This window comes from Lycorma delicatula, chromosome 13, assembly GCF_047948215.1.
Source record: "Lycorma delicatula isolate Av1 chromosome 13, ASM4794821v1, whole genome shotgun sequence".
Classification (NCBI taxonomy): Eukaryota; Metazoa; Arthropoda; class Insecta; order Hemiptera; family Fulgoridae; genus Lycorma; species Lycorma delicatula.
This window is the reverse complement of record NC_134467.1, coordinates 4535950-4596897: the sequence shown is the minus strand read 5'-3', so window position 1 is coordinate 4596897 and position 60948 is coordinate 4535950. Positions and strand designations below refer to the sequence as shown.

The 60948-nt window shown below is 29.9% G+C and overlaps 1 protein-coding gene across 4 annotated transcripts; it reads right to left on the bottom strand.

The window, feature by feature from the left end:
- Positions 1-3587: 3587 nt before the first annotated feature.
- Positions 3588-48617, bottom strand: LOC142333735 (uncharacterized). Of its 4 annotated transcripts, XM_075381186.1 has the most exons (7): positions 48410-48617; positions 44359-44458; positions 39596-39709; positions 18487-18616; positions 13541-13670; positions 9201-9329; positions 3588-4075 (listed from the first exon to the last, which is right to left on the bottom strand). In XM_075381186.1, the coding sequence occupies exons 1-5, from the start codon at positions 48454-48456 to the stop codon at positions 13633-13635; spliced, it is 429 nt and encodes a 142-aa protein (XP_075237301.1). In that variant the 5' UTR covers positions 48457-48617; the 3' UTR covers positions 3588-4075; positions 9201-9329; positions 13541-13632. The 4 variants fall into 4 exon arrangements, with proteins under 4 accessions (XP_075237301.1, XP_075237302.1, XP_075237300.1 ...); XM_075381187.1 differs by lacking the exon at positions 13541-13670; XM_075381185.1 differs by lacking the exons at positions 3588-4075; positions 9201-9329; positions 13541-13670 and having other exon boundaries at positions 18273-18616.
- Positions 48618-60948: the final 12331 nt, after the last annotated feature.

Sequence of the window (60948 nt, the reverse complement as noted above, 5' to 3'; positions counted from 1 at the left end):
GAGCAAGCAGTGGCACACTTCAAACTCCAAAAAAGCAAAAATTAGCAAATCAAAACCATGCTAATTTGCTTTTTTTATAGTAATAGCATTGCCCAAAAGGGGTTTTTGTCTAAAAGATAGACGGTACATCAATATGTTCACCGAGAAATTCTTGAGACTCCAGAAAAGAGTTGCTCGTGTGAGTCAGTTAAAAGCTATCATTAAGACAACTGGATGCTGCATCATGACAGTGCACTCTCAATTAATGAGTTTTTGGCAAAGAAAAGCATTCCTGTAGTTCCTCAACCACCTTATTCACCTAGCTTGAGTCCCAAGTTTCTCCTGTTCCTGACTAAAAAAACACCTCAAAGGATACCATTTTGGAACAGTGGAAAACATAAAAACAAGTGTAACCGACCATCTGAAGGATAATTCCGGTTTCTGAGTTCTAACACTGCTATGAAGAGTGGGAAAACCATTTGAAGCGTTGCATTGCATGGCTTCCCAAGAGAACTATTTCGAAGGTGATAAGAGTCCATGTATAACGATTGTAAATACAAAGTTTTTCTGAAACGGTCTCATTACCTCATATATATCACAACCACTGTTCTCATTAACTGTTGATCAGTTTTAGTCTGCTGAGTTAAAGTACTTCTGACAGATAAAAAATTTTCAGTGAAGGCTATCTTAATTATTTCATTAAGCAGCAAACTTCACACAATAAGCTGTGTGAAGTTACTGGCTTTTGGCCCATATTGCCCGGTCCAAAATGTTTTTTACACACATCACAAGATGCATGCATAATAAACATCTCTATCTCTAATTAACCAACTGAATTCTAGGTGTAAGTTTATAACTAACCACTTATTAAACAGTCTTTTTAGGTGCCATTTAAATCTAAAATACAAAAAAAATTATGGTGTTTTGAGATTAATTCCAAGAACGTTAACTGTTCTTTAAATTTTTCAATGGAAACTTTCAGTTAAAATTTCACCAGTGAAAAAATTAACTGCAATTTGTAATATTCCTCCTTTAATATAAAAGAATAATTGAAAGCACGTAGTTGTAATGTGCTGGGCGAAGGGTCGCCACTTCCTAACGCCAGGAAAGTTTATCTAATATAATTTGGCATTACTTAAAAAATACTTTATTAATAGTATTAACATAATCTTTATTTGCTAACAAAAATGCAATTATTGGAAATTTTTTACAATTTTTCCTTACTAAATTTATATATTTCGTGGCTTTTCCTGCCTGTGGGAACCGTGAAAAATCAGGATGTCTTTAGAAAACTAATTTTTAATTATTAATTAAGAAATAGAAAAAGAAGATGATGTTGGAAATAAATTAAACAAATTATGTTTAACATTGTCCACAAACAAGAAAATAAAGCAAAATTACAATAATGACATAAAAGAATGAGTACAGGCACTGTATAAACACACATAGTAATAACTATTTAACCATTAAACATAGATAAATGACATTTTTAAAAATGCTAAAATCTCAAAACAATCTATTTTTTGATACGAGGCCACAACACTCAACCCACATGATGGTTGAAACAGTAAATATTCTAAATGGATAGAGTAAGATTACACATCATTTTTAAAAGACATTGATCAAAAAACATTTTAAAATACTAAAGATGATACACCAATTTTATTTATGTAACGAGTTAAAGATTCAAAACCATAATTCAAACCTAAAACCTGAATGTAGACACACATATTTACCACTCCCAACATGTAGACTGAACAAAATGGGAAGCTTTAATTTAGCTTTAATCATAACTAAAACAAGATAAACAAACTTGCTTTTTATCACACTAAAATAGAATCAATTTGTTTTTATAAAAAGAATTGTGCAAGTTTTAAATAAAAATCAACCTTTTCTGTGGAATATTGATTGTTAGATTAAAAAATAAATAACTTAGAAAGTACACCTGAAAATTAATTGATAATAATAATATTTAGTGGATGTTAGTTTTAACTTCACAGACGCATTCTAAAATCAAACTACATAATTCTGAAATCTTTTACATTACAAACAAAATGTTATTAACAACACTAACAATCACAACTGGGAAATAGGGATAAATGATAAACTTTTTACATGAACAACTTCCAATGCCTTTTCTGAAATTTATTTGGAACTGTCAGAACGATTAAAATAAAATATGAGATAATTGTTACCTTATCTCATTTTTTATTTTAACTGGCTGTTGACTGATTATTTTTAATTGTGTTCTAGGTCGTCGTAAATGAATGGAGGAAAACATGGAAACTGAATGTGGTTGAAACAATAAGTTTAAAATAAAAAAGGACAATCTAGGAATAGATTATTTTGTCTTAGACTGGGCAACAATTTAAATAAAAACAATTTAATAGTAGTGAAAATTAAAACAAAAATGTTATACGAATCGTAGAAAAAACATGATTGTGTCTATACCACTTTTTCTGAACTGGTAGAATTCCTTAGCGCCTACCAAATTATCGGATTGGAATGGTTCTGGGTTTAAAATGTAAAGTGTTCATAACATCATCCACATATTATAAACTAGAGTAACATATAAATCTAATTTTTTTCCCTTTAAGAAGTTGATAGCCTAGACCGGGCCCCTCAATGGTGGGAGTTCTAGTGTCTCGGTCTTTAATCCGGGTGTCCTGGGTTCAAATCCTTGTCAGGTATGGTGGTATTTTTCACATTCTACGAAATTGTCATTTCATCTAATCCTCTGATGGAATATCTAATGGTGGTATTACATAAATGAGAATGGTGGTTAACGTTAAATTATAAACATTACATAAATTTTGTTATACTTGTTTTAAATTACGTATCCTTGTAAGAATGCTATTAATTTTTTCTCATTAATCAAATTTTTTAATAAAATTTTTTTAATGGTCATGAAATTCTCTAATATGGATATTATAAAGATTTCTTCTTAAAGTATAACTCATTAAAGATTTTTACTAACATTACAAAACCTTTTGGCATAAGTTACAAATATCATTTTTCACTTTGATATGAATATTTAAATACAATTTTAAAATAGAACTTTTGAGTAGAAAGACTTCTGACAAAAGTTGCAACTAATCTTTTTTCCTTTGTATGATTATTTAAATGTAATTTTAAAGTAGAAAGTCGACTAAAAGACTTCTGACAAAAGTTACAAACATATTTTTTCTCTTTTGTATGAATATTAAGATGTGTTTTTAAACTAGAAGGGTGAGTAAAAACCTTTTGGCAAAAGTTACAAACATAATTTTTCTCTTTTGTATGAATATTAAGATGCTTCTTTAAACTAGAACGGTGACTAAAAACCTTTTGGCAAAAGTTACACACATATTTTTTCTCTTTTGTATGTATATTTAAATGCGATTAAATTTATGTATAAATTAAATTTATGTATTAAATTTTAATGTATATTTTAAATTGGAACTTTGATTAAAAGTCTTCTGACAAAAGGTACAAACATAATTTTTCTCTTTTGTGTGTATATTTAAATGTGATTTTAAATTAAAACCTTGATTAAAAGTCTTTTGACAAAAAGTACAAACATAATTTTTCTCTTGTGTATGAATATCAATATGTTGCTTTAAATTGCTTTTATAATTAAATGACTTTTGACAAAAGTTACAAACATAATTTTTCTCTTTTGTATGTATATTTAAATGTGATTTTAAATTAGAACTTTGATTAAAAGTCTTTTGAAAAAAGTTACAAATATAATTTTTCTCTTCATTATGCATAAAGTGGGTTTTTATACATTATCATGAATAAGAGACTTTTGACAAAAGTTATTATTATTTTTTTTGTTTTTACCGTGAAAGTTAATGTTTCTCTTTAAATAACATTTACATTTGAATCTTTCATTGCAATAGTCACACACCAATTTCTTTCCTTTCTGGATAGGTAAATTGTTTTCACTATTTACATTCTCGACTAAATTTTCTTCTGTCGTTACATCACCAGATGCACACTTACATTCACATTTTTTTTTTGTAATTCCATCATGCACAGAATAATTTATGCATCTCTTGCAGGTAATACAATGCTTGGCACTTCCCTTGATGGTTTCTTTACTGACGGTAACCTGTCAAATTAAAAATAACTAATAATTACAATTGCAAATGAAGGGGACAAACCAAAAAAAGGAATGTCTGATTATGACGGAATAAAAATGACATTAAATTATATTACCCGGTTCTCTTAATATAAGCTGTGCACTTTCACACTGTTCAGTTAAGATACTTTTAGACCAGACACATGTTTTCTTTAAATTTTTTTTTTCTTTACATTTTCACATTAAAATAAATTATAATATATTAAAATCTGTAGAACAAATATTTTTTCAGTAAATAACTTTCTTTTTTTTAAATTTATTTAATATGTTAATATTTAAAATTTTCTTAAAACATGTTATCTCTATAATAATACAGTACTATACTGATTATTTGATTTATTGAAAATTCTTATCAATGTATACCAATTTAAATAATATTTATAAGAATGTCCCCATAAAATTCTGTCTGCAGATACATGAGGCTGAATTTACAAATATAAATTAACAATTTTACTAAAATCTTCTCCAATCTAGTTATATTATGTTTGTTAATAAATGGTCTGCTACATTTGAGAAACCTATTTTATTATTTTTAAATGATTCAAATTTTTATTAAATCTATCTTTCAATGACCGATTTGTTTTTCCAATATATATTTTTTCACAATTATTGCATTTCATTTTATAAATATCAGAATAATCGTATTTATTTTTTACTACTTTATTATTACAATATTTTAGATGTTTTATTTTACAGTTATCAGGTTTATATTTATTATATGCATCAATTAAGTTTTCTATAATTTTATTTGTGTAGGGTAATTTATATAAATACATACGTTTTATTTGGAATTATATTTTTTAAATATATTATCGATCAATGAGGTATCATATTCATTTTTAATAGCTATATTCTTTATTTCGTTATAGAGTTCTTGTTTATAGTTTGTGTATTTTATTGCTCTATTTATCATTTTTTTAAATATTAATTTTTTGAGACCAAGGACAGTTGGAATTTTTGTTTATAATAATTTCATTTGAGGTAGGTTTTTTATATACTCGTTATTATTTTACTGTTTTCATTTATTTTAATATTTATGTCTAAATATTTTATTTTTCTGTTATGTTTCTTATTTCATAAGTAAATGTTAATGTTTCACGATAAGAATCTAAGTTGTTTAAAATTATTTCATGTTTGTTATTTATACTTTGTTCATATATAACTTAACGATCATCTACGTATCTAACCCGTAATAAAATAAATTAATTAAAAAAAAATTATTTAGTGAACAAATATTTGTTCTATAGATTATTTTAATGTGTAAATGTAGAGAAAAAAATTTAAAGAAAACATTACTGAGAAGATGGGCTTATGCCTAAAAGCGCTATAATGAGCAAAAAAAGTAAAGGTAAGAATGTTCTTCAATTCTGTACTTTGTGGAGTGGCTGAAAAAAAAAATATGATTAGCTAAATATATACGATAAATATATTCTATAAATACATAATGCATATACATATATATATATATATATATATATATATATATATATATATATATATATATATATATATATAATAATAAGATAAACAATATATACTAGAGAATAATAATAATACATTTAAAATAAATAAAATAAAAATACCACTTACTACTTGCTTTTTGTAAATTCTTACTATTAGCACTTTTGTGATGGACACCTCTTCATCAATGTATTAAAACTTTAAAAAAAATTTAATTGAAAAAAGAAGGCTGTTTCCTCCTTCTTAATCAAATTGTTAAAAAAGATTGCGAATGTCAGATTTTTAACAATCAAACTAAGGAGTAACATAATTCTTTTTTAAATCTTTTAAAAAGGTTTTAATGCATCTGATGAAATGGTGCGCGTTGCAAAAGCGCTAATATGTTAACATATATATATATATATATATATAATTACAAACATTATTATTGGTTGTCTATGTTACTACTCTCTTTAAGAATCTGTTGAAATATTTAGCTAGGATTTCCGCATTGAAATTCTTCTATTGATTTCAATATGTCTTTATGGAGTTGTCTTTTTATTCTCCTTAGGGTTTGGGTGGTTTCTTTTCTTTGTTTTACTGGATTTTGGAAGGATATTTCTGATTTTTGGGATTAGTGAAATACCACATTTGATGTCTTTTTTCCGCTGTTTCATCACATTTACTGTTTTTTAAAGAATTTTATCGGGGTTAATACTTCGGCGATTTATTTAAGGTTGTTGACTACATCTTGTAGAATCTGATTATATTTTTGGTAACTTTTTTGTAATTTTCATTCTTAATTACTCTGGTAGGGTTCATTTTTCTCTTAGTTTTAAATAAAGTAAAATTTAATAGAGTAAATTTAATTTTAGTTTTGACCAACATAGTGATCTAAGCCTGTGTCAACTCCTCGGAGGTCTTTTACGTTGTAGATCTTCTTGTAGTGGTGTTTGTCCATGAAGACATGGTCTAATTACCATTCTCCTTCAGTATAGTCAAGGTATTTTCAGATTGAGTTTTGAGGTTTCCCCTCTTGAAATATATGGATTTTGAGATTAGGTTGTGGTTCTTGCAGAGTTTGATAAGTCTCTGTCCATTTTGTTTTCTTTTGGGCAGGCCATTTTCCGATGATTTTTGATAACTTCTTTCTCTGCCTAGTTGAGCACCGAAGATTCAGATATCTCCAAGTGCTGCACCCTGTGGAGGCTCAATCTGGATTTTATAAAAGTTATTTTGAACAAAAGATACAGTCTGATCCTAATCGTTACACCGAAATACATATATTAAGAAATGAACCGCATGAAATTCAAAATTTAAAAATAAGGTAATAATAATGAAAAATAGTACAGTAGGATGCCAATTTTCCAGATGTCTGAATAACTGGGCTGCTTATCCAAACTAGGCAATTTAAAAAAATAAATGTTAGCCTCAACAGAAATTAGTTTTATAAATATTTATTTTAGTGGGTTTTTCAACTGAAATCCTTGCAATTCATATAGCAAAAACATATGACACTTATAGTAAAAACATATGGCATATATGACACTTATGCAGGAAGAGTGAAGATAAACTCGCCAAGAAAATTTTCAACATCAACAAGGCAAGTAAATTAAAGTTCATCAGGATGAAACACAAGACGACCTGGAACGACTAAACGTCTTAGAAGAAATCAAGGACAAAAGAAAATTTAGGGATGAAATCAGAAAATTGAACAAGATCAAGAGAAACAACAGGAAGAAGACGGGAGATGAAAAAAACAGTGAACGGATGAAGAGGTTTTGGAAAGAAAAGAAAAGAGAAGAAGGAAGTAAAGCCATGATTGGCTCAAGTTCATGCGCTCTCCTAAAGGAGAATAATCGGAAATAATAACAGTATGTATGAGTTAAGAAATGAACCAGATGTAATCCGGAATTTACATAGTAGATAATAATAATAATAATGAAAAGATAATACAGTGGAACACCAATTTTTCAGATGTCCAACTAACTGGACTGCTTAAATCAAGACAAGGAAACTTAAAAAAAACTACTACATTATTTGAAAAATTTAAACTATTCAAACAGGAATTTGCTTCAATCCTTTGCTTCAACAGGAATTTTTTTTATCAGTCTTTATTATACTGGGTTTTTTAACTGCCTTTTAAAAACATATACCAGGTGATAATTTGAAAAGTTACCAAATTTATTATTCAACAGCTATCGGTACCATCATACTTTTGTTGAAGGCATGGATACCATTTTCGGGGGCAACCTTTTTAAAATTATTTTCAAGGGTGGAACCCATCCTATCTACTACACCTACCCCAACTCAATAATCTTAAACGGCAATGGTAACATTTAATTGTATTAATTGACAACGCGGAAAAAATAATAAATTTTGGTGAAAAGAAAATTAAAATCCTCCCACCACTTTGCCTGGTAGGTGCAAAAAACCATTTGGTGTAGTACTTTTACGTTTCAGTCCTACAAAAAAAAAAACCTCAAATATAACACCATAAAAAATCACTTATAAAGTGATGACTTCTTAAACTGTTTGAAATAATCATAATCTGTGGATTAAAACTGTGAAAATTATTTTTTCTAAATTAACACAAAATTTTGCCCTTAATAGTTTTTTTTTTTTTTTTATGAGACAATGTAGCTTGCGACATCTCATTGGAATGCCCCTTTGAGTGACAAGTAATTTTTGGTTCAAATATAATAAAATTGGTTCACTGGTATTGAAGTTATGATTAAAAATGTGTTTTTTTACATTATGCTGAGATACAGCGTTACTGCCCAAACCATTAGGTCTGAAATCATCTGTTCTTGTTAAAAATATGTGTTTTAGGTTTCTTCAGCATTGTAGAAGTGTACCAGTAAATACAGCATTAAAACATCAGTTAAATAAAAAAAAATAAGTTTTAAATCCCTGAAAATTTCAGAAAGCATTTAAGGGCAAAATTTTGTGTTTGTAATTTAAAAATTAATTTTCACAGTTTTAATCCCCAGATTATGATTATTTCAAGCAGTTTAAGAAGTAATATCATGTAATTTTTGTTTTGGACTGAAATTTAAAATAGTTCTTTTTTAAATTTCAGTCCAAATAATTTTTTTGCACCTACCAAACGAGGTGGGTGGATTTTAATTTTCTTTTCACCAAAATTCATTATTTTTTTCAGGTTGTCAATTATGGTAATTAAATGTTACCATTGCCATTTATGATTATTGAGTTGGGATAGGCATAGCAGAGGGTGGGTTCCACTACTTTTAAAAAGGTTACCCCAAGAATGGTATACATGGCTGCAAACAGAAATATAATGGAACTGATTGCTGTTGAATAATAAATGTAGTAGTAGCTTTTCAAATGATAAGCCGGTTAAAACTAATTATATATGCAAATTTCTACATACCGTACTTTTTGTACCATATTTCTTCGTTATGTCTTTTTTCTTACATTGTGCATATGTTCCAAATATCTTCTTCATTTTACTGAAATACATTTACTTTTTATTTTTTTTTCTAGTGTCTTACCCGTTAAACATTAGAATGATATGTACAGTATATATGATAAACCTTTTTTAAATTGACCTTTCCAATTATCCACATTTGACTTTGCAGAGGTCCATCTGGATAATTGGTGTTCCACTGTATGAAAAATCTAATACCCTTACCGCTTCATTTTCAACTTTAAAATTTTCCGATTTTACTAAGTCTGTCTCTTCAATTGCTAAAGGATCTTTTTCGATACCACCATTACTAACATCAAGCAGTTCTTCATCCAGTTGTAGTAAATCAAGTTGCTGTAATAAAAAGCAATACATGAATGCTACAAAAAAATCATAAATACGTTTACCATTTATACAAATAGTGCAGCCACAGTTAAATAAATTATTACTATTATAATTAAGCGACTTTAATATGACAGGTTTTGCTAATGTTATAAAAAATGCTGCTACTCACCTTTCAGATTTTTCTACAAATTGCTATCTTTTACATAATATAATTGTAACTGTTGCGGTACATAAATAACTTGCAGTAATTCTCATGATTTTGCTTTTTCTAATCTTACTGACATTAGTGTTAATGTTGGTCATTGTGAAACTTTTTATCACGATAAATATCATTTATCACAAATGTCATCAGAGATAACATTATGTAATATTCTGAATTGTATTCTTATTTTTCAAAAATACTTACCAGATTAAAAAAATATTAATTTTTTAATATTCAGAAAAATAAAGAACCGAGATCAATTAAAACTTTAACTTATCTTAGAAAAATGACAAACGAATAAAAATAATTAAACATAATAATACAATAACAAATAACCACCTGTACTGGTGCATTAAAATTCAACTCTCTAGATTTAGTAATATGAAGATGGATGAATATGATGTAAATAATATTTATATTGCTGTACGATTTTATTTTTAGTATATTGCATAAATCGGAGTAAAATGAATATTATATTTGTAACAACTAAATAATATAAAAAAAAGTTAAATTTATCCTTAATAAGTTTGCCTTCCTTAGTTTAAACATTTCTGTCACATGATTTTAAATAAAAATCCACGTTATTAAGATTGGATTAGTAAAATAACTCATTACGTGTAATGAGACAACACGTTTGGAATAGTAATTCATATACATTATTTGTCATTATCCACTCATCTATTTCATTACAGAGTTCTTTGTTCACTCTACCATACATAAATTTAACAGGAATAAGACTTTTTAGTTTAGTAGAAATATACATGAAATGTCTTCTGCATACTTTTTTCATTCTTCAGTCATCATCATCATATCAACTTAGTTCACCATGGTCCAATTAGATGACGGTGATATGTATGACATGTAAGCAAAGGGTAGCATTGTACACTCAGGCCGACCATTCCTGAGGCGTATGGTTGACTGAACCCCAACAACCAAAGTACACAGATATCTACTCGGTTTTTAAATCTGTACAAAAGCAACTAACTTTTGCTAGGATTTGAACCTGAAAACCTTTAATTTCAAAAATAGCTGTAAAGCAACTTATTTACAATGGGTTAATCACTAGACCAGCATGGTAGATATATATATATATATCTAAAATAACAAAAAAATAACCACCAAATAGAGTCAAAGAAACCTAAAAATCTAATATCAAAAGTTGAGATTCGCATGATCCTGCATCATCAGTTGGTACACAACTCCAAAAAAACATTAAAAAAAAACTAACTAAGATTTAAAAAACATAAACCATAATAATGACAAAACTTTGATCATTGCCCAACAAAAATTTTTTTTTTTAACGTTTCCTTCACTTCGTAAGTCAAATCTTACTAATTTTGGGTTTGAAAAAAACAAGTATGACAAAGACAAATTTTTATTAGCTCTAGTTTCTGTGATATACAATAGGTGAAAGTATTTTATTCTAACAGTAATAGAAAACAATACTCTCCAACTACATATACAAACCACACAGAAAGTCCATTTGACATTTTTATAATGACAGTTACATTCAGAGTTCTTAATCGATAGAAGAATACCTGGCAGTTGGTCGGGTCTGAAGAGAATCAAGTGGTGGCTTCATGAGATCGCTGTCTTTTGGCTTTCCTCTTCCAAGTCACGGAGCATCCCTACACACAGATCAGCTGTAATCTGCAAGCATTTTGTCATTCCAACAGCCCTGATATCTTTGTTCCATTGCTGAAATATCCTGATGGAATCTTTCTCAGTGTTCATCATTTTGCATCATTTAATGAAAGAAATTTGTCTCTTAAGTACTTAAAGGCCTGTCCTCGGTTTATACTTTTGACAAAATTTTACATCAAACCCAGCTTTATGTGAAGAGGTGAAAGAACATCTTCTGGGTCCATGAAAGGCTAAGCAAGAATTAATCTTCTTGCTAAAATTAAAATTTCTTGCAGGCCAATCTGCTTGAATTTAACGTGATTTCCTATCCCTGCTGTCCCACATACATAAAAACAGCAGTATTTAGTGTACCCCAAAGCATTCCTAAGAGTACAGTAATGACTTTTAGATTGATACAGATTTTCCACTGGTGTTCAGCACATTTGATTACAGTCTAGGAGGATTGCCATGTAAAATCACCATTTTTATGATGATTTTTGAATTGAGCGTATGGAAATACATAAGAATAAGTTATTTTTGAGCCTGAAACATTTTCATTGTTGGGCATTGTAATCATTTCATTTGTTCTTAACATTACTAGGGCTATGTTTTCTAAATTTTAGTTTTTAGTTATTTATTTTTTGTTTTTGTTTGGTGAAATTTTGGAATTTTGTGACTGATGATGTGGGATCCCATAAAAGTCAACTTTTGGTATTAGTTTTTTAGGTTTCTAATAATATTTGGTGATTATTTTTCTTTTTGTTATTTGAGGTGATTTGCCACAGTGGTCCAGATGTTGATTAATTGAATTTTCACAAAGTTACATACAGGTTGCCCTGTGGGTGTTGCATTGTGGCTTATGCTGATGATGGGCTCATGGTAGTCGAAGGATGCTCGTGGAGGGGGGTTGACTTCTAAACCACTCAGGCTTACAGGATACTTGAATTGTGGGGTCATCAACATAAGATGACTTTCAGCCCGGAGAAGATCACTATGATGCTCCTCAAAGGCTGTTTCGTAGTGATGCTTGCTGGTTCGTGTTTTGTTTGCAGCCCAGCGCATAAAATACATTCAGGTGCAAAAGTACCTCGAGGTGTTTCTTGATGAGAAAATGCAATTCAAGAAGAAGCACCTTCAATACATCGCGGAGAAGACTTATAGTGCCTTCTTTCATATATGGTGTATGGTCAATCCTGATTGGGGTCTTAATTTTAAGACCATTAGTAATCTGTATAATGGCTACTGAGGCAATTGTGCTGTAATGCAGTGCCTGCTTGAGTAGATAAGCTAATGTTTAAAAGCTATTGGAAAATATTGTTAAGGGCTCAACGCCTTATAATTGTAACAGTAGTAGGTGGCTGCGGTACAATTTCATGGGAGGCGATCTAGGTGATTGTGGGCATGAAACTGATAAGACTTGATTGCATCTGAGTGGCAACACCATTATGTTTCCAAGAAGTAAGGAGAGTTAACTACCGACAAAGTTTAGGAAATTGAACGTGGTAATACTTTGTGGCATCCCAGATGGAATGAGACAGAGGGCGGACATTATAGGCAAGGTCTATTTCCTGATGTTGTTAGTTTGCAGGGTGCCTCTTGGGTGTCCCCAAATAAGTACGTGATGCAATATCTTTCTGGGCATGGTGATTTCCGAGAAAGGCTGCAGAGGTTCAGTGTCGTGGACTCAGGAATGTATCCGCAATGGGGGCAATTGGATGATGTGCATCATATTCTGTATTCATCATACTCAATGATAGTTAGGGGAGATATATAAAAATGTTAAGAAACAAACTGTTGTAATCGAAAATATACATATTAGGTAATAATAATGAAAAATGAAAATAATAAACATTTGGGCCTAATGACTATAGCAGTCTATTAAAAGATATTACTGGGATACCAATTTTCCAGATGTCCAACTCCACTACTTACATCCAAACTAGACAACTTAAAAAACTAATACATTATTTGAAAAATTTAAATACTATTCAAGTAAATTTTCAATAGAAATTTTTTTATCAATGTTAATTTAACTGGGTTTTTTAATTTAAGTTTTTGCAATTCATTTAGCAAAAACATATATGTATTTTGGCCATTGTAAAACTGAATGTAAAAGAAAATTTCTACATTCTTTATTTTTTGAACCATATTACTGAATCTCTTCTCTTATTTACATTGTACATATTTTCCAAATTTCTTTTAATTTTACTGAAATACATTTTTATATAATTTTTATTCTTTGTGTCTTACCCATTAAACATCAGAATTTTATGTGCAGTATAAATAACAAATTTTATATGCAGGATAGATCTTTCTTAATATGTCCAGATTTGGCCATGCAAAGTTCCATCTGAATAATTGGTGTTCCACTGTAAGAAAAATCTAATAAACTTACCACTTTATTTTCAACTTTTATATTCTCTGATTTAACTAAGTCAGTCTCTTTTAAGTGCTAAAGGATCTTTTTCGATAACACCATTACTAATATCAAGCGGTTCCTCTTTCAGTTGTAGTAAATCTACTTGCTGTAATAAAAAGCAAAATATGAAAGGTACAAAGTAAATATGTTAATGATTTATTGTACAATTTATAAAATGAAAATAAATTGTATATCTAATTTACTTACCACACACACAAACTGTGCTGCCACAGTTTAATTATTATTATTAGGCGACTTTATTGTGCCAGTTTTGTACAGGAAAACCTATGAAATGTTCCTTTTGCTAAATGTTATCATACAAATTTAAATGTTACAAAAACTGCTACTAACCTCAATAATTGTGAAGGTGGTATTATTGTTTTCTACAAATTGTAATCTTTTACAATCAAATAATTTGTTAAACTGTTGCAGTAATTCTAATGATTTAGATTTTCCTTATTTTAGTGACATTAATATATTAATATTGCTTATGGTGAAATTTTTTATCATGATAAATATCATTTATCACAATCATTATGAGAGATAACATTACCTAAGACATTCAGCATTTACTAAATGAGTCTGATTGTAAATATTTATTTTTTATATTACCACATTAGCATGAAGCTTGTGGGTGGAATGTGAAAATGGAATTTTATAGCGTATGTATTTTATAGTGACTGTCATGTACCAAAAGTACTTATGCAAAAAAGGTAATTTTCAAAGCAGCTCTCAAGTGAACTTTTTATCGCAATTATTAAAAAGTAATAGCTCCATAAGCTTAAAAAAAAATATAAATTTACTTTAAAATTAAATAAAATGAAATTCATTCAGTGTGCGATAAGGAAGTGTTGAAGTGGCAAGATAAACGAGATTTCTTGTGTTTGACAACCAAACACAAATTAGAACACGTAGAAGTGTATGAAAAACAAAAAAGGCAATGGTTCTAAACACTGCCAATGATTATATATTTTATAGTTGAAGTTGATAGGGTGGATCAAATTCTAAACACATACCCACAAGAAACAAAAAGGCAAGAAGGATGTTAAAAGCAGTTCTGCCTACCTTTAAATATCACTATATTCAATGCTCATGTTTTACACAAGAAAAGTGGTAGCAAGTATAATCCTCTTCAATTCAGAGAGCAAATTGTTGAAATTCATCAAAGTCATTCCCAAAAAACATAGGCTCTGTGTAGATGACCCTCACATTATCTGTGCATGACATTCCAGTCATATATTCCAGATACAGAAAAAACTCTACAAATAACAACATGTTGTTTGTACAGGGTGATTAAAATAAACGGCAAATTTTGAAAGTTGTGTCTGTAGCTGTGGGCGATTGGTACCACTTGATAAGTGGCACCAACCTCTCTAACTTAACCTGCCATTTAGTTGGCATGGATCCTTGGAGTAGTGCGCAACGTGTATTTGCTATCAAAGCGTTTTACAAAAACAATGACAGTGTGGAGGGAGCGCCTAGAGAATTTTGCCATCATTTTAATCTGGGACGGCACGACCATGTTCCATCAACACATGCAATTAAAACATGGATATCTAATTTTGAGGAAACTGGTTCAGCAATGAAAAAGAAACCTCCAGGCCGTGAGCGAACCGTCCGTACACCACAGAATGTTCAAGGTTTACAAGATGCTGTCACACGAAGTCCACATCGGTCAATCCGTCTGAACTGAAACCGAACAACGCAGTTGTGCGAGCACAATTCTGTAACGTAATGCTTCAGAAGATAAATTATAACAAAGAGTTTGTTCACGAACTGTGGATGTCAGACGAAGCGCATTTCCACCTCAGTGGATTTGTTAACAAGCAAAATTTCAGACATTACGCACAAGAAAATCTTACGCAGCTACACCAGCGTCTGCTGCACAGCCAGAAAGTGACTGTGTTATGTGCTATGTCATCTTACGGTGTTATATTTTTTTGAGGATGACAACGATCTTGCGATTACAGTGACATTGGCTCGTTACGTAGCCGTGCTTGAAATCTTCGTTGTGGAACAACAAAAGAGATTTCCACCAATTTTTAACACAGCCTGGTTTCAACAAGACTGAGCAACGTCACATACTGCACGAATATCGATTGCAGCTGTACGCCGATTGTTTGAACAATGTGTCATTTCACGAAATGGTGACATTAGATGGCCTCCCAGATCGCTTGATCTCTCAGCTTGCGATTACTTTTTGTGGGGTCACCTTAAAAGCAAAGTGTTCCACAGTAGACCTGCTACAACGGAAGAACTGAAGGCAAAGATCCGAGAAGCAATTGCGGAAATTCCAGTTGAGATGTTACGTCAAAACATGAACAATTTAATGAAGAGACTTCGTGAGTGTTTAGGTAGAAGAGGAGGTCACCTGAAAGATGTTATCTTTAAAAAATAAACTAAAATGTATGTATCCTAAAATGGCAACATTTGTACAATTGCACGAAATGAAATTCATTTTCTAAAAAAAATTTTTCATTATCGTTATTTAATTTTAAAAATTTCCCGTTTGTTTGAATCAGCCTGTATAAGAAACACATAAGAAAGGAATTTAAATATGACTGGAATGAATGTGATGTTGGTCTTTGTGCTGTCCTTTGTTTTAGAAATTTGCATACTAAGAAAGAATACAAAAATATTTCTTAAAAAATTTTTATTTCAAAAACTTTATAATTAATAAAAAAAAAAGAAGATTTATAACTAGTTTTAAATCAAAATATAGTATAAACAGCTCTATGAATTGGAAAATGTGAATGTATGTTATTGTGTCATTTTGATCAGATTGCCTAAATTTATAAATATGTATGAATCATTTTCATAAAAACTAATTTATTAGCAGTTTTTAGAGTAAAGCGTTTATTTGTAATGTATATGATGAATGAATGAATAAATAAACCTTTATTTCTCTTGTACAAGATATGAAACAAAATACCTGTAAAGGATAACCAGTACCCAGGGCATGTACCACTTTATATAAAAGGGAATAAAAAAATTAAAACTGTTTTTAAATTAACAGTAGCAATGAATGCTCTTATAAATAAAGAAATTAATTGTTGAAGTCCAAGATCAATTAAAATTTTAATTTATTATGTTAGAAAAATGACAAAAGAATAAAAATAATTAAACATAATAATACTACAAAAAATGACAACCCACACTTGTGCATTAAAATTCAACATTCTAGATTTAGCAATATGAAGAAGATAGATGAATATAATGATGTAAATAATATTTATATTGTTGAACACATTTTTATCATTGGTGTACTGTATAAATTTGGAGTAAAATGAATATTGTTATATCTGTTTTGTTAACACACTATTTTGTAACAACTTAATAATATAAAAAAAATGTTAAATAATTTTAGTATTAATATTATGACTATAATTATAATTATAAATTTACCCTTAATAAGTTTGCCTTCTTAATTTTGATTAGCTCCATTGCAGGATTTTAAATAAAAAACCGAAATGTTCGTAAGATTGGATTAGAAAATTTATTAATTATGTATCATTTACATGATGAAAAACTTGTTTGGAATAGTAATTCATAAACATTATTTGTCATTATACACTCATCTATTTCATTAAGGAGTTCTTTGTTCACTCTGCTATAGATAAATTTAGCAGAAATATACATGAACTGTCTTCTGAAGACTTTTTTATGTTTCTGACATTTTTATGTGAGAAAAATATACATACAAGATGAATATTTATATTCTTATGTCATCATCATATCAACTCAGTTCACCGTGGCACAATTAGATGACGATGATATGTATGACATGTAAACAAAGGATATTCTTACACATACTCAAGCTGACCTTTCCTGAGATGTGCAGTAGACTGAACTCCAACAACAAAAGTACACCGGTATACACTGTTACTTATTAAACCTGTACAAAAGCAACTAACTTTTATTAGGATTTGAACCTAAGAACATTCTACTTTGAAAGTAGCTGTTAAACAACTGATTTGTAATGAGTTAACCACTGGACCAGCCTGGTTAGCTAAATATATATATATATATATATATATATATATATATATATATTATATATATATATATATATATATATATATATATATATATATATATATATATATATATCAAATAATAAAAAATAGTCACCAAATACAGTAACAGAAACCTAAAGAACTAATACCAAAAGTCAACTTTTTACAGAAATTTTGGAATCTTGTACAGGCTGATGGGATCCCGTAAAAGTCAACTTTTAGTATTATTAGTATTTTAAGTCTCTTTTACTGGGATTGGTGATTATTATTTTTTGTTCTTTGAGGTTATTTGGCACAGTGGTCAGTATGTTTATGACTAATTCAATTTTCACACAGACACACAGACACACACAGACACACACACACACACACACACACACACACACACACACACACACATTAAGAAACGAACTGTATGTAACCTAAAATATACATATTATATAATAAATAAAACAATGAAAATAATAATAATGAAAATTTGGGGCTAATGATTATAGCAGTCTATGACTACAAGATATCAGTGGTACACCAATTTTCCAGATATCCAACTAACTGCACTGCTTAAATCAAGACCAAGCTACTTACAAAAACTAATAAACCATATGAAAAATTGAAACACTATTCAAATAAATCTTTGCTTAAATACAAATTTTTTTTATCAATCTTAATCTTACTGGGGTTTTTAATTTAATTTTTTTTCAATTCATTTAGCAAAACAAATTTCAAGACACTTTATTTTTTGAACTACATCACTGAATCTCTATTTTCTTACAGTAACATATGTTCCAAAATTAGAATAATGTGTGCATATATGATAATACTTTTTTAAATTTTCCTTTTCAAATATCCAGATTTGGCTTTACAAAGGTACAATCGGATAACTGGTGAAACCTAATAATACCTTACCCACTTTATCTTCAACTTCTACATTTTCTGATTTAACAATGTCAGTCTCTTCAATTTCTAAAGGATCTTTTTCGTTATCACCATTACTAATATCAAGCGGTTCCTCTTTCAGTTGTAGTAAATCTACTTGCTGTAATAAAAAGCAAATCATGAACGCTACAAAATATATATGTTTACGATTTATTGAACAATTTATAAAATTAAAATAAATTGTAAGTCTAATTCGCTTACCGCACACAAACAGTACAACCACAGTTTATTATTATTATTATCATTAAGTGACTAATGTGCCAGGTATTGTAAACGAAAACCTAGGAAATGTTTCTTTTGTTAAATGTTTTCATACAAACTTATCAAGGTTACAAATTCTGTTACTCACCTTACAAATTATATGGTGGTATTGTTTTCTACAAATTGTAATCTTTTACATTCAGATAACTTGTTAAACTGTTGTGGTAATACTCATGATTCCGTTTTTTCTAATCTTACAAACATTACTATATTGTTTATGGTGAAATTTCTCAATGATAAATATAATTTACCTGTAGAGATAATGTTACCTAAGATTTTGGATTCTCATCTTATCAATACATACTAGATTTTTAAAATATAAATTTTGTAAGATTCAATATTTAACGAATGAGAGTTTGATTCTAAATAATATTTCTTTTTTATGTTGCCACATAAGCTTGAAGCTTGTGTGGAAGATGGAAATGCAATTTTGTAGCATATAAGAAAAATACCACGTCTAACTGGAATTTTATATTGATCATGATAACAAATTTTTCCTGAGGTATTGCAACTATGTATTACAGTGGTCACTATGAAAGATGGCACTCACGTTTAAACTACTGCATCTCAGTTTAAAAAAAAATCACACTATAAAAATGAAGGTATCAATAGAAGTTGTAGTTATTTAAAAAATTGTGGGCATGAAAAGCTGATTTTTTAGAAAATGTCAATTTTGAATTGCTATAAAATCCAAACCAATAGAGATAAAAGTTTTCTACTTTTGGAAGTAGATTAAACGATTGTTTCTGAATAATTGTAATTAAGATTTAACCCAAAACTACTACTATTTAAGCATATTAAAAACTTACCGAATACCAATGATGTATCCTTTGCTTTAGGGTAAAAATAGAAAATTAGGTCATAACAACAAATAACGAATTGATCATAGACTTAACAACTGTGAGAATATGAAAAAGGATTCAAAAAAGTAAGATCATGTGCAGAACACATCTGGAACCTTAAAACAATAATAAGGGGAAAAAATGACAACATAAAAACTAAGTAATTGTTTTCGTAGATCTCACAAAGGCATACATCTCAATCTATAGAACTTTCTCATTTAACATCCAAGAATGGTGTAGATCCCAACACGATTAACATTACTAAACAGACTCTTCCAAACACAAAATCAGAACTAAAATTCATAGCAGTATCAGATGAATTAGAAATTAAAAAAGAAGTAAGGCAAGTGAGTGGTTTAGCATCAATTCTCTCTACCTGTGTGCTAGAGAAAGTAATAAAAGAACGGGAAAAAAAGGTGAAAAAGGCAACTGAACAAGTAAACTGCCTAAAACACTTTGCAGAGAGAAAATAAGGCTAAAGATTTCCTTGAAAAAGACAGAATTCATGACCATCCAAGATTCCCCCCCAATCACTAAAAACGAAATATGGTAAAATCAATAAGTTAAATTTAAATATACAGGAGAAATAATTCAAATGAATGAATTCAATAAAAAAAGCAAATCAAACAAGAATTAGAAAAATTAAATTAGTCTACCGATGAACATAAGATATTTAAACAAGAACAACTCAGGGGATGCTAAAATCAGGTACTAAAATACAGTAATCAAACCAGAGGACCTGTTTGCTTCAGATGTATCTTCAATTTGAAATCAGGTAAAATAAATCCAATAGAAAAATAGAGTAAAAACTTGAAAAAGATTCTAGAACAATAATAATACAAGAAAATGGATGCAAATTTAGAAGTAATAAAGACATTTACAAATACAATGAAACCGAGAAAATGTCAATTCCATCAGAAAATGAACAGTCAAATCTTTTTCAATCTTACAAAACAGATTTTCAACCACATTTACAGAAAAAAGAATGGATATAAACAGATTTGAATGGTTGTAACTGACATGAAAATATTTGAAGTAGTAGTACAATACAGAACCAGTAAAGATTTTAAAGAAAAGTAGAAAAAGAAACAAAATTTCGTCAGAAGAGGGAAAGCAAAAGAACAAACTGTTGGAAATCCACCAAATAAAATATGCATAAGAAAGAGACATGAATGTAAAATTCTTGCTTCATTTTCCTAAGTTGACCAAATGTACAAAAAAAAAAAAAAAATTAAAAAAGCTAACATGTTCATGTGATGTATGTTCAGTCATATGTGGTAAAAAAAAACAAATCATTTCTGCTACATTATCCTGTTCAGTCTTAATATTTTTATTAAGAGGCAGAGCTTCATTACTAAAATTATTATTCGCAGGCCCATTCATCATCTATAAAAAATAAATAAAAATTAAAATAAATATCCTTAATAAAAAAAATATGTATATATAAAAATACTGTTGCGTTTTACTCTTCTCATAAACAGCTCTCTTATAATCCTTAATGATTTCTTTTTTCATTGTGCTTTATGGTGGCTTGAATGAGGTTATATTTGATACTGATGCAAGTTTTCTCAATGAAAAAGATAAGAACACACGAAGAACATTAATACATGATGCTATATGAGGCTCACATTAAATCTCTCTGTGAGGCCATGTGACATGGCCCTTGGCTCACAGATTCTTTGATTTGTAGAAATGAATGTGATTTTTTTTTTTAAATACATTTTTTATTAATTTTTTCTGTTGTTGATAAGTTTTCTATTTGTTTTTGTTTAGTTCCAGATACAGTTTGTGTGTATTGCTTTTTAATTGACTACATTTCTGTTTAATTTTAATCGATTTTATTTACTCAGAAATAAATTCTCTACAAGTAAGTTTTTATTCCAAACCTAATTCTAGTATTTTTCAGCATGAAGTTTTTGTTTTGATTTATTTTTGAATGATTTTTGGTGATAATATGCTGATTTTGGCACAGATTCTGATGAAAACCCTTAATACAGATCAAAATTTGACAAACCGGTTGTAAATGAAAAAGATAAAAAATTAGAGGTTTATAAAGAGTGATTCAGAGGAAAGTTATGACAGAACTATGAATCTGTCTGATTTTGTGACTAATTCGGTTGACATAAGTAGTGGCATAAATGTTTTCAACAGTGCGCAGTATACAATGATAAGAGTTGGTGAATCTAATTTAACTGCAGTTAATAACTTTAATATAAAATATATTTTATGAGGAAAATCCCATTATTTTTCCCAATGACTTTTCACTGTTAGTTAATGATGAAATAACAGCAAATGTACAGATGTCAACCCCCAAGATGTGTATTATGCACTTTTTATCAATCATGCCATTTTCAACTTATTAGTCAATGAAACGAATCATTATGCAAAACAAAAGTTTGAATTTGAAAAGAGAAAGAGAGAACAACCGAGAATTATAAAAAAAAGCTCTTGATTGAAGAAATTCAATCCACCTTACAAATGAAATGAAAAGATTCTGTGGGATAATTTTGTGGATCGGTCTTGGTAAAATGCAGAGTATATAGTAAGTCTATTATATTATAACCAGGTTGGTAAGCTAATTTATTGTAACATATTTGAGATTCTTCTGAGAATGTTCCATGGCTCAAATAATGAAAATGTACCATATGAAAGACTGGACAAAGTTCACCAACTCATCGACTAGCTTCTTCCAAAGTTTCAAGATGCAATGAATTCTCAGGAAGAGATGTGAATCGATGAATATAATTCTTTTCAGGGGGACCAATTGTCTTTCATCAATACTATCCAAAAAAGGCATCAGCACAGGATGAACACTATTGTGAAAATTGGTATAAAAGTGTATCGTTGGTTTCTCAGTTACTTGATTGTTGTACATTAACACCTAATGAAAAAGAAAGTATACAAAACAATTAACAGAAACCAAACTGAAAAATGTTGAAATAGTTAATGATTTCAACAAAACAGAAGAAAGGGAAGGACACCACGAAACCCACAGTGGTAACAGACTACAACAGTGCAATAGCATTATTTATAGATTCAAGTGGAATAAAAAATAATTCTTGAAATACTATTTGAATTTCAATTGTCAGTACTTTGTTTTTGTACAACCTTGTTATCAAAGAACAAAAACTTCCAATGAAAACCTAAATAATTAAGGAAGAATTAACTTTACATTTTTACAAACATTTGACAATTATGTGCAAACTGAAGTCAGTCAAAATGGATTTAACAAATGGCTGATCAACACTGAAGGGGCAAACAAAAATTAACAAAAGGGTGGCAACAAAATGTTCTGTTTTGATGCCTCCTTTTGTCTTCATTGCTTCAGCTGTTGAATGATTTTGTTATCTCATAAAACCTTTAATAGAAAGTTTGTTTATCATGATTTTGTGTAAAAATGTTTTGTATTGACTTGTTTATAACAAAATTGATAATTAAATGATAGAAATGATGAACAGAATTGATATAATGTTATCGTTTCCTGTAAACTGTTTTTTTTTTTTTTGGTAACGTAGTATGATGTAACTAATAATAACAGTAGTTAAGAAATTTAAATAGGTAGTTTACTTAAAAGTTATATTTATAAAGTTTATTTTTTAATAAAAGAATACTTTTAAATAATATTAAAATTCTAGGGCTCACATGGACCTCACATCAAAAACTGAAGAACATCAGAAGGCTGTGTGAGGCGGATGTGGCTCAAACAAGTTTTTGTATAAATGTGCATAACTATTAAACCTTTAAAAAATGTTACATTTAAATATCACTAAAATGACTTGTTAAAAAGATAAGTCTCATGGCCCTGATATTACTTTTAGGCGTATGTCTGACGCAGAGAGCACAACAATTAAATACTGGCAGTCAATTTAAATTACACAGAATTTTAATAATTAAAAATAAAACAGGAAAATTATGTCAAAGCAACTTGGAAGAGGTATAATGAATGTTACGAGAGTTAATCATGTTAAATCATGTAAATTAAAATAAAAATCTTACAACAGAATTCAATAAAATTTTGCAGACTGATTAATTTCAACTGATGACAATTATGTAAAAAAAATGAGGCTGATTTAAGAATAAATATTTTTTTTTTAACATGCACACAATAAGTTACCAAAAATGAGAAAAATACTAAAACAATCATTTTAAACATAATTTTAAAAAATGAACATTGAAAGCCTGTTTAAATATGTGAATGTCAATAAGCAAAAGTTTATGGAACTTTTATCTGTTACATTATTGTCATGTTTGTGACAGATTCATAATATTGGTTGTGTACATCTTTGTTTATTCATATCTTAGTTTGACATTATGTTATACCTTAATCATCTAACACATTTCAAATTATGCATTTATAAAGATTTTATAGAAAATTTTAAATTTAATAAATAGATTATCAACTTAATTAAGACCTGGTGACCCTTAAGTCTCCTAGCACCCCTAGGAAATCGTAGCACTCATGTTAGCGATAACTGTTTTATTCAATTCATCACTTCAAACAACAAATTTTATGTTACAAATTAAAAGTTAATATTTAATATGTATTAATATATAAAGTACAATGTTTATATGTTTTATATATCTGTTTCAAATATTTAAAATTCTAATTTTTGAGCGATGCTGTTTAATTTCAGAGGCTTTGTAATAGAATTGATAGTTTGCGATATTATTAAGTAGTAACATGTATTTAGTTATAAAGATGTTTTTAATCCATCTTTGTGTTTTTTGTTCCTTTGTTTAGTGTCAAAACAAACAGTTTTTTGTTACTGATCTCAGTTTATTTTAGTGAGTTTTACTGGACATAGTAGGTGAGCAGGCAATTTTCGGTTATTAATACATTAGATGGAAAGTAGAAGTGTTGGTTTTTCCTTTATATTGTTGTAAATACGAGTATATGGTTATCAAACGATGTTGGCAATCTATGAAACATTTACTGATGTCAGAAGAAAACAAAATTGAAAAACTTATGGGCATAGTATTGTACAGACATGTTTAGAGTGAGATAATTTTTTCAAGTTGTTAATGAAACCTTTGTAAAGCCTCAGACTGGAAGTGTTATCAGAAGAAACTGGTGAATAGAACATAGCAAATGGGAGAGGCCAAGAAAGAACTATTCTTTCCCTAGACAGAAATTTTTTTGAGTAGATTACATCACTGTCCACAAAGTATGCTTGAAATTAAAAGAAATTTGATATTTCGCTTGTCAAGTACAATGAACTTCAAATGAAATGACACTCTTAGGCAAAACAATATATGTGGACAACGTTTGCAGGGCTTTTACAAATATTTCCTCAAGAATTTTACCCCATTTACATCACATGGCACGACTTGCATGTAGAAGACATGGTCTAAATAGCAGGAACAACTTTTAAATTATGAACTGAGGTAAAAAGGACATGAAACATCTTTAACTCAAGGCCGATTCTCAAGAAGTGTGCTTGTAGGGGTAATTCTACACAGGGGAGTTATGGTAAGGCAAATCACAATGCGCAAGAAATGTAGAAGATTAGGTCATCTCTCTAAAAATTGTAAAGTGGTACTTATTTGTTGTAAATGCAAGTTAAAGGGTCATAAGTCAAATGAATGTCCATCTAATAACAAACACTGTGCTATAGTTGAATCAGGCTTGGAAAAATTAATGCAAGTGTTAACATTCTATGACAGTATCTTATACTCCACAACAATCTGGAGTAGCTGATTCTGATAGAGAAATCAGAATCATTTGTGAGTTGGCAAGATCCTGGTTGCATTCTGAACTTCATTTATCCAAATTGCTTAGCAGTGAAGTATGAAGCAGTCCTTTCTGCTTCATATACATTAAACAGAACAGTACCAACAAAAGTGAAATGAAATGAACACAAATTATTAAAAAGTTTGTATGGCCTTAAACAAGTTTCAAAGTGTTTATAAACACCTAACACACTTCTTTTAGCAATGTGGTTTAGGAGAAGGCAAGGTTCTTCTTCAATGTTCATGAACCTAATCACAAAGTTAAATTCTTGATTTAAAATCAAATGAAGTGGAAAATTATCTTGGGATAAAGATTACTGTAATAGACAAATTTATAAAGATGGACCAGTCAGTATATACTAAGATAATTCTAAAAAATTATAGGTTTAGCAACTGTAAACTTTCCAACTGAATTTGGTTGGGAACCTAGAAGCTCTCCTCTAATCTCCAATGGTGAACATTATAGGGAAATTGCTGGAAGCTTGAATTATTCAGCTTCAGGCAAAACACCAGTTTTGCCTTGAATATTGCATCTGGAGCAAGAGATTTCAGATATTTGTAATCTATTCCTGAAGATTGCATTAAATATAGTAAAACAAATTGAAAAGCATGCAGTGATGGCGATTATGTTGTTGACAAGGTCACTCGAAGAAATACTAGTGCAACTCTCCTTAAATATTGTGGTAGATCAGATCAGTTGTTTAGTTCTGAAAAGTAATTTTCAGAAGTTTGTCTCATTCTCTTCTATGAAAGCTGCATATAATGCTACAATAGACGCAACCAAATGGTTGATTTGGCTTGATACCTAGTTAAAGGAAGTTTGTACACTTGATGTCAATCCAAAACCAATTCTTAATAGATAATCAGAGTGCCATTAGAATTAAAAATAAATGATTTTCCACAATAAATCAAAACTAGATACCATTATATGAGGAAGATGGTGAAAGAAGGAAAATTTAATCTGAAAAACAGGCAACCGATATAATTACAAAAGGACTATAATCGTCTTAAAGGAATGAAAACACTCACTCATGCGTAACTATATAACATAATTGAAAACTTCAACAGTCAACAGTTCTTTTTAATTAGTATCGGAAAATAACGGATAAGAAAATTACACAACTTATGCAGTTTATCCACCCCAATGTTTTTTTATCATATACCTCATTACTGTTAATGTTTTGAGTATTTAAATAATAAATTCAGTCATTTTGCAATTATTTATTATTTAAATAATCAAAACTTTTCAGTTAATTGGTCGAGATTAGCGAGCGAAGGTAATGTTTGGTTTAATTTAGATCTACAATTACCAATATAAGCAGCAAAATTTTGGGCTATTTTTAATATCACCCGATATAAAAATAATATTACCACTTTTATTTTAAATATAATTTAACGAAACAACCGACGCTCGCTAACCTTGACTAATTAAACATTAAAGATATGACTATACATTGCAGAGCACAGAACCAGTAATGACGAATACGATACACATTTGTAACGCAGTATAAGAAAACAATCGTTAGCAAACGGCATAAGTGACAAAATTACTAATTAAAAACGAATTATAATAATATTCCCACGATATATGAATCTTTTAACATGTTGCTTAAATAAACAATTTTACAACAAACTCATGAATTTACATCAGAGATTAAAGCCCACACTATAAATTCATCAATACAAAAAAACTCTAACTTAAATTCTATTAATTTACATTAGAATGGTATAAAATTACTTACTTAGTCAGATAAACAAAAGTAAATACCAAGAAATAAATAATACTGATATTATAGATCTTTCCTTGACAACGCTTTCAACAAACAGACCACAGAATTGCTCATCAATAATGCCAACACATGCAATTGTATACGTCAACACATACAATATATCTCATTAAAATTTTTATTTTATTTTATTTTGTTCAGCAAAATAATTTAACAATAAGTTAATAAGATCTATTTGAACTAACATTACGTAGCCACAGAACTGGCGGCTTAGGTCTTAGTAATGAAATAAATAGTAGTGCACTCCGTAAAATTTATAATTTTTTATAAAAACATACTTCAAATATTTTATAAGAAATTATGTGACCTTTTTTTTTATATAGTGTCGTCTTACTGTCTAAACTCCCACCCCCCCAAACCATAACAACTCGTGATGACCGGCACTGTATGAAAGTGGTCCGCAAGGAACTTTGCAGAGCTTACAGGTACCGGTAGATCAAGTACATTTGCGTTGGATTAGGCAGTTTATTTTTTAAATCAATTAAAACCTATTTTAGAATGTGGTCAATAAAATAAAAAATAAATCCTCTCAGTTTTCTTTTGATCCTATGGAACCACTGTAAGGTATTACTTCAGAGAAACCCACCTACCAAAGAACACCGGTATCCACGATCTAGTATTCAGATATGTATAAAAGTAACTGGGTACGTAGTCCAGTGGTTCCCACCAGAAATTCGTAGACTATACCTCTCTCTTTTTCTGTTTAGCGTCCAAAATGTAGTCTAACCAAACCTACCTGACGCAGATGGCTGGCCACCATACTATTCCCCAGAGCCCTTACACAGTGATGATCCCCACTAACTCAGAAAGAAATTGCATCAATTATATTGTTCGTATCTAGCGCAACATACCTCACTCTTGGATTCATCCGCTTGATGCACATGAAGATTATGTGCTTGACATCATCAAGGGCCCACAATAGCACAAATCATACTCTGTGCGCTACATGTTTGACTTGAAACAGCCATGACTTGACAGGAACTGAGTAAGGAAATAGTCTACTACTTCATAGATGTTTCACACTGGTGTCAGATGACATTATTAGACAGTTTATTTTTTAAATCAGTTAAAACCTATTTTAGAATGTGGTCAAAATAAATAACAGCTGATATAAACTTTCTTTAATGCAAGTAGATATCTATAATTTGTTTGTTCTGGACAACATAAAAATGAGGTGAGTGAATGTTTAAAAATGACTCAAAGGAGAAAATGTCAATAGCAAAAGTTAAGAAATAATTACTTCATACTTCTCATATAAGCATTTACTTCTAATAAAATACTTACTAATACTTTACTTATTTTTACCTTCTAAAATGTTGAATTTTAAAAAAGGTTAATAGGATGTAAGTGTCAAATGTGTTTTGAAAGGTAAACTGTCAGAACATTTGGACGATTGTTATTTAGATTAATAAATTGAGATTTCTTCTGCAACTGTAGGTATGTGGAGAGTCATGTACACTGTTGTTTGTAATGGACCAAGGTAAATCTGTTAAGCTGTGAAAACATTGTATTGAAAACGTAATATAATAACGTTGAATTTTGTTAATATTCCCAGTAACCGGCTACCATTAGTTCAGATTGTATTATGTATGGCTTTGTAAATAATTAATTTGTTGAGATAATTTTGAGTTTCAGTATACAATCCAGTATAAGTGACAAAATCTAGTATTCAGTTGTTCTTGTTTTTCCAAATGTGGGCCTTTTGTCAAGGTGAATACCAAAGTATTTTGTAAAATTTGATTGCAATATCTGAGTGTCATCGAGTATAACAAATGGATATTTGATCGGAGCGTGAAACAACATGCATACTTTTATTTTCATTAGACTTTATTTGCCACAACTTCTGCCATGTTTCAATGTTGTTTAACTTTTCTTGAAGCTGTGATATGTCTGGTGATGTGTGAATCACTTTTACAAAGTACAAGCAAAGTACATTAGTAAAACCTGCTATTTTAGTGTTAGGAGAAACTGACATATTCGAAGTGTATGTAGAATACAGTCCCTTGAGGAATGCCTGTGTTTATAGAAAATACTGGAGACAATTCGGTCTGAAATTTAAGATTGAAATATCTATTACTTCAAAAAGAATTGAGAATTTAAAAATATTGATAAGGTAGAGACTGATTAATTTTAAAAAGGTCAGTGTGCCACATTTAATCTAACGGCTTGGCAGATAACAAAAAAACCGATAGGGAAGACTTTATTTGTATAAAGCTATCTGAATATTAGCAAAAACTCTGATTCTTTGATGGCACTGTGATCTGTTTGCAAGCCTAACTGGTAGTCTGATATTAGTTTGTTTTGTTGTAAAAAGGTTTTAATTTTCTATGTAGTAATTTCTTGAAAGTACTTGTAGCTTGCTAATCAGCCGCTATGATGTTAAAAAAAAATTAGTATTTAATATTACAAAACCAAAAAATCTATTCATATATTAAAAACAGAATATAATAATTTTATGCTGTCGGGTTGTGTATGTGATTTTTCATTCGTATTTGTTGTTTCTGCATGCTTGAAATTTGAAAATATTTATAAACAACTTTTGAATTAAAAATCTTTTTAGATGAACTTGAAATTAATTTATTAGATATTCTTGGAATTAACCCTCACCATGACAAAGCAATACTTGACATTTCCTATCTCTTTTAAGTAGCCAAGATATTTTCTGTTAGTGTTTGGTCTTATGCCTTATTCCAATCTGCATAATGTGGTGCAGGCAATGTATTTTTTTGTCATTAATTAAACACATTCTTCAGCTAATTAGCGCATCATTTTAATATGATTTAGGAAAATTTATTCAGGGGTAAACCCCCTGAATAAATATTGTAGATGTATATGGGCTGGGCCAAAGAAATGAAGGAGGGGGCCGACTTGTTGAGTTGGTTATAATTTAGTAATTGCCAACACAGTTTTAAAATCATAATAGAAGAATCTACGCATGGAAAAAGCCAGACAATACTGCAAGGTATCAGATAGATTGTACTATGGTTAAGCAAACGTTTAGAAATCAATTTGTCGACTGCAAAGCATATCCAGGAGCAGACACTTACAGCGACCGTAATTTATTGATAATGAAATGTAGATTGGGGTTTAAATCAGCAGAAGCAAACTTAGGAGTAACAAAGAGAACTGATAAAAAACCTAGGATATCAGAGGATATATTGCAGCTGATAGGTGAGCAAAAAGTATAAGAATGCTAGTGATGAAGAACACATGAAGAATCAACATAGTGATGAATCAACAATTAAGAAATACTACTAACAGGAAGTGAAAATTAGCGAAAGAAGAGTGTATTTAAATTAAAGGATATAGATATACAGCATTAAAGGATTTTAATGGAAGACAGGCTCCTGGGTGCTTCTTGTGTAACATTGTTGACCGGTTGGCTAAGTGGATCTCATCACATGCCATTTGCAATTCCAATGGTTTGAAGAGAACGGAAGGATCACACCACAGATTGTTATTTTTATGTAATAAAGATATCTGGGATACAGATACAACCAGAAACATGGAAGTTATATGAAAATGTTGAATCTTGTGCTTACTTATCAGGCGACAAAGAGAGAGATCCAAACCTGAACTGAACCCCATTTAATTAATCGGATAGAATTAAATGATCTGGATCGTGATGTAAATTTATCAAAGAATCAAGCAGAAACACTGGCATCAAGACTGAAATGATGCATCTTTTACAACCAAACACTAAAATACGTATTTTCCGGGACAGTCAGAATTTGAAAATTTCTTCTCTCGGTATGAAAACTTAGTATACGGTAACGATTTGGACTCTTTAATGGAAGCTTTGGGACATATCATCCTGACGAATGGCAAATTTCTACTGACTCATCAAAGCTTAGTTTGAAAGCTGTTCTACTTCACACTGGAAATAAATACCCCCATCAATACCTTTAGCAAACGCAGTTCACATGATTGAACCTTATGAAAATATGAAACTTGTACAGAGTAGAATTTAGTATGAGAAATATTTATGGAATATTTGTGGGGATCTGAGAGTAATAGCGGTTTTACTTGAGACTGCTACTTTTTGTGCGAGTGGAACAGCAGGGATAGGAAAGCCATTACATAAAAGACCGGTGGCCATATTTTTGGGTAAAATTTATGTACTAAATTATGTAAACATCAGTTTACACACCTTTATTTTACAACATTTATGTTTAAACTATAATGAAAAGAATTTTCTTTTGGTTTTGTACCATTCAAACCTCTACATCTTTCTTTTGGTTTTATTTCAGTGTAGGACGCAATGAACTGTCTTTTTAAATAGTAGTAAGCCTTAAAAATTTTGTTCCGTTGTAATTCAGTAATTTTTTTGGTAACACTTCTCATTTTACACATACACGGAGGGTTAATTTCTTTTGCGGCTACTTCTTTGCCCATTTTATTCGTATAGCTTTCGCCAGCTAAGTACTGTTGCTTGTGAATATTACAAGTCCACTGGTCAATGTTTCTTTGTCGTTTTCGATCTTGCCGATCAATAACTGTTTTACTTAATACCTAACTTTAAGGTTTATGAGTTTCATTCTCCGATTCAGAATTTACATCTAAAGATGGTATGATGGTACGTAAACCTCATCTTCTGAACTATTTTTAAAGTCAAATACAAATCTTTTTCTAACAAATCTAATTCTGCATCTTGATCATTTTGAGAGCATTTGGGAGAAACTGAGCTTCTCTGAAAATATGGGCTTGCTTATTTGTAGAAAAGGATGCGGTTCATTTACATAATTTTCTATAGCGATATTTTTTCCCTGTTATTTTTGCACATTTACATTTTCAATAAAACGAAATTTTGATAATTGTGCAGCTAGCCAAAAATTTGAATATTTTACAAGTTTCTAAATTAAAATTAACTATTACAAATATACAAAATACTGTAAGCCTTCTAAAAAACAAGAATAATTAACGTAAAATCCATTAAGATTGATAAACGGTTTTTACAACAAGAATTTTCCCAAATGCCAGGGTAAAATTACCCTCATTAAAGCAGTAAAATATCTAATTGTTATTGTAACCCAGAAAACTATAACATAATTTCTTATAAAAAATGTTCCCTGTTTTCTTTATTTACTTACTACAACTTCTGAAGATGTATTGAATTTTTTGTCTAAAAGCTGATTTTGCAGATACTCAACAATCAATTTCATGATTACTGAACAATCATGAGGCTAGTGTCTTATCGATACGGTATCATAATCTAATAGCCAAAACAATATATTACTCTCCTATATGGAATTGCAACGGTTCAAAACCTAAGTAGGCGACCTAAAGAAAATAGCACATATCTTTCAGTGTAAAATACAGTTGATATTAGCACGTAAAACATCGTGTTGAGAGACCACTGGAAGTTCTGGTATATCATGAAAACTATTTAATAAGGACATTAGACAAAAATTAGCACATTTAAGAGTTTCTTTGACCTTTGCGTTAACTCATGACTAAATCTAAGGGTAGAAAAATGTTACTTTTATGCTGATCTGATGTTACTTCATTTCTTGTTAACATGGATGTAAATTTTTATTTTTTAGCCCGTGATGTTACGACTATTTTTAACATATTTAAAACCATAATTAAAAAAGTATTATTTTAAAAAGATTATTATTGAGTTATGAAAGCTAGACAGTTTAGATAGTCACTAATATGAAATAACTATATCTCGTTCATTATCCACAAATGAAGATAGTGTTGTATACCACTGGAAATGAAAGATTTGTATGCCAAAAAAAAAAGGGATTATAGATTCTGTAATCTCTTTTTTGCGCGAAGTAGAAACAATTCTCTAAAGATTCCCATAGCAGGATTCATGATTCATGATTCCCATATTCGTGATGCAGGATATGTCAAATTTCTACTGACAAAATCCTTCCCCCTTCACTATCCTAACTAAACCCAACAATTTTTTTTTACGTTGAAGGAGGGGAAAGCTTTACCACCTTCGCTTGCTCGTACAAGACGGCAGTGTCGGGCTTTCACCGACTAAAACCCCTCCCTCAATACTAAACTAACTTAACAACTGACATAACTTAACCTAAAAATGTTAAAATAAAGAGTCGTGGTCAGATCGAGTCAGGGTCAGGTAACTTAACCTAAAATCAACCTCTTTCTGTGTAATATTTTTTGTTAGATTAAAAAATAAATAACTTAGAAAGTACACCTGAAAATTAATTGATAATACTAATATTTCAGTGGATGTTAAAGTTTTAACTTCACAGACACATTATTAAATCAAACTACATAATTCTGAAATCTTTTACGTTACAAACAAAATGTTATTAACAACACATAATCACAATTTATAATATCATATGCATATTTCTGAAACTGAAATTCAAATCATTTGCACTTTTTATTACAATAAAATAGTCTATTTCACCAAGAAAATTGTTTTCTAAAAAATTAAGAAAAACTATTTTTAAATATGTCACATAAACTTGCTGTAGTAAAATTTCAGCAAATTATATTTTGAGAACTATTAAAGCTGCAAAAAATCAAAAGAAAAGCTATACTGTTGGAGCCAGTAACTAAACTAGAAAACTCAAGTCCCCCAAATGAATAAGAAGTAAAGAAATCAGATCTCTAAAAAATAATGAAGCATCCTGTGAGGAATCAATAATCGTAGAAAAAACAGGGTTATATATTTCCTACGAAAAAACAAATGTTTGACAAATATTAAAATTAATCAAAATTTCTAAAAACTATCATAATAGAATTAAATTAATTAATACATCAGTAAAAAAAAAAAATTAAATATAAATCTCTTAAAATACATAACAAAAATCTTTTAAAGAAAAATAATAAGTATTTTTTTTAATTCTAATTTTTTGAGAGATATTTTAAAACTATTTTCTGATTGTATATACTTTCAAAAGTATTTCAGTAAATTTTCCAGTATCAATTCATATTTGTGAATTTATAACTTAAGTAGTAGAGATGGAGATTGAATTTCACAGCACAGTGATTGACCTGGCATCAAGTCTCTGTCCTCTATTGTTTAGGTTTGCAGCTTACCCATGCTAAAACCTTTTTCTACTGTGAACAGATTATTATTTGAGAATGTGATAGAACTATTATGATTTGAGATTTATATTTCAAAATGTTATTTTTGTTTATTTTCAAGGTTATCAAACATTTTTAATCATATTTGTTAGTGCAAAAAAAATAAAAATTCATAAATAAAAGAAGACATTTTTAAAGCAACTGATATATGAAAGAAGCAGTCATTTTTTAGTTATTAATATTAAAAATTAATAACTAATAAAGATATTTAGTTCAATATTAATAACAGGCATAGGTATCTGATATAGACGTCTTGTTTGGTTATAATATTTGAAAACAATACTAAACTGCAAGATATATGATGTGAAAGTAAGCTTTAATACAAAATCAGAACGAAGATTTAGTGCATTTATGATCAGTGTTATTTGCGAAAACGCATTTGAGAAAAACACTGTCAAAAACAACTCTCACTTGTCAACTTTACACACAAACATTGTGTCTACACCACTTTTTCTGAACTGGTAGAATTCCTCAGCGCCTACCAAATTATCTGATTGGAATATAGTTCTGGGTTTAAAATATAAAATGTTCATAAACATCATCCACATATTATAAACTAGAGTAACATATAAATCTAATTTTTTTTCCTTTAAGTAGTTGATAGCCTAGACCAGGCCCCTCAATGGTGGGAGTTCTAGTGTCTCGGCCTTTAATCAGGGTGTCCTGAGTTCAAATCCTTGTCAGGTATGGTGGTATTTTCACCTTCTACGAAATTCTACGAAATTGCCATTTCATCTAATCCTCTGATGCAATATCTAATGGTGGTATTACATAAATGAGAATGGTGGTTAACGTTAAATTATAAACATTAAATAAATTTTGTTATACTTGTTTTAAATTACGTATCCTTGTAAGAATGCTATTAATTTTTTCTCATTAATATAATTTTTTAATGGTCATAACATTCTCTAATATGGATATTATAAAGATTTCTTTTTAAAGTATAATTCATTAAAGATTTTTACAAACATTACAAAACCTTTTGGCATAAGTTACAGATATAATTTTTCACTTCGATATGAATATTTAAATGCAATTTTAAAATAGAACTTTTGAGATCAGTTGTTTAGTAAAGTAATTTTCAGAAGTTTGTCTCATTCTCTTCTATGAAAGCTGCATATAATGCTACAATAGACGCAACCAAATGGTTGATTTGGCTTGATACCTAGTTAAAGGAAGTTTGTACACTTGATGTCAATCCAAAACCAATTCTTAATAGATAATTAGAGTGCCATTAGAATTAAAAATAAATGATTTTCCACAATAAATCAAAACTAGATACCATTATATGAGGAAGATGGTGAAAGAAGGAAAATTTAATCTGAAAAACAGGCAACCGATATAATTACAAAAGGACTATAATCGTCTTAAAGGAATGAAAACACTCACTCATGCGTAACTATATAACATAATTGAAAACTTCAACAGTCAACAGTTCTTTTTAATTAGTATCGGAAAATAACGGATAAGAAAATTACACAACTTATGCAGTTTATCCATCCCAATGTTTTTTTATCGTATACCTCATTACTGTTAATGTTTTGAGTATTTAAATAATAAATTCAGTCATTTTGCAATTATTTATTATTTAAATAATCAAAACTTTTCAGTTAATTGGTCGAGATTAGCGAGCGAAGGTAATGTTTGGTTTAATTTAGATCTACAATTACCAATATAAGCAGCAAAATTTTGGGCTATTTTTAATATCACCCGATATAAAAATAATATTACCACTTTTATTTTAAATATAATTTAACGAAACAACCGACGCTCGCTAACCATGACTAATTAAACATTAAAGAAATGACTATACATTGCAGAGCACAGAACCAGTAATGACGAATACGATACACATTTGTAACGCAGTATAAGAAAACAATCGTTAGCAAACGGCATAAGTGACAAAATTACTAATTAAAAACGAATTATAATAATATTCCCACGATATATGAATCTTTTAACATGTTGCTTAAATAAACAATTTTACAACAAACTCATGAATTTACATCAGAGATTAAAGCCCACACTATAAATTCATCAATACAAAAAAATTCTAACTTAAATTCTATTAATTTACATTAGAACATATAAATTCTATAAAGAATTAACATATAAATCTAATTTTTTTTCCTTTAAGTAGTTGATAGCCTAGTCCAGGCCCCTCAATGGTGGGAGTTCTAGTGTCTCGGTCTTTAATCAGGGTGTCCTGAGTTCAAATCCTTGTCAGGTATGGTGGTATTTTTCACATTCTACGAAATTGCCATTTCATCTAATCCTCTGATGCAATATCTAATGGTGGTATTACATAAATGAGAATGGTGGTTAACGTTAAATTATAAACATTACATAAATTTTGTTATACTTGTTTTAAATTACGTATCCTTGTAAGAATGCTATTAATTTTTTCTCATTAATCAAATTTTTTAATAAAATTTTTTTAATGGTCATGAAATTCTCTAATATGGATATTATAAAGATTTCTTCTTAAAGTATAACTCATTAAAGATTTTTACTAACATTACAAAACCTTTTGGCATAAGTTACAAATATAATTTTTCACTTTGATATGAATATTTAAATGCAATTTTAAAATAAAACTTTTGAGTAGAAAGACTTCTGACAAAAGTTACAAACATAATTTTTCTCTTGTGTATGAATATTAAGATGCATCTTTAAACTAGAAGGACTAGAATTTTTCTCTTTTGTATGTATATTTAAATGTGATTTTAAATTAGAACTTTGATTAAAAGTCTTTTGACAAAAGTTACAAATATAATTTTTCTCTTCATTATGCATAAGGTGGGTTTTTATATCATTATCATGAATAAGAGACTTTTGACAAAAGTTACTATTATTTTTTTTGTTTTTACCGTGAAAGTTAATGTTTCTCTTTAAATAACATTTACATTTGAATCTTTCATCGCAATTTATTTCCTTTCTGGATAGGTAAATTGTTTTCACTATTTACATTCTCTACTAAATTTTCTTCTGTCATTACATCACCAGATGCACACTTACATTCACATTTTTTTTTGTAATTCCATCATGCACAGAATTATTTATGCATCTCTTGCAGGTAATACAGTGCTTGGTACTTCCCTTGATGGTTTCTTTATATATATATTATATATATTATTTCTTTATATATATATATATATATATATATATATAATTTACTTAAACTTTTTGTTGTCCATATCTTCTCTGTAGGTAAATTTTAGCTAATATAATTTTTTTTTTCACCCACTCCACAAAGTACATTCTTACCTTTACTTTTTTTGCTCTGTTATAGGAAATGTTTCTTTTGTTAAATGTTACCACATAAATTTAATTGTTACAAATGCTGCTACTCATCTTACAAATTGTAAAGAGGTATATTGTCTTCTAAAAATTGCAATCTTTTACATTCAGATAACTTGTTAAACTGTTGTGGTAAGTCTCGTGATTCAGTTTTTTTCTAATCTTACAAACATTAGTGTTAATATTGCTTACGGTGAAATTTTTCAGTGATAGATATAATTTACCTTTAGAGATAATGATACCTAAGATTTTGAATTCTCAACTTATCAATACATACTAGATTTTAAAAATATAAATTTTGTAAGATTCGACATTTAATGAATGAGAGTCTAAATATTTATGAAGCCACGTAAGCTTGAAGGATTTCTTCCCACCGATAGAACTCGGCGATCCCACGTGGGAAATCGGTCTCGTCGATTTCATGTCTTATAACATTGCCGACGTAGAAAAAGGAAAAAACGTGTTTTATTACGGCGACGGTAAAACGATAACGCTACCTCGGGGGCTGTATGAGATCGAAGATTTGCATATGAAACTGAAACATGGGATCGCTGGTCGCAAGGCCAATGAAAACACGGTATCTAATGTGATTAATAATGGTGAAGATCAGAATAATTCGCGTATTGTTTTTTACAAACTGTAATATTTTACAACCGATTAGTTAAACTGTTGCGGTAATTCTCATGATTTAGCTTTTTCTAATCTTACTGACGGTGCTAATATTGCTTTTGGTGAAATTATTTATAGCGATAAATATCATTTACCACAAACATCAGAGATAACGTTACCTAAAATTTTAATTCTAATCTTATTTCTCATAAATACTTACCAGATTATAAAAATATTAATTTTTTAATATTCAGCGTTTATTATAAGAGTCTGATTGCAAATAATATTTATTTTTTATATCATCGCATAAGCATGAAGCTTGTGTGGAGCATGGAAATGGAATTTTATAACATATGAAAAATGTCACGCCTGACCGGGATTTGATATGGATCATGATACAGGAATTTTTGCTGACAAATTACAACTATGTATTAATAATATTGTTGACCATCACGTACAACAAATAGTTATAATTTTCAAAGCAATCCTCTAGTGAACTTATTATCGCAATTATTAATAAGAAAAAATCCATAAGCTTCAAACACAATATAAATTTATTTTTAAATTAAATAAAAATGAAATTCATTCAGCGTGTGATAAGGAGGGTAAAATGATGTTGAAGCGGGACGATAAACGAGATGTCTCGGGTTTGACAACTAAGCATAAACACCATAGAAGTAGTACAGAAAGAAAGAAGATGATGGTTCCAAATGTTGTCAACGATTATATTTTTATAGACAGAGTTGATATGGTGGATCAAATGCTGAGTGCATATCCATTCAAAAGTAAAAGACAAAAAGGGTGATCTGCCAACTTTTAAATATCACTGTATTCAATGCTCGTAGTTTACATAAGAAAAGCGGTGAGACGTACAATCCTCTTCAATTCAGAGAGAAAATTGTTGAAATTTTCAACAACAATCATAGTCATTTCCAAAAAAGGTAGGCCCTCTGAGAAGATCCTCATTTTCTCTCTCTCTCTCTCTCTCTGTGTAATGACATTTCTAGTCGCATATTCCAGATACACAAAAATCCTACACAAAATAAGATGTTTTTTATATAACAAACATAAGAAATGAATTGCAACTTTATCGCTATGAATATGATATTGGTCTGTGCTGCCTCTTGTTTTAGAAATTTCTACACTAAGGAAAACAAAAATATTTCTAAAAAAATTTTCGTATTTCAAAACTTAAATCAAATGTTAAAGTTTAATCCAGATTAGGCAACTTGAAAATGCTAATACATTGTTTGAAAAAATTTTAACGCTATTCACTTCAATAGGAATTTTTTTTATTGATCTTATTTTTACTGGGTTTTTTAATTTAACTTTTTTCAATTCATTTAGCAAAAACATATGTATTTTAGCCTTTGTAAAACTTATTAAAGTAAATTTCTACACAATTATCCAGATTTGGCCTTGTAAAGGTTCATCTGGACGATTGGTGTTTCACTGTATGCAGAATCTTAATACCCTTACCGCTTCATTTTCAACTTGTAAATTTTCTGATTTATTCAAGTTGGTCTCTTCAATTGCTAAACGATCTTTATCGATATCAAGTAGTTCCTCTTCCAGCTGTGGTAAATCTACTTGCTGTAATAAAAAAACAAAAAAATGAATGTAACAAAATAAAGATTTTTTTTGTTTTTGTATAATTTATTAAATAAAAATAAATTGTTCCTGCAATTCGCTTAGCATGCACATATAGGACAGCCACAGTTAAATTATTACTATTATTATTAGGTGACTTTAATACACCAGGTTTTGCTAAATATTATCAAAAAATGTTGCAACTCATCTTATAGATTTTTCTATAAATTGTAATCTTTTACAATCAAATAATCTGTTAAAACTCTTGTGGTGAATCTCATGAGTTTGTTTTTTTCTAATCTTACTGACATTATGTTAATATTGGATACAGTAACATTTTTTATCATGGTAATTATCATTTACCTTAGAGATGTTGCCTAAGATTTTGAATTCTAATCTTATAGCTAATTAATTCTTACCAGATATTTTTATAACGTTCAACATTTACTAAATAGGAATTTGATTGTAAATAATATTTATTTTTTATATTGCCACGTAATATTGAAGTTTGTGCGTGAAACATGGAAATTGAATTTTGTAGCAAATGAAAAATGCCATGGCTGACTGGGATTTGATATTAATCACCAATATAGAAATTTTTTTCAGAATTGCTACTACATATTAACAATGTTGTTGATAATCATGTACCAAAAGTATTTATAAAAAATGTAATTTTTGAAGCAGTTCTCTACTGAGAATTCACACAATTATTAATTAGAAAAACTTCAATAAGCTTAAAAAACAACATACATCTACCTTATTATTAAGAATTATTTAAGATTGTAATACTCTTAGTCATAAGATTTATTTTTTAATTATACAGTTAAAGTTGAGGAATCTTTATCTAATGATTCCAATGATTTTTAAAATAAGCTAACAAAAACGATGATAGATCTATTTTAGGTGGCCACAAAGGCAGAGGGAATGTCCTCAACACTGATGGGGCTAATGGCCAATGTCGGAGGTCCCAGGGCATCCAAATGCAGGATATTAGCATCTACGGTGGTGTTGGCTATATAGCCGACACCACTGCTATCACATACAATATTGTATGCGATGGCGGTAAGGTGGGAGGCCTTCAGGCTGAACAGCATGTATAGGAAGTTGGCAATCAGGGTGGGCCAACTATATAGAACAGTCTCCTTGGATGCTTCACTAGTGGTGGTGGAGGGAATGCCACTGTTGGACCTCATGGCCAAGGAAAAAAGGGACAGGACCACAGAAGGCAAAGAGGAGGCGAGGAGCGGCATATTTATTGAACAGCAGGATGTGGAAGAATCCAAAAGGACAGTAGAGCTATATTTTGATCCCAGAGGTAGCTGTATTGGTCAATAGACCGTGGGTCATTTAGGGTCTACGTCTGCAGGATTGGAAGGAGGAGTACAGATCAATGTCAGTATTGTGAAGAAACTAACACAATGGAGCACATCTTTTTCATGTGTCTCAGGTGGAAGGAAGAATTGCCATTTGATGGTTTGGACTCGCTGGGTGGTCATGCAGTTGATGCTCTTGTCTGGTGAGGGTTGGACCACGTATTCACAGTGGTTTCTGGTGGAGTGCTCCACCAGAAACTACTAAAGAAAGAACATGAGGAGGGCAGCAAGGATGTCAGTTGAGGGTAGTACTGGGCACCAGTCATTGGGGGCAGGTGGCAGGGGTGCCTCGACATTGCATCAGCAATGGCTCCCATGAAATGCATTCCTGCCATCTAAGACCGGCATAGCTGTGTGGGGTTAAGAATCTATTTGTATAGTAAGAGTCGTAAATATCATGTGAATGTGGTGTGTAAATATTTGTATGAATGTGAGGTGTACCTGTGACACATGTGGTGCTAAGGTTGAGCCTTTACGTCACTTCCAGCACCACGTTGCATGAGGGAGTGGGTTTTCAGCGAGCCCACTGCAGTAGGTGGTGAACCTTACACACCCAGTATGTATGGGCTAGTTTTTTACTTATAACATAATCACAATTTCTTTCTCTGAATGCATCATAAATGATACTCGATGGAATTAAACTTTCTTCCTTCAGATTTGCCACAATAATCGTTTTAAATCTGAATAGCTTCATTCTACAGCTGCTTGTCCATAAGATAACATTAAGATAAGTTGTACCGTATTCCAAATATCACTATACTCTTTTTTAAAAATTAATTACCAAAAAAAGCATCCAGCCTTTATTTATCCCTCTGAAATTCATTGAGATTAATTGGGCATTCCAACATTTCCTTCAAGAAACAATTTAAATTGCTATAATGCTGTATTATAGATATTTGAATTGATTATGTACGGTGTACGTATATTTTAAAACTTGCTTCAAAAATTTGCAAGCCATCAACGCAAAATAGATAAATTTTTATCAAAAATGATTTATGAAAATATTTTGAATGGATTTTTCTCAAAACTTTATTTAAATAAAATCTTGCTCCATTTACCCAAACATTACGGTTTACTTGGCATTCAAAAACCCTTGTATTTGAATAGATCCATGAAGTCACCTGAAAAGCTGCAACTCAAATCACATATGCAGGAACCTATGGAGGCACAGTTTATAATATTTAAACTACTTTGGGAAAGAGTTGCATGTAAATTTCATTTTAATAAAGAAGAAAGTTAAATACCTAAGAGACTATGCTCATCCTGGTAGAAAAAGTAGGGGGTTTTTATCAATTCACATATTATTTCTACATCGTGGAAAACAAAGTGATTCAAGCATTTGCAATAAAGCCTTATGCTCACATATGATATTCTCGACATGAATTCACCACAGAAACCTATAATATGTCATAAAAATAATAACACAGTGAAAATCAATTGAAATAGTATCATAATATTATAATACGATTTGACAGAAGTTTTTTCAATATTTGTCAAACATCACAGTGGAAACTAAACAAGAAATTATGAAATGATGAAAATTACACGTGCAATCAATTGTTTTCTTTCTTACGACTTTTAGTGGATGCAGTATACCTTACATCTTCTATTCAATCACCCATTTTGTTACCTTTATTTCCAGTAAAAATTTCACTAAAAACAAACTTTGTTAAAATACTGTAACTTTAGAAAAAGTCAAACTTTACAATATCTCCAGGGCACAAATAAATATTCCCAGGAAAATAAGCAAAAATACAGAATTCCAGAACATTTTCAGTACTGAAAAACGTCTTCTAAATTCCAAGTTTCAGAATGCACGGGAACCCTGTGTAAAGAACGGAGTGCTATTCAATGTTTTAATGCTCAATAAGTGAAACCGATCAATATTTATCATCAATAAAAGCAGATTTATACTGACATAAAGAGTAAACAGAATATGGAAAGGCGATACAAATTTTTAATACAGAAACTGATGCTCAAGAATTATCATTGAAGGTTTGAATCAAGTTAATAAAATATTGGAAACTAGATACAAAACATTTAACGAGTAGCACATTTTCTTCCTAATCGTGCCGGTACCTCGATGAAATCGCATTGAAAGACTTGGACTACAACAAAATTTGTACACATACATTTCCCACACATTTTTCCCACTGATTTTGTGTCTGACCGACACAAAATCCGATAATATTGTCAGTGTGCTTTTTCAAAAAGAATCATGCAGATTATGTTTAGTGATTTTCACGATCAGACTGTTTTTGGTAGTAAGATCTAGGTGCCTCATTACACTCCAAAGTAAGAAACGGTCACTTGAATGAAATCATCCCAACTCTTAAAAGCACAACAATCCAAGCACATTCTTTTAGGTCACAAAATCTCATGACGGAAATTTGTTGGGATTGAAAGGGCATTCTTTTAGTAGAGTTTTCATAACAAATGGTACTACAATAAACCCTGATTAGTATTTCTTGAAGCATTATTGTTCACAACAAGTCTAGTTTTGTACTGCAGCTACAACTCAAGCTTTTTTCAGTAGTTTTGGACGAGAAGTTTTCATTCACCCATCTCATAGTTTGGTCCTTGCTCCAAGTAATTTTCACTTATTTCCTAAGCCTATGAGTTCCAAGATAGAAAATATTTTAGAAGTTAACTGCTTGCAGTCAACAATCGGTTAAACAAAGTTATAGAGGATAATAACAATAGAATTTAAAGCCAAATAAATAGATATAATTAATCCTTAAATCTAAATTACATAGAGAAATAGTTTCAGACACTGTGTGTTTAAACAAATATAAACAACAAAAGTAGATTTTTTTCTTAATTTTTTTACAGTTAACAAATGGTACTTAGTTCATGTCTAATCCTCTTACATGTATAGATTTCTGAGAAAACCCCTGTCGATAAACTAACAGCTGACAGCATTTCTCCACTAGCAAACATAATCATTTATTTACAGCTTAGAATGGATAAATTATTTCAGATTGCAAAATTTAAACATCAAATGTTCTCCATAATAAATCCTGAAAAATTAAGTCTAATCCAATTTAAAGAAAGGCATTCTCTTTCAATTTTATTTATTAGGGGATAAATTTGCAAGTATCAATAAATGACGTAATTTACAATGTTAAGAAAGTAATATAAATAACTAAAGAAAGTAGACCAAACAACACAGAGATAATAAAAAGGTTAATTTTTTGTTAAACTTATTCATAAAATTTGTAACAAGATCATAACTTATAAAAGAAGTAATAAAAAATATTCAAAAAAAATGTAATGTACTTCTGCAAAAAGTTGATTCCACTTATACTGCAGAGCAGCCAACTCACTACGCAAAGTGGTATTCATATCGTGGGTCATTTCTTCACCAGATCTCTGTAAACTACACAAATAAATCAGATTACTCCTAAAAACACCACATATGCCCTCTAAAACACCATATTTATTTTATCATCACAAGGAAACTGATCTAATAACATTTATATCCAACCATTTCATAACATTTTAATAACATTTCATCCAACCTCATTTGTTGAAATTTTGTTACGTTAATTTAGATAATTGTTTATTACGATAACAACATAAATGTTAAAAACTGATCATACCTTGTACTAAAAACCGAGTCCAAGGCAGAAACAGCTTAATGAGACTGTGAACATAAATTAAAAACCTTTACATTAAATAATAATTTAATGGTTTTTTATTAAATCAAATCTGTTATTTGCCTAAGTCAAAAATGATATTTTGAATTTCACTTCATTAATTTTCATTTTTACTTTCATTAATTTGAACCGTTTATTAACAGACACTAATATATGGTAAAGCAAAATAAATGATTAGATGTACATAAAACATTCACCAAAAAAATCCAATGTCCATGTAATACGTAAAATAAACTACTATACTGCTTTAAATTTTATATTTGAAAACAAAATATAGCTTCAAACACAAATACATTTAACATAAAAGCACTCCATAATATAGTCAACATTTTACAATCATCTTATAGATATAATTTCACTAGTACATCAAAATTAACCTCAGACATTCCACACTTAGAAAACATATCCATATGTTAATTCACCAGAAAATTATGAAATAATACTAGAATAAAAAACCAAAACAACAGTATACAAAATAAACAGACATAATATATTTCACAATATTCATACCTTATCAGCAATATCGGCTGACAATTGGCACAACAAAACATCACTGAAGTTTCCACAAAAACAACAAAGTGCAATGAGATAGGGGGTTAAATAAATTTGAGTTTTCACAGCGATTGGAAGGGAAAGGAGATGTTCTGTTCAACACTTGATTTTCAAACGAGGCCTATTTTCATATTGATGACACCGTTAACAAACAAAATGCCCGCCTTTGGGTGGCAGCAGCTCCAAAAATCATGTGTGAAAAACAACATGGGCCTAAAGTAACTGTTTGGGCAGCTTTATCCAGACACAGATTGATAGGGCCAGTGTTTTTCAACAATACAGTTAATTCTCAATGCTATTTGGATACCTCAAGGAATAATTTTCAACCTGAAATGCTTACAACTAAGTTGCCTTTATATATTCAATGGTTTATGCAAGATGGTGCAACTTCTCGCACCGCTAATGTTGTGTTACGATTTTTTTAATTCATTTTTTGGTTATTGCATAATTTCAAATCGCTATCCATATTACCACAATGAAGGTTACTTTTGGCCACCTTTGAACCCAGATTTAAATCTTTGTGACTTGTTTTTATGAGGATATTTAAAATAGAAACTTTTCCTGTTAAGACCTGCAAATCGTATGGTCATGCACGTGCAGACAGTTCAGTTGTGTAAAGAGATTCATGAGGACTTGTGTTGCAGTCATCAGAAATGTACGCACTCACCTTTAAAAGCTGTTAGGCAAAACTGTTAGCCACATTGAACATGTCTTGCAGTAAAAGAACTTTCCATGAATACTGAATTTGATATGTAAAGTTGTAATAACATTAAATTTAAAAATAAATATGTAATCCAAAATTAAAATGTGTCACTTATTATGCCCTATAAGAAAAGTAAAAGAGAATCATTTTTTTTGGATCTCACATGTAAATATAAAAAAATAAATTTTTTGCCCATATAAACATTAAAAATTTTATGACATTATTTTAAGATATTAAAAATATATATATTTTTTTTGTAAGTTATTACAGATAAATTTTCACAATTTTGATTCAAACAGTATTCTGAAAATCTCTAGATATTTGGTGTAGCTTTCTTGATTTGGGATCAAAATACAGCTATAACTGTATCCCTTAAACCTATAGCAAGTCTACCTACAGTTTTGCATCTCTGGATTGCTAAGCCAAAATGTGTTGTTATTCAGAATCCAACATGAGTGATATTCAGAAAACAATTAAAGAAGTACCAAAAAATAGCATTTTGAAATAGACAGACATGCAATACATAGCTAAATAAAATTTTTACATTTTACATCAAAAGAGGGTACAATTTAAAACCCAAAACAATAAAAGGCTAGTTTGATCAGTAAATAAAGACACTCATCCAGTACCTGTAACTTTAAGCTATTTACTATATAAAAATATAACTTTTAAGCAAGCTATTTACTTTAAAAAAACCACTAAATAGTCATTTCTTGAATTGAGTCCTACATACACACAAGGCCAATTTGAAGTTGTTCAAAATCCTAACAATCTGGAATTGGTTGGATAATTTATAAGTATTCATTTACTAAAATACTCTATAAGAAAAATTTACAAGGTTTATTAACACTATGAAATGATCATCTTATTATTCATCAAAATTTAGAAACCATTAACTCATTCTACAAGGTAGAAGAAGTATCACTGCTGACAGTTCAATTGAGGGGATAATGTATTGTGACATAATGTTGTAGAGGTTGAGAGTTAAAATATTTTTACTTTTTTGTCCACTGTGCAAAAAACTGAATTTAATTTTCCAGGTTCAGTTATAAAATTTGTATAATCTCCTAGTTTTCAGGGAATAATTTTTTGCCTTTATCGTCTATAATAGTATAATAATGTTTCCAACTGATTTTTCATAATATTAAGAAATAATTTTGTTATTTATTTTACTTAATTTTCACTACGGCTGTTGATATTAAAGTATAGGTAAGAATGTTTAAAGATTTTAAAAGCAAATACAAAAGAATATGTAGATCAAGAATTCAAAAGTAAATCAGTAATATAAAAATGTTGTCAAATCTAGATGAGCAAAATAAAAGTATCAGAGAATTGAAGGAATTAAAAGCCGCTCTAGCAGAGCAAAAAACAAATCACTAGAGATTACTGAAACAGAAAAATTTGGTCCTCTATGAAATTGAAAAAACTGAAGATTAAGGCATCAAAAATTCTACAAGATATTATTCGGCAGTATTAAATTGTAAAACGTCAGTTCAAGTGTCTGTGGATAATTTAAATTATATAAAAAATATAGGGTGATTATTTTGATTAGGCAAACTGTAATGTTATTTTCACGAGTATACAAAAAATGGAAATTCTCTGGAACACAAATAAATTGGAGGGAACCAGGATTTTTGTTACGGAAGAGTACAATAAGGAAGTAAATATGATGAGAAAGAAGGTAATGAAGATATAAGTTAAGCAGCAGGAATCAAACAAAACAGTAAACTGAGAGGGAACAACTTCTTTAGAAGATAGAAAACTGCATTATATAGAAATATTGAAGGTACATGGAGAATATATACAAGTGAAGAATCAGAAGAGGGAGCAAGGAAGCGATCAGCAAGAGTTCTGAAGAATGTTAAGAAACACAAGAGATCATCATGGCAGTCAACCTCACCATCCACTGGTAAGATTAAGAATTTTTTTCATGCGGATTCTGCATCTTTATCAACCAGAAAGTAGAACGATTTTATGATGATAAAGCGTGTTTTATAACTTCTTAGAATTCGGAGGAGTTTTACAATATACTGTATTAATTTCAGTACTAATGAAACAATGTGCATCCCACTAAAACATTAAATAATTTGTTTTTTAGAAACTTTCTCATTTCTGTGGTAGTAAAGTATTCTGTGCCCCGATATGACTGATACATTATGACCGTTTGCAAATATTGTTGTCAAAATAAACAAATGGGTACGGTAAATAGGAATAAGTCAATTTTTGGTTAAAAAAAAAGTTTCGTAACAGAAACCAATAATTAGTACAACAAATTTATGGCTAATATAAATTACATTTCTGGTAAGCCAGTTTATGATACTATATATGTGTATTTCTATTAGTAGTAATGTTGGATTAGATCTAATGCATTGTAATGATAGTATTAAAAAGAGTTCTTAAGCAAAAATATTTATACCTACTTTCCAAATCAGAATGATTGGATGAATTTATGGCCGATAACATATCACAAATCGGTTTTGTAATTGCTGTATTATAAATATCACCATTTAAAAAAACGCACACAACTAATACAATAAAATAAACTAATAAATGAAACTTTTACATAAAATAGTAGTCTCATAAACACACCAAACGTTAGACGCAACGTAAACGACATACGTAACCTGAATATACACGTAATTTGTTTTCAAAAAATATCCAGTAGAATGCGGTAAAAAATTACCGCGAATTATAATAATCGAGCATACGATTTAAAATAATGGGCATATGACGTTTAAAAACTAGTTCCGTTCTTTTAAGGTTACCTCAATACAATGAAATACTTAATTATTTTTACAATAATGGAATATTGAAACGGTACAACATCCATGTAATCATGTTGTTTTAAGAAAATCTGACTACATCCCATCGTTGTAGATCCCATTACATAATTTTGTTATCTTCTGTAATCTTATTTAATTCTTAAGTAGTTCTGTTGATGCTGATAAAACTTACAATTTTGGTTTTGCTGGTCCTACTAAAAGTTTTAATTTTATTCCAGCCTTTATAAGATCATTTGGCTTCCTTTTGAGCAATGTTGTTATTTTATACACTTATTCGATCTTTCAAATATCTTTCCCTCTAACTATAACACTACCATTTTTACTGGTAATTTCTTTAGTGTGTGTACCATTCATTAATTAAAATTTTATTTGGCTATAACTCTGGAACCGATGAAAATAATTATCACTTATATCGTTGAAAAACTCTCGATGAGGAGAGTTTTTCATACACTAATACAAGTTACCGCAGTTAGTAAATTTTTTTCTCCGCTCTATCCGTAGTTCAGAACCCATCTTTTTATTTTATTCTGTTAGGTTGTTTTTTTTACTATTGTTTTCTTATTAATCTGCATAATTAATTTTAATTTTCTAATTAATGTTTTTATGTTAAAATATTTTTAAACTTTATTTAATATAATAAAATTTTGACTATAAAAAAAGTAATCGGGTTTATTTAACTATGTTGCTTTCCAACCTGTTAACTGCCATCTGTGATCGGAATTAAGTAACGTTTAATGATTTTACAGTCTAGGAACTCTTTATAACCGTATTTAAAAATATATAAAGTTTCATATCATTAGTAAATATCCTCGATGAATCGGGAGCTAAATTAGACGGTTCTGAAACTTCTTCAAGGTTTGTTATTTCAAAAACAAAACGTTAAATTTTTCAACGAATAAAACCTATCTATATTTAATTTATTCTGTAGTAAAAAGATTACGTACATATGACAATCTGCCATCGTTTAAAACACACACATACACGCGCACACACACAAGATTTTATTAACCTCCCCTTAGAGACTATTGAGTGCGATATTAAACTCGAAAATCTTCTTTTTCCTTTCCTTATTTATACAAAATAAACAAACTACGTATCATTGTATTTAATAAATCATTGTCTACTCAAATATTCCATTTTAACAAATACAATTGTTACATTTTAAAATGCGTACAATAAGATAGATTAATAAATAAATTACACTGTTGATTCTTGTATTAAAAAAACCGTTTGAAAATAAAGATATGTTGCAAAAGGTTCTGGTTTCGAATCCCTAATCCCAGACAGGCTGAATATTCTTACACCCTAAAAATTCATTTCATAATTAAAGAGAAAAAAATAACCGGATATTAATTTGTTGACAGTTTAGATTAATAAATTGTTTAATATAAAATAGATTATGAATATTTGTTTTAATAATGCGTATTAAGATCACGACAAGTTCCTTCCCGCGATGTCTGGCCAGCGCCCGTTGTTGAACACAGTTATGTAATATTACTCACTCCAGCCGACAACAAAGGTTCAAGTTTAACAGTCTGACGCGCTTTAATATATAAATCCCTTACGCGATAGAGCTGAACTGTAGGAAGAATAAATCGATTCCGTATCTAATATCTATATGAATATAAGCGATCTGAGACAGAAGCATTACGCAAGTAATTCTGTGCGGCAACTAACAATCAACTACAGTGTCTTAACGTTATGAATAATTTTTTTTTTTTTTTTAATTATAAGCATATTACGCTGCTGCAAACCCTCTCCAAGCTGAGAAAAAACCTTAGATCTTCAGACTACGAGTAACGTTCTTTTAACTGGCAATACCCAGGTAGGCATTAAACATGTGAGCTGAAGTCCAAGCCAAGAATCGAACCCAAAACCCTCAGTATATCATTCGGTTGTTCTATTACGGAGGTGACAAAATAGATTACAGAAATCCGACATCCGACAAAATTTAATTCCATGTCACTCAAAGAACTTTCAATATAATTTTTGGATTAAACTGTTTCGTTCATTGAGAGCCAGGTATTAGTTAAAAACGACGAAATATATTTTAAAAGATCTAAATAAAATAAAATTAGGCTTTATACGTATAATAAAGTGAACCAATAAATAGATCTACGGGTGTATGTACGCTCTTACACACCCATTCGATTTGGATATTGTAGACAGGGCGAACCGTGAAATTTAGAGATAATACTAATCATTCATTACCTCCTTGCGTACTGTTCGTGGTTTCTATAATCCACATCGTAAAAGGTGCGGTTCTGTTATTTTTCTTTTTGAGAAGATGACTGTTCGTCTTCTCAAAAAGAAGCAAATCTTTTGTTCATCTTCTCAAAAAAAAACTGCAGTTCCAGATATCGATCGAATCTGGAACTTTTAGTCTAGCAGGTAAGGTAGCTAGCTCTACCTCTTCTCTAATAGCATGTAGGTCATGTTACATCTAAAAAAGAAAAGATTAATAATACAATTTTTTTAAATTCCTGATTGATATTTAAAAAATATAGTAACACTTAATAACAAAATTGTACGTGCGCGCGCGTGGGGGTCCGTATTTACATGTAGTATATATATATATATCTTTTTTTTTTGAGGGCGAAAAACGGTTGAACGTTATCCTCGCCCGGATGTACTATTGAGCTTGATTACGTATATAAACTGATTATACGTATTTAAATAATAAGTAAAAATCTCGTTATCACCCCTTTGTGTACGGTTGGCTGTTGTTGTAATATGTCCATTTATAGTTTTAAGCGAAAATTTATTCTCTTTAATATTTTATCTAATTATAAGTTGGGCAAGACCGATAGTCAATTTTAAAAACAATTTAATATTATACGACATGTAATGGATGGATGTTAAAAAAAATTGATGGTGATGACAGTTTGCGAACCAAATTTTAGATATAATAATTTTTCATTATAATTTTGACGTTAAACTAGCGGATGTCTTTCGATGACGTCGATTCCGTAGTGGGGGGAAGATGAGTCTAACTAAAGAAATTCACCGAGATGCTTTGTTTTGTGGTTAGTTATTGGCGGGAATTATCGGTAGATAGCCGACTGAATACGTAATGCTTCGAGTTACCATTGACGTCATCCAATTTACATCTTTTTACTGAGATATTTCTTATTACTGATTAAGGTGAGTTGTATTTATTTTTTTAATATTATTGGCCAATTATTATTGGCAGTTGTTTTATTCTGTGTATGTGTTATTCAAATTATTTATTAGATTAAAAATGTTAGAACCCAATTTACTCTCGTCTATTTTTACAAAATAAATTTAATAATAATAAATTTGTTTATTTATCTCTTAATAGCGGCTAAACAGTATCGAAAAAATAAACAAGTTATATGTTTGTAAGACTATTTCGTGAGTGATATATTAGATGTATTTCGTGTTAAATATATTATGTTTTAAGTCGGGTAACGAGAATGAAGCTAAGAAAATAATTCGCATCTGTATCGTTATAAAGAATATACCGATTTACTAGAGTCCTGGGTTCGACACCTAAATAGCTTACCGTTTATTCACCGATCTCAATTAATGTCGTTAAATATTCATAAATGAATGTCTCGGGAATAACACAAAAATTTGAAAAAAAATATTTTTTGATAGGAAATAAAGTAAACAAATAATCGTTTTAATAAATTTGTAAAAATATTTTTAGAAATTTATCGGCGTAGTTTTTATTTAACATATATATTTAATAATATAAGTAAGAAAGGAAAAAACATCGGTAGTGAGTTTGTAGAAGGCAACCAATATTTTATAATATGAGTTCGACACCCGATAAAGACTCGGTATAATCGTGTATCATCTTAATAATTATGCGTACATAATATTTAAAGCAGAAATTATTCGTAAACAGTACAACGAGATATATACAACAAATAGTTCATTACAGATTTTTATATTTAACATTTCCCGTGTTTACTTTATATTTTTTAAGCTAAATTAAAAAAAATCACAACATTGTTGAAAATGTATAGTCGATCGTTCTTTTAGAGGAAAACTATTTTTAAGAAAGAAATAACGACCCTCCTTAGATCGATCGGTTGATAAATTAAGCGACTGATATACCGATATTCCTAGGTTCGAATCTCGGCATCGTTTGGCATTCCTTATCGGTTACAGTTCATCTAATTCTTTACGTACAGTTATAAACGACGCAAAATAAAGAAATTACAAAAAAAAACTATGTTTATTTGCTGATCAAAGGAGCACTGAAATTAAAAAAAAATTGAAGTAACATAATTTAACGATGTACTCGTATTTTCGAAATAAAATTCTATACGCGTAATTTTTTATTACTACAAACGACGTTGTAACTTTTCTTCTCGTCGGGAAAAATCTTTGGATCAGAGGTTAAATTTTACGTAAATGTTTCATTTACAGTTACCGTTTTTTTGTTATAATTCCAACGAGAAATTTTTTAAAGCTTTTTCACGAACGGAAAGGCATTAATAAATTTAAAAAGTGTCGAAAACCTTAACGGTCAATTTTTTTATTACAAAGTTTTTGTAAAAATGCACTTTGAGTGAGAAAATTGAAAAAATACAAACATGTTTAAGTAGCCCACCGCATACAGCGAGAAAGATTGACGGAGGGGGAGAGTGAGAGAGTGACTGGGAGAGAGAGGGGTCGAGTGAGAGACAGAGCGGGTAGTGTGAGAGAGATTTGGTGGGAGAGGGTGCGAGGGCGATGGAGAGAAATTGAGAGAGGGGTTGGTAGGGGGATCAGTGATGGAGAGGAAGCGAGACAGAGGGTCTCTCTCTCTCTCTTACTTCTCTTCTCTTCTAATACTATTCTTAATACGGAGTGGTATATAAAACGCAGCTCTAACATTGTGACTACAACAGGTGCCTGCCTATGTTGCCAATTAACCTGAGTTTTCCTTCCCCCCTGGCCCTTTGGCAGCCAAGATCGGCATCAGTTAATTTACTGCGTTGCGTTTGAGTTATTCAACACATAGAACACATCTTCCAAGCTAACCAGTAAGGAAGATGAATGAAAAAAATAATTTTTAATATTTTTCGTAAAATTTTTATTATTTATTTTTTTTTTAAATTTAATAATGAATCATATTATTATTTTACTATTATTTATATTTATATATTAAAAAAAAAAAAAAAAAATTAAATCGTGTTAAATTCTTTGTTTGACAACAAGGTCAATGAACTTTGATATTTATCGTTTATGTATCAGTGTTAAAAACTTAAAAATCATACGTGATAACTTTTTTGTTTATTTTAATTTTTTTTTATGTTGTTATAATACAATTAGTAAAATAATCACTGATTTTATACATCCGACTCTCGGTTAACCGGATTACATATTTTATTTATCCGTAAAATTTACATAAACTATTGCTTGTTTAAGTACTCGAATTATCAGAGATTTTCTTGTTACAAAATTGTGATTCAAATTAAATATAATCTGAGATTAATGTTTGTTAAAACGTCGATTATTCGGACCTCCATATCTCAAACATTTTTCGACTAATTGCGGGGCCTTTTATCCGGAGGTCCCGGGTTCGAATAAAAGGAAATAACTGAAAACCTTAACATTAAAGTTTAACGTTGGTTACGTTCCTTTGTTAACTTTGTATACATAGGTTTAAGCGAAAATTTGGTTTCAGTTATTATTTTGTAAAATTAAAAGTTTTCAAATCTGTAAAACATTAATGCTATACTGTCGGTTGTTATTATGAGAGGAGAAACAGTACAGTGTAGGTAATACATTTTAGTTGGCGCGCCAATTTTCATAATTTATTTTGCAGATTTGTTCGGACGTTGTTTGAAGCGACAGAAAAATAACGTGCGTGGCAGAGAACGAAAGCTTATGGAATCTAGCGACATTACAGATGCTGCTGTGATATGCATTATGCATATGCAATTTGGATCCTCGTGTCTGCGGTCATTCTTGTTTAACTATTTCTTATACGTTGTTTATTTTGTTTTGGTGTTTAATGACCTTCATTATTAATCGAGGTAAGTTTCTTTATATTAATATTATTTTAATATAGCTTAAAATAAGTGTTATTATTTTTGTTTTCTTATCACGTACTGCATTTTCTATTTATAACACCGGCTACATAGTATCCCCCAAAAATAAACAAAAGTTACACGCTTGTTTATAAATTTTAGGTTAATCGGCCGATAAATAATTAACCAAATAAAATAGAAAAAATAATTATCGCACAATCTAAACGTACCGTACTCGTGGGTTAAGCAAAGTACGGTTAATGTGTAAAAACGCGCTCACACGCACCCACAGAGAGAATGAGAGAGAGGAGAGAGAATGTTAGAGAATTTTCGCGCTGTCTGGGACAGAGTGAGGTTTAAGAGACGGGGTGATGATAGTGATTGTGATGTTTTATTACTTTCCAAGAGCGACTCTTCTTTTGATAATCGTATTCTCTAAATAAGTATATAATTTCGTACCAAATTCTTACGGTATTTTGTATTTCACTTTTATTCGTTTCTGGAATATTAAATTTCGTATTTTAAAATGCTTGAAATTTATCGGTGATAAATTATAATTTTAAACTTGTATTTACGAGAATAAAAAGTAAAAACAAAAATAATAGTAATGTAAAAAACATTGGCAAAAGACACCAGAATTGTAGGTAGACAGAAAGTTCTATGTTCAAATTTCGGTCAGAATTGGCTTTTTATACGCTAAAATTTGAAATAAAAGTAAGTGACGAACTGAATGTGGGTCTATTGCCCATACAAATAAATAAATAAATATAAAAATGTATTAGGTATTAAAACGTGTTAGGAATAATAGCATTAATAAAGATTACTAGGTCGAATTGTAAATAAAACTGGAAAATTTTTATCTGTTATTATGTAATATTAGAATCTTTTTTTTTTGTAAATTACTTTACAAAACTGATAAATTTAATCGTAATATTTTTAAAAAAATTATTAAAATTAAGGGAGATTAATTATTATTTTAAATAAAATGTAGAGATATAAAATGATCGACAAATCTTGATTTAATTTAATTATATGGAACGTCTATATAAGAAATATATTAGGGATATTAACTTTGTTATTCGACCGCAATACACACACACACGTACGCACATTTACGGTTGTATTTGAATTGTTGTACCATCGCGTGACCAGTACTGTCCGAGGGTAGCCAATCAGAGTGAAGTTAGCCACCTGCTGCATTTGTTTCATCTCCCCCCTCTCCCCGCACCATCATCGCAGTAGTCAGACTGACAAGTTGTTTTTACTATGCGTCATCCCAATAAAATTAAACAAAAAAATAATTACCTCTGAGAGCATATGAACGATACAATTTTATAAATTATTGTTTTATTTTTTATCATTGACTATCGAAGTATTGTTTTTCTATTAAAGCATTTATTATTATAAAAAATTTACTTATTACATTTATATTTAATTTTTTTTTAAACACTTCGCTTTTATTATAATCTGAATTTTTAAAAATCTAGCACAAATTATGTATTACAGTAAATAAATTTGTACCTTCAAAACTAGATTTAACTAACATACAATCTAGTTTTGAAGGTACAAATTTATTTACAAGAGGTTGTTGATGAAGCTTTCTATTATTTAATAAAATCTAATGTTACAGCTGGATAAAACTATATGTGTATATGTCTTTATCAGTAATGCAAGAGTTCGCACGCACGCACATCCCCGCGCGCAAATGAAGATATCCTTTACTACATAATTAAATTTTTTTTAAAAATATTTGTTTTTCTTTCTTTTCTTACAAGCTTTTTTTCATGATATAGTAAGTTAGCGATGTGAAATTTAATATTATTTCTATATTTGATGTAGTCGGGGGGTGCCTGTGTAGGCTGTATGAGGTGGTAACTCTCGAGTACAAGATAACGCATAAAAGTAATATTAAATTTCATATAGCTGACTATACTAATGTATCTGAAAAAAATGCCGATAAAATAAACAAAAACTCGCTCGTCTATTTTTTGTTGTTTATTCTAGGTAGATGTGTACAATCCGGTTTTTTTAATAATTTTTATTTTGCAGTTAAAAACCAATTACATATTTTAGGGTAATATTGTTTTAGGAATAACTATGTACGGATTATGATTTTAAATACTCATCAAGAAAGCACCGATAAAACTATAGTAAAAGTAACGGAGAAAGTGATTATGATGGATAATGGAAAATGCTATTAAAAAGATATTTGCACAAACTTAAACTTTATAACTAACAAACTGTTAAAATACATCATCAAATAAAAATATCAATATCAATATTATGTCGAATATTTTTCAGGTTTAACTGTAGATCTAATTATCATGTAACACACCCGCGCGCGCAGAGAGATAGAGACACACGCACACACACACACACAGTTATTTCTTAAGGATAAATATTCTTTTAAAAAACAAACATTTTATTATATGTATAAAATAATTATTTCAATATAAATATTCTTCCAGAATTATATTATATTAGCCAATGTTAAGTGTAAATGCTAACAGTGATTTTTTAATTAAAACTGAATAAAATAACACGTAACAAAGACTTCAACCAGGAATACATACCAGCCCACCGGGTCAAGTAGTGAACGCGTCTTCCCAAATAAGCTGATTTGGAAGTCGAGAGTTCCAGCGTTCAAGTCCTTGTAAAGCCAGTTATTTTTACACGAATTTGAATACTAGATCGTGGATACCGGTGTTCTTTGGGGGTTGGGCTTCAATTAACCACACATCTCAGGAACGGTCGAACTGAGAATGTACAAAGACTACACTTCATTTACACTCATACATATCATCCTCTGAAGAATTATCTAAACGGTAGTTACCGGATGCTAAACAGGAAAAAAAAGGAATACATACCACTAATAATGCTTACATATGCTACATCCTGAATCCTAACATGTGTGTGCGCGCGCGCGCGCGCATGTATGTAAAATTTGTCATAAAAAGATATTAATAACATTTTAAAAATTACTTCTGCAGGAATATAGATAGTTATGCCCCAAAAGGGTTTATATCTTATTTTTTATATATTTACGTAAAAAAAAATGTTTTAATTGTAAAATGGGTTTCTTTTAAAACGTAATTGCTCCAAAAACTAGAAAATATTTGTAAAAATTTGCGCTCATAAAATATTACTTAGTTTTATAATCTTAATTTACGTTCGTTCGCATTTTTTACCTTTATTAATCCTCGCAGAACACCTATTCCAATTCTTCAGTAAAATTTTATGAGCCACAATGGATTTCTTTTTACAAATATTGAAAATTACTTTGATTATATTACAGTTACTGAAAAATTATTTCCTACTATTTAGAGAAATTTCTTTAAAAGAATACCATTTTTTTATTTATTTATTTTTACTTTTTGGTCTCCCGCCTTCGCTTGTTCGTTCAAATGCTATCGATTCATTCACATCGGTTTATCATTTTTTCTCATTCTTTCTTACTCTAGTAGCGGGCGCGTAAAAAAATAAAATAAAAACTCAACTTTCGCCCGCTAAAAATCAACTCGTCAAATCTCGCCCGTTTTACCTTTTCGCTTTCATTCGCTCGCTTTTCATGCTATTTCTCCAACCGTATTTTACGGTGTGTTGCAGTTTTTTTTTTTTGTTTTGTACTCTAGTTTCATCTTTTTGTTCCCATGAGAATCTACACTACACGAAGAAAAATGATTTTGTTATAGTAAAAGAATTCATTTACTTACAACAAATCGGTTTGTCGTCGTAACAAAATCAGATAACTTACAGTAAAAAATCAGTAACGACAGTTGATAGTAACAAATCCATTTTGTAATCGTAACAAAATCGTTTCGCTGCCGCAACACACCCTTAGTTACCGAAACATATGATTTGTTACCCGTAAGTAAACAAATAAATATGTTTTTACAAACGTCCGACATGTTTGTTTTAGAACGATATTAAATATGGTATATTATATTATCATTCATGCCAAACGTGTGTGCAAAATTTCATCTTGATTGGATAACGGGAAGTTGTCAGATTTCAGTTACTAAATGTCATCTAAACAGGATTTCGAGCATAAGAAAGCTATTAAAAAAAATAACTGTAATCGAGCGTTATTTTTACGCTCTTTCGTACGGGTAAAAATGTACTTTGCACGATTCATAGCGTTATCCGACAAACACCACAAGAAAATGACCAATTTTCTTTCTTTTTCTTTGCGAAAAAGTTTTCGATACATTATGTTGAAACATCATAATCTAAACGCTGAAATTGCATACAGAATTACAGCTCTTCTCTCTGTAATATGCATATATACGTTGTTTCTACATGAGCATAAAGCAACCGACTTTATTTGAAAACTGAAGGTGTTTGAATGTAAAGACCTCCGGATCCACCGTTAGGCATTCTTCAGAGGATGAGATGAATGATTTGTAGCGTGTGTGAAAATGCCATGCCTGACCGGGATTCGAAAGGGCAAGTCTAAAGGAATGTACATCGAACACGAACACCGTCGCTCCTTTAAGGTATATTTACCGATAATCCAAATAGTATCGCAAAAGATAGAGAGAGACCTTTTTTTGTAGAAAATTTAATTTCAAAAACTGTAAATGCTGTCAGAATTCGATCGATCAACGGTTTGGCCGTGGTAAATTTAAATATAGGAAAGGAACATAATCCGGTGGTTACCGCAAGCAATTTAAACGATTACCGTCATGAAACGGTGGAATATTTCGTTACGGTAATAGTCGTAAATTCTTTTCGGTTATAAAACCTATTTTAGTACAAAATTTCACCTCGATCGGACGAGTAAATTTTGCGTGAAAGAATAACAGCCTCATAAAAATTACTATATATTTACACAGATTGTATCACAAAGTTCTCCCGGGCCCTTTCATAACCTTTTCTACTCGTGAAAATAATCTACTCGTTTAAATTTCATTTAAACATTCGTCCTAAAATACTTCGTTTGGGATTTACGGCTAATGAAAGAGACGTGAAAAAGTTTTATTTGTTTGATTCAACTTGCTCTATACCGTTTTGTTTAGAATTAAATCCTCTACAAGTTTTGTTTAAAAGTTATTTAACAAAGTCATCTAACATTAAAAACAGGGGTTTTACCCCGATTTATTGAATTTCACACTAGATTTCTATTACTACTGCAGATACGGTTCTGGGATATATTTTATTCGATTTTTCCGGTCAAAAACAAAACGATTCACTAATTTTGTCCCTTAATTAACGTTTTAAAAATTTCAGTGACATTATTTCACCGGGATAGCTGAAATCCGACGTAACTCGCAAACGAAGCATTTTAGGACAAATTTTTATTATGAATTTTTTCCATTATCTTCGCGAGTAGAATAGGTTGTGAAAGTCCCGGAAAAAATTCGTGATACACTCTATATATATAATAAATAATTGTATATGTAATAGATAATACATTACCGGGAAGATAAAATTTTAATTGAAATTCAATGAGATTCGATTGAATCGGTTCTTTTTTCTACAAATGATGAATGATTCACCGTACGAGTTTACAAAGGAATGTAAAAATGGAAATTTTTAGCATAAGCAAAATGTTACACCTCACCGGTATTCGAATCCGGGACCTCCAGATGAAACGCCGAGACGCTACCACACTGCCACGGTAATCGGAAGAGTGGTATGCTTAATATAATTTATTAAATCAGTGTATTTTTTTAAAACTGAGTTCGATTTCTAAACAGTTTTTTAATTAAATTTTTTTAATATTAATCTATTTTCTTTTTTAAATAAACCCTTATTTAGTTTCTTAACTTTTGATAATAAATAAAAATATTTATGTATAAAATTAAATTTTAACCGGTTATTTTAACATTTATTTTATTATTTTAGTTGTTTTAAATAGATGTTTAATGTATATGTAAGGGTGCGCGTACGTGTTACGTAATTGATAATATAAACTGTAAACAACAGTAACATTAATCTATATTGTACAAGTTAGGAAGACGTGTATACACCGAAGATCACCGATTGTACGCGGAGATGGACGAACATGTATACAGCCTAACTCACTCGATCCAGTCGCTTAGTGTTACGGGCGATAAACGAAATTAAAATTTACGTTTCATTAATGTGTGTTGTTTTATTTAAACAAAATTAACGTCTTTATTTTAACATCATGGTATGTGCTTTTTAATATAGACTCAATAATGTACATATACTTAATA

Coding starts and splice junctions, on each gene's coding strand:
- LOC142333735 (XM_075381185.1), bottom strand. CDS start 48,456: ATGTTATCGGCCATAAATTCATCCAATCATTCTGATTTGGAAAGTAG. Junction 44,459..48,409: donor CATTCTGATTTGGAAAGTAG/GTATAAATATTT, acceptor TTATTTGTGTAG/TTTACAGAGATCTGGTGAAG. Junction 39,710..44,358: donor GGAATCAACTTTTTGCAGAA/GTACATTACATT, acceptor TTTTTATTACAG/CAAGTAGATTTACCACAGCT.